The following is a 54,992-nucleotide window of genomic DNA, read 5'->3' as shown; positions in this document are numbered from 1 at the left end:
GGTTCAAGAAACCTTTATGATGTCATTGAACACATTCGTGTGAATGCGTATGTGATTGTATTTTGTGTTGTAGGCTTTCATATATATATATATATATATATATATTAAATATTTATGGGATGCAGAGTCTGCACTCAAACCTGAAAAGAATACTATTGGGATGCAGAGTTCGCACCCAGATCTAAAAATAATATTATTAGAACACTCAAATATGAAAATAATATTATTGGGATACATAGTTCGCACCCAGATCTGAAAATGATATTATTCAGATGCAGAGTTTGCACCCATATCTAAAAACAATATTATTGGGATGCAAAGTTCATGCTCATATATGAAAATAATATTATTTGAATGTAGAGTTCTCACTCATATATTAAAAGAATATTATTGTGATGCAGAGTTCACACCTAGATCTGAAAATACTATTATTGGGATGCAAAGTTCATGCCCAAATTTGAAAATAATATTATTGGGGTGCAAAGTTCGCTCCCAGCTTTGAAAATAATATTATTGGGATGCATAGTCTGCACCCAGAACTGAAAAGAACATTATTGTATGCAGAGTCAGCACCCAGTTATAAAAAGAATATTATTGAGATGCAGAGTTTGCACCCAATTATAAAAAGAATATTAATGATGGGATGCAGGGTTCACACCCATTTAAAAAATGAACATTTGGTTTACTTTAGATGGATTAGGGCATTATAATTGAAATATATATTTTAGTATTGTATGATTCCTTGCTAATCACACAAATGTGTATTGAAAACATTATAAGTATACTTGTTGCATTGTTTCCATTCCATATTTGTTAGACTGATTGTTTCCATGGTTATCTGTATTAGAATAATGTGATGATGATATATGTTTTAATGTTACATAGTTTCTTGCAATTTTGATGTATATTTTTGCTAGACTTTCATGAGTCTAACCCTTTAAAGGGAATACAAGTGATAAAAGATATGCTGAACTCTGGATGACAAGACGCGAAGACGGTGTCAAGGACCAGATCTTCTAGGATCCCGGGTTGAACTTAGGATTTTTTATTAACATGTTTTGATATTGTGAGAACTTGTTATATTTCAAATTCTTTTGATACAATATGTTTTGAAGAATGAATTATATATGAAACATGAAGAGTTGGATTTCATAAATGCTCTAATACATTAATTAAATTGCGATTTGTTGGCAGATTTGGGTTTAAATCCAAACAGGAATTGGATCCAGTCCTACCTCGTCAGTATACCTATAACCTGGCCAAAATTATTTAACCCTAAAAGCAAAAATATCATCTTCCACTATTATAATTAAAAGAAGAAAATTTTGGTGAATTTTCTGGTTAGAAATTTTTGGGCGTTACATATAAAGGTAAAATGATAATTTTAAAACATGAGTTAGTGCTAATCCAAGAACAACCCAACGTTAATTCACAATTGAGGAAATTCGATTAACCCAAGTAAAAACTTTAGTGTGAATTTGTAAACTTTCAAACTTTTGGTGTGCCCATGAATTAGATTGAAAAGTTTGGGGGGCTTTTAAAAAATGTTATTATTTTAAAGATCTTTTAGTTATTTCATAAGATTAAATTTATTTAATGTTAAATACAACTAGTTTAATGTTAGATTAATCTATATATGTATGACCTCAAAAATAAGAGAAGTAGAGTGTAAACCTAGATTTTCATGTTTATTTTTTGTTTTTTTCTTAAATCTAGCTGCAAGAAAGTGATGTACAAGCTTTGTTTTAAAGGGAACGACTCTTGAAAAAAGGCATGCCTCTGAGATCTTTAATTAAAAACCAAGTTAGTGTATAGGAACCAAATGATTCAAGTTCAAACTCAATGTAATTCAGGCCTAGTATCCAATAAATTCAGATCCATATTTGGGTCTCTTTCAAAAGTATTTTTTTCAAATACAATATTTTCATGTTCTAAATGCTTATCTCAAAAATGTGATTTTTTTAAAGTTTTAATGAAATAAACGCGACTGAATTTTGCTAGCTATGACTACCACAACTTATGATGAGAAAAAATGAAAAACATTTGGCGACTTTCCTAATTATTTCTCTTTATTTTTGTCTACTATAATTTCACATGGTGCAGAACACATTCAATCCGTTCTGCCGACCACCCCATATTGGAGATCTAAGTGGCTCTCAACAAGGTGTGTTTTTCTTTTTTCTTCTTCATTTCATTAGCTTAAACGACTTCAACTATTTTTCTGGTTAATTATTTTTTTTATGTTTAACCTAAGCAGTATAGACTTTTGCTTCTTACTCATTTGTTTGTCGTTTTGGTATAAAAGGCAATTCAATCATTATTGATGGCTTTATAGTCACACGTTATTAGATGCAAAAAACAATTGTTAATGAGAATCCAACTAGATGCACTCCTAAAAGTTTTAACTAGAATATTTTCATGTTTAATAGTAAGTATAAGGCACTCTCTGTCTAACATTTTCTTTAATATTTATGACCTAGGCTATACCTGTTGTACTTACGGTTGCTGTCTTGGTAGTGTATTAAAAAAACAAAATAAAAACCTAAATGTTAATTTAAAAATAAAAACCCTAAAACCTAATTAAATATTCATGTTATTTAAATAAATAAATAAAAACCTATTCGCTAACAAAAATCATTCTTATATACATGCTAATTGAGAAAAAATGAAATCCCTAAAATTATAACTAAAATCAAGCATGTGAAATCTTATCTAATGTTGATTGAATAAAAACAAAGAAATACCTCATTAAACATTCATCATATTGAAAAACACAATAGAAAATCCAAATGCTAATTAGACAAAAAAACAAGAAACTCTACACCCTAAAAAAAGAAAAAGAAAAAACACAAGAAGAAGAAGACCAAATTATACGTGGGAGAGGCCACCGGTTGGCAGACAACCGGATCCAAGTGGCACGCCTATTGCCCTAACGCCTGAGAAATCAAGAGAGAGAGAGAGAGAGAGAGGGAGGTGGGGTCAGGGTTGGGCAAGGGCACATTATTTTTATGATGTTATTATAAGTGGATTGAAAAGGACTGACAATAAAAACAAAAAAATGAGGACTCCAATGGAATCCAACTAGATGCACTTCCAATAAATATTAACATTAGTTTTCTTATTCAATTCTACGAGTGTATATGAGAGAGAGAGACCCTCAAAGGGGTTTGGCATAGTGGGATGAGGCATAGAATTGCATAAGAAAACTAATGTTAACTTAGATATTTCGAACAAATTTTTTATTATGCAATCGATTTGACTTTGAAAAGTTATTTATTACAAAAAAATTAAAATTTTCTTAAATTTTTTAAGTTAAAATTTTTGGAGTGTAGCATAGAATTGCATAAGAAAACTAATGTTAATATTTATTCCAAGTGCATTTAGTTGGATTCCAATGGAATCCCCCCCCTTTTTTTTTTATTGAGTCCTTTTCAACGGTGGGTAGGGGTGGGTGGAGCCCCTACACAAACCATGTGGCATCCACAATGACAACTCTCGATGGTATTTTGAAAATATCATGAAAAAAATGCAATATTTTTGTCACTGTTTTAAACAAGCCAAAATAGCATTATTTTCAAAATATTATGGTGGTATCGTTTTAAAGAAAATTGTGATATTTACACTTTTATGGGCTACTTCTCAAGAAAAATGGGTTATCATATTTTTTTATTGTTGTTTCTTTTTACTTACATTGTTCTCTCTCTCTCTATATATATATATATATATATTTAATTTATTTGTTTTATGATGTTTTACCTATAAAATGTGAGAAAAAAACCAAACTTTCAATTTCTCAAGAGAATTTCGCTGCCTTTGTTACCCCAATTTTCAATTTCAGCATCCCTTTGCTTGGTTTCTCTGCAATCAATGTTGTGAAGATGATTGCAGTGTTGCAACTTCTATAAGGTTTTACTCTACTTCCAAAGAATCAACACCCATGTTTTCTAAGAGAAGATCACGTCAGAGGCACCTCTGAGGTGGCGCCTTGAATGTCGTTCATCTTAACCCATCAAAACAATGAACAAATCTCATTGTGGGCCGTTCTCTTTAAACCATTCGGATGCCGTCCATCCGAAACGCAAATGACATTGGAAAAAGAGTGGGGCCCATCCAAGTGATGGGCATCCTATTCGTACAGGTTTTGGATACCGTTCATCTTAAAATCGTCGGCATGTATTATGTATAGGTGCTATGAGACACACTCTGACCCGATCCCATCTCCATGTTTTTGTTAATGCCAGGCTGGCTGCTGACATTGGACGTTGTGGGGGGGAGAACCATAACTATAATGTTCCAACATCTTTTTACAACTCAGTTTCATCATCATTAGTGGTTAATCAGCATAGGAGACGAGGATGGATCAGGAGCAATCATATCACAAGTTTTAAGTGTGCCCAGTACTTAATCTTTGGTATACAGCCTGTCAGTTGTAAGGCCCAACAGTAAACAGAGGGTGAGGGTGACTGTATATTAAAGTATGCAATGACTGGGTGGAAAACTGGGCCCAGCCCCACCTTGCCCCCCATTTGGATCAGGGATATCGCCCCGTTCCGACCAGGGATGGATGACATGACATGAAACGGAGATGGAGATTAAAATCAAAAGCCAATCCCGCCCCCACCTCCGATCCTTCTTTGAGGATGGCAGTGGACTGAGAAAAAATGAGGCGCCACTCTGCCTCCCCCTGTTTGGATCGGGGATGGAGGACATGAAACAGTAATGGAGGCGGGGATGGAGGGCAGGATTTTGAGAGGGGACTAGGGTGAAGACCCCTCTCAAAATCCACCATCCCTAATGTGATTCACCTCGCACAAAACCTTAGCATATAGAGATCCTCCGCTTTGAGATTTGAGGATCTTTAGTTCAATTATGTGAATTTGAGCTCTTTTGGCCAAAAATGATTCTCCAATTTGAGATTCTTTGTTTGAGAGGAGCCAATCAAGGCGTGGGCCCATATCTTGATCAGGCATGATGTCCCTGATTTTTTCTGGAGTTCCAAAGCATTCAAACGCCCTCTTAAAGAATTAATATTTTTTCAAAAAATTATTAAAAAATATATTGTTGTGACGTTTCTTCTAAAAAAAAGGTATATTTTCATGTCACATGAAGACTCCACTAAGAACGTGGTGACATGCAACTCTAATGTTGTTTTAAGCTAAGAGTTGTAGACAAGGGGACAGATGGGACTAAATTAAAACCATCACTATGCTTTGATCACCTTGTGTTAAACTCTTTATTACGTACCAGCAATTCTTTCAACCAAAAACAAAAACAAAAAACTCTTTTTGACCAGCAACACTATTTGGTACCAGTAGAAAGCCATTGAAAAACGCTGTTCGGGCTCCCTAACTTGGATGTCAATGCATTACACATACACAACTTGTATGAGGACAAGTTGTGGAAATATCCTTAGTTTAGTTGGGGGTCTTGTGTAGGGCTGGGAAATGAGATGATGATCAGCCCATGGCTTCGCTTATGTTCGGCTGGTAAAGAGCTCGTTCAAAGTCATGTAAAAAGTTCGTCAAGTTCGAGTATGAACAACCAATGTTCAGCTCCGCTCGGGTTATATGCTCTTGAGAATTAATAATAAACATATTTACATGTATTTTGTTTCATTCAGTGAAGATGCACTACAATAAAATAGGGGATTAGCGACGGAAAATTTTTGTCGCTAATTTGCGACGGATTAACGAGAGAAACAAATTCGTCGCTAATATCCGTAATATTTACGAAAATATCGACGGAATAGCTTCCATCGCACAATCCGTCGCAAATTAGTGACGGCTTAGCGACATAATGTTTGGTCGTAATAACCACGTATTTTAGCGTCGGATTTGGCAAAGGAAAGTGTGTCGTCGCTATCTCACGACGGATTTAGCGACGGAATAGTTTTGTCGCTATGTAGTTATATTAATTTACGATGGCTTTGCGACAGATTTAGGCCGTCGCGAAATCCGTCGCTAAATGTCGCGTAAATCTCTAATCAGAGCTCTCTTTCTCTTTTATGTTCCGTTGTTCCCGCCGGCCGCCCTATCCCTCCTGCCGCCCCATATCTCGCCTGTCGGCGTCTCCCCGGCCTCCGTCGCCCGTCGCTCCCCGGTCTGTCGCCCTGCCCGTTGCCTCCAGTCTGCCGCCCCCCGACCGGCGTCTCCCAGGTTTTTCCGATAAAAGATAAAAGGGGAGGATGCCCCTTTTAGTTTTTTCGGTAGGGGGTCGGCCCTCTGCCTCGTTAGTATTTTCCGGCAGGGGGGCCGACCCCCTGCCACATGTTGTGTTTTTCTGCAGGGGGGGCGACCCCTTGCCGCGTGTTGTGTTTTCCTGCAGGGGGCCGACCCCCCTACCGCGTTTTTTGTTTTCCGACAGGGGGGTCGGCCCCCCTGCCTCGTTAGTATTTTTCGGCAGGGGGGCCGACCCCCTGTCGCGTGTTGTGCTTTTCAACAGGGGGGCGACCCCCTCCTGCGTGTTGTGTTTTCCGGTAGGGGGCGACCCCCCCTCGCCGCATTTTTTGTTTTCCGACAGGGGGGGGGTGCCCCCTGCCACATTTTTTGTTTTCCGGCAGGGGGCGCCCCCCTGCCGAAAAAAATAACCGAGGCAGGGGGGCGACCCCCTGCCGCGTTTTTTGTTTTCCGGTAGGGGGCGACCCCCTTGCCTCGTTGTTTTATTCTGGCAGAGGATCGCCCCTCTGCCCCCTTTTTTTGCTGTTTATTTTTTTTTTGGCAGGGGGTCGCCCCTTCCCCCTTTTTTCTGGCATGTGGGGCGACCCCCTGCCTGGTTTTTTTTTTTCGGCAGGGGGTAACCCCCTGCCCCTTTTTTTCTGACTGGGGTGCGACCCCCTGCCTCGTTTGTTTTCGGACAGGGGGTCGCCCCCTGCCACATATTTTTATTCGGGCAAGGGGTCGCCCCCGTGCCTCTTTTTTTTTCGGCAGTGGGGTGACCCCTGCCTCGTTTGTTTTCTCCGCCAAGAGGTCGCCCCCGTGATCCTCTGGTAGGGGGGAGGGGGGTGACCCTGCCTCTTTTTTTTTGCGACAGGTGGTCGCCCCTCCGACCTCTATTTTTTTTTGACAGGGGGCAACAGGTCGTGGTTTAGGAACCCGACGCTCGTCGAGTTCCTAAAACACATCATTACCCTGTGACTGCCGCTTCTGAAAACGATCACTGCCTCTAGAGTGTCTTCATTTTAACACAGTGTGATTTCATTTTAACACAGTATCTCTTGCAGATTTCTCAACGTATTCTGCTTGTGCTCCGCCACCCATGGTAAGTAATTGACAAAAACAATGCAAATCGGGTAAATACTCGTGGTGAGTAAGTGATGCAAGCACTTCACATGTTATTTAATTTATTGGATGCAACACTTTATTGTTCACACACTCAGTTGTTGATATCTAAGACTGCTTTGTTGGAGTTTGGAGATCATGCTGAGCATGATTTTAATGTATGAGAATAGAAATGTTCTTATTTTTGGAATACGGATTTCATGCTAGGCATGATAGTAGTTAGCGAGATATTGAAGTGTGTTTGCTGCAGGTACATGTTTGACATTTTTTTTATATGAATGATTTCCATGTATTGCAATATTTGATGTGATTATATTCATGCTTGCATGTAGTTAATTTCAATTTAATTATGACTTTCATGTGAAATTGTATAATGATAGTATGCTTCAAATTAATACATTATGTTATGAATAGTTTTGCACATGAAAATATTAAGTTATCAATGCATGCATCATAATTTTTGTGATTGTATGACATCATATATTGCATGATAAATTTGATATTTTCTTCATCATAGCATTTTGATGGTTCTCTTTTAACTGGTTAGGATACATTTTGTAACATCATACAACAAAATGACTGCAAACCGTGAATGGATGTACCGTAGGGTAGTTGACAATGAGTTATTGCATGAATATATGGATGGTGTTGAAAGTTTTATTGAATTTGCAACTGCAAGTGTCAGTACAGTGGATCCCACAGGTCGGATTAGGTGTCCCTACAAGATTTGTAAGAATAATCGATTGGTAGAACCTCATGGCATTAGACATCACCTATACAGGAAGGGTTTTGTGAGTGATTATCAGAATTGGATATTAATTAGAAAAGAATTTAGAAATAATTTTGATATACGGGTGAATGTGGTGCACGATAATTCATATATGGATTTGATATTTGATACCGCAGGAACAGAACTCGGTTCTGCTATGGGTCCTAGTGATGTAAGAAGTGTAGTAGATAAAGAATCACCAAACGATGCAGCTAGTAGATTTTATGATTTACTTAGAGATGCTGATGAACCACTTTGGAACGGTTGCAAGAGTCACACTATCTTGTCTGCAGTTCTTCAACTAATGAATTTGAAGTCCGAGTATAATTTGAGTCAATCATGTTTTGACCGTTTGTGCATGATTGTGAAGAGTATGTTGCCCAAAGATGAGAAATTGCCACAAAATTTTTTATCATGCGAAAGTTATGGTCAACGCTCTAGATATGGGGTACAAAAAGATAGATGCTTGTCCAAATCACTGCATGTTGTATTTCAAGGAGCAGGAAAACAACATATCATGCTCGTCATGTAGGCATCCTCGGTTCAAGCCAAAGACAAGAGGCAATGGTAGCACGAGATCAAAAGAAGTTGCATACAAGTCGCTCCGCTACTTTCCTATCACTCTTAGATTGCAACGATTGTATATGTCTTTAAGGACAGCTAAACACATGATATTGCATGCAAATAAAGTTCGACATAATGATGACAAGATCACTTATCCTGTTGACGCCGAAGCTTGGAAGCACTTTGATCGTACTCATCAGAACTTCGCAATGGAGGTGAGAAATGTTAGACTCCGTCTATGTACAGATGGATTTAATCCATTTGTGGGTAGATCAACTTCATACTCATGCTGGCCAGTATTTGTAACTCCATACAACCTTCCACCAAGCTTGTGTATGAAGCGTCCAAATCTTTTCTTGTCTCTATTGATCCCTGGTCCGACCTCACCTGGCCAAAATCTTGATGTATATTTAAGGTCATTGATTGATGAACTAAAAGTATTGTGGGATGACGGTGTTACCACGTATGATGCCCACAAAAAATAAAATTTCAATATGAAGGTCATTGTTCTATGGACAATCAGTGACTTCCCTGCATATGGTATGTTATCTGGTTGGAGCACACATGGGAGGTTGGCATATTCGTACTGCATGGAGGATACAAAATCTTTTACATTGACACACGGAAGGAAGCATTGTTGGTTTGAGTGTCATCGTCAATTTCTACCCAGTGACCATCCGTTACGATGACAAAGGAATGTGTTTCGAGCAGACACAACTGAAATGGAAGGTCCAACCACAAGATTGTCTGGCATAGAGATTTTAAGAAGATTGCGATACTTTCCATATGTATTAACAGATGCCCGTAGTTCGACGACCTTCCTTGGATTTGGGAAGGATCACAATTGGACAAAAAAATTTATTTTTTGGGAAGTACCATATTGGCCGACCCTATTTATACGACATAATTTGGATGTGATGCATATGGAGAAAAATGTGTTTGATAATGTGTTCAATACAGTAATGAATGTTAAAGAGAAAACAAAGGATAATCCGAAGGCCCGTATGGATTTAAAAGTAATATATAAAAGACCAGAATTAGAACTCAAAGAGTATAATGGCAAAGTACTGAAACCAAAGAGAAGGTACGTGCTTGGACCTGATCAAATAAAGCAGGTATGTCAATGGCTGAGGCAGTTGAGATTTCCAGATGGATATGTCTCTAACATTGCTCGTGCTATGAAGATTGACGATGGACAGTTATATGAGTTGAACAATCATGATTGTCATATCTTTATGCAACGATTGATACCCCTAGCATTCCATGATATGTTAGACAAACCTATATGGGGGTATTGTCTGAGTTGAGCAAATTTTTTAGAACATTGTGCGCATTGGAAGTCGTAGTATCTGATGTAAAGAATCTCGAGGACTCTGTCATCACTACTGTTTATCTACTAGAAAAGATTTTTCTGCCAGCATTTTTCGATGTTATGGAACATTTGATCATACATTTGTCATATGAACAAGGGTTGGTGGTCTTGTGAAATATCAGTGCATGTACCCATTTGAAAGGTATATGTATATTTTTTATAGATGCATGTTTGACCTAAAAAAAAAGTTCGTAATGAAGCAAGAGTAGAAGGCTCTATTTGTGAGGCGTACACTTTAGAAGATATTTCAAATTTCTCATCTATGTACTTTGAACCTCACATTCCAACACATTACACATGCCCGCCTCGTAACGATGATGGAGAACAAGTAACTGTAGCTGACAAACTGTCGATATTTCAACCACTTGGGCATGCATTTGGTAGTTGCCGATCAAGACTCTTGACAGATCGAGAGCAAGATGCAACACACGTCTATATTCTTTTTAATTGCTCAGCGATCGACCCATACATTGAGTAAGTATATATAGACACAACACAATTCTAAATCCTTTTGTGTGCTATACATGCATACATGGTTCAGTAATATAAGTATTTGTGGTTTGCAGACGATTTGATATGGAGCTGCGAAGAGAAGTTTCACATATCACTAATGCAGAAGTACAAAAAGAACATGAAACTAAGTTTGTGGAGTGGTTGAAAGAGTTGGTAAGGACGCTCACATAAATTGTGTACTTGTAAACAACACTAAGTTACTTAATTGGTCATGATCACAATCATTGTTTATGTTTGTGTGTAGATCTGCCATGGTGATGTTAAAGATCAAGGAATATGTGATTTACAAAATGGTCCAACCAAAGTTGTGCAATGTTACAACGGGTATATCGTAAATGGTTATCGATTTCATACAAAAGACTACGATATAAACAAATCAACAATGAATAGTGATGTGTGTGTCAAGGGTAACAGCTACGGTGAAAATGAACATGATTACTACGATGTTATAGAGGAAATAATGGAGTTGACTTACTTAGGCATAAATAATAGGGTAACTTTATTCAAGTGTCATTGATTTGATCCAACTGCAACAAGAGTCGACAAAGCCTCAGGCATTGTGGAAGTGAATCACAAATCAAGGTTTGGAACATATGAACCATTCATATTAGCCTCGCAAGCTCAACAAGTTTATTATACTTCATATTCGAGTACAAAAAAGTCAAATAGAAATGAATGGTGGGCAGTTTACAAGGTGAAGTCCAAACTATACCCTGAATATGATCAGTTACAAGAAGACAAGTTAACTGAAAAGAGCGATTACTATCAATCAGATGATATCTATGACTTCTCTTATGGTTACAGTGTTGCGCATGATATGCATGTCATATCGCCATTGGTCGATGAAACATTCATAGAAGAATGTGATCCAAATGATATACCAAGTGGATGGGCAAACAATGAAGAAGAAGATCATGAAGAAGATGAAAAAGAAGAAGAATATGAAAGTCAAACAAGTGATGAGAAAAAATTATTGAGCTAGTGAACAAAATCTTGTAATACAAACCTGTATTTGAATGTATTATTGCAATACTAGATTTGAATGATTTGAATGTTGTGAATGTATTATTGCAATACATGATGTGAATGTTTTGAATGTATTATTGCAATACTTGATGTGAATAATTTGAATGAATTGAATTTATTGCAATACTTGATTTGAATTATTTGAATGTATTAAAATACTTGATGTGATTGATTTGAAATAATTTGAATGTATATTTTAACATTTTTTATTTGTTAGAATATGGTTCGTGGAGGTTACAGTGGTCGATCACCCAGTGGTAGCCAATCTCAGCCTTCATCTTCACGGGCTCCTTTGATAGGCATATCATTTAACTAATTAGATACTTGATTAGTTGAAATGTGCATTCTGAGAATTTCTAACGTATTTTTTTACAGATGATATTGCCTGTACATGATTCACCTACACCAGTTGATCATACAAGTCAGGCGCCAACACAGGATGCAGTGTCTTCTCAGTCTGGCACAAGAAGACTCATTCAAATAGTATATATCGATAATCGACCGTAAGTATTTCATTTTCACTTATTGCATATCTTATAAATATTGTATATTGATATTTAATGTGTATCAATTCATGTGCAACACGAGGTTTGAGCCACAAGAAGTAGTACGCGATATTAGGAATTCACTACTTCAACATCTACCAGGACCGGTTGCTCAATGAAAAGAGTATCCAAAAGAGGTGATAGACAGATTGTGGTCCTCATTCACGGTATATAGTTGTTTGTCATAGGTTTCAAATTTAATTTTTTGTTATAGTCATGTCTACTAACTTTCTGAAAATATATATAGGTTTCGAATCGATTCACGACTACGGTGGAAGAACATGATGCAAGGAAGGTGTGGCAGAAGGTGGTTGTCAATCGATTTGCAGACATGCTGCACAATATGAAGACTGCAACCAAAAAAGCATATGGCGGAATAGATGATCCATTACAGTGGAAGGACCATGACCCTATTACTATAAGGAGAGATTATTGAGAGGAAATGTGCGACAAGTGGGCGGGGATACATTTTGAAACCACTCAGCGAAGGTTGCACAAAATCGAGCGAAAATGCCTGAAGCCCATCTACACACAGGTGGATCTAGGACTTTTGGGAGCCACCAGAAGAAAATGGCAACTCATCAATATATATATATATATATATATATATATATATATATATATATATATATATTGTCAGTTTTATAAGTATTGTTGCAAACCTGTTAACTAAATCTTTTATCATTTCACTTTGCAGGAAGCAGAAAAAGAAGACATTGTGCCATACAAGGATGTGTTTGTTGAAACACATAAACGTAAGACCATGGGAGAGTTCGTATCAGAGAAGGTGAGAGCTACAACGGTATGTATTTATTTTATTAATAAACATTGTAATAGACAAGTTACTATGAATTACGTTATCACAAATATTGTAATTCTTAATTATTAATTCATATTCTAATTATTACATTGTAGGAGTCATACGAGCAACAAATGGTACAACGATATGGCGATGACTCCACTCAGCATCCGCCTTTTGATCCTACAGCATGGGTGACTGCAACCAGTGAACCCAAAAAGGGTCGTGTGTTCGGGTTTGGGAGTCACATGAACACCACACCAGTCGTTGCCTCCTGCAGCTCGGGCCCACAGAGTTCTCCCGCCAGCATCAACTCTCAACGTCCAAATGACCCTGCTATGTCTTGGGATGGTGTCTGTCAGCGTCTTGAGAACAAAATGCAGTACTTTTTAGATGAAGCAATTCTCAACATTGTCTGTAATGAGTTGTGCAACTTTTTTCAGGACACAGGAACTTCGTCTGCATTCAACATGAGCTCAGGTGCCCGACAGGTATACAATTTTTTTACTGCCTTAGAACACATATGAGCATGATAGAATCACATATGAAGTTTTTTTACTGCTTTATAACACATATGAGCATGATAGAATCATGTATAAAGTTATTTTACTGCCTTAGAACACATATTAGCATGATAGAATCACATATACAATGTTTTTACTGCCTTAGAGCACATATGAGCATGATAGAATCACATATAAAGTTTTTTTACTACCTTAGAACACATATAAGCATGATAGAATCACATATACAGTTTTTTACTGCCTTAGAGTACATATAAGCATGATAGAATCACATATAAAGTTTTTTTACTACTTTATAACACATATGAGCATGATAGAATCATGTATAAAGTTCTTTTACTGCCTTAGAACATATATTAGCATGATAGAATCACATATACAGTTTTTTTACTGCCTTAGAGCACATATGAGCATGATAGAATCACATATAAAGTTTTTTTACTATCTTATAACACATATAAGCATGATAGAATCACATATACAGTTTTTTTACTGCCTTAGAGCATATATGAGCATAGTAGAATCAAATATACAGTTTTTTTACTGCCTTAGAGTACATATGAGCATGATAAAATCACATATACAGTTTTTTGCCTGTCTTAGAACACATATGAGCATGGTAGAATCACATATACAGTTTTTTTACTGCCTTTTACTGCCTTAGAGTACATATGAGCATGATAAAATCACATATAAAGTTTTTTGTTTGCCTTAGAACACATATGAGCATGGTAGAATCACATATACAGCTTTTTTACTGCCTTAAAGCACATATGAGCATAGTAGAATCACATATAAAGTTTTTTTATTGCCTTAGAGTACACATGAGCATGATAAAATCACATATACAGTTTTTTGCTTGCCTTAGAACACATATGAGCATGGTAGAATCACATATACAGCTTTTTGACTGCCTTAGTGCACATATGAGCATGGTAGAATCACATATATAATTTTTTTACTATCTTAGAACACATATGAGCATGATAGAATCACATATGAAGTTTTTTTACTGCTTTATAACACATATGAGCATGATAGAATCATGTATAAAGTTTTTTTACTACCTTAGAACACATATGCGCATGATAGAATCACATATAGAATAGGCTATATTTCAGTATATTTTGTTTATCAATACTGACATTTCTTTTCTCGTGTAGGTTGATGGCGATAATCAGCGTAGTGGAGCTGAAGGGACAGATAGAGACACTGAACAAGAGGACGCACAAAATCTTGGCGATGATTAGATTTATGTGTTGAATTTGTTCTACCTTCTTTTTGTTTTAAAAATGTAAATGTTGAATTATAAATAATTAGAACTTGTGAATTTTAAAGTGGATCGATTAATTGTTTTAGTTTCCTTTTATATGTATTTTGATGTGTACTTTGTTTTTTATTCACAGGAAATATAAATTGTACAAGAGATATAAATTGTATCACGAGAAATTTTTTCTCGATATTTAATTTTCAAATATTTTTTTAATTTTTTTCTTTTTTTGCGACGGATACATCCATCGCTAATTAGTATGGGCATTGAATTCAGCGACGTATTAGCGACGGTGATAAATCCGTCACCAAATCGAAGTCGTCGTTTAGTGAAGACGGACTTGCGACGAATGTTGGCATTCGTTATTCCGTCACAACTTAGCGACGAAACTAACGACAGATACATTTTGTCGCTACTTAGCGACGGAATGAGCGACAGATATATTCCATCGCGAATTAACGTCAAAAAATTTGTGATGGAAGCTATCCGTCTCTAAACAGGTTATCGTCGAATTAGCGACGGATTTAGGTCGTCGCTAATCCGCTTGTTTGTTGTAGTGATGGTTGAAGTGTTTGGCGTGTAACTAAGCAATAACTTCAGAGTTAAAATCCTATTACTTATAAGTTTGAAATAATTATTTGTTTTATAAATGAGCCAATTTAGGCTGATTTTAGTAGGTTTAAAGATCAAATTCTATTATTTTCAACTTTGAAAAAATATGTACTTTTTGCAAATGAGCTAGCTCATACTAGGCTCGTTTAGCTCAGGCTCTTCATGAGCTGAAGCCTGGCTCGACTTGGCATAAGAAATGAGCTGAGCTTAGACACTCTTTATTTGGTTTCTCTGGCTTGTTTACCAACTTTAGTCTTGTGTGTCTTACACCAGATCTTACCTCAGACGACGATATCCAGGGATCTCCAAGGCAATCAAACACACATTAAGGGTGTGTTCCATAACCTCAAACCTCAGATATGAGGACTTTAAGTGGCATGGAAGGCACTGATGTGGTGCGAGACCCATGCCAAGATTTGAAGTAGATCAAGTGCAAGATCTCGGATCTGAGACTACCTCAGATCTGAAATCTGATTTTTGTGAGATAAAAAAGAGAAGATGAAGGACCTAAGAACGGACTTGCGAGGATCGGACCTTAGATACACATATCTCAGATCCAAGCATATCACTTGGATGTGAGTTTCGAGGATATCAAACAGGCTCTAGGGCTCGCCCATTTGCATGTCATAGAAAAAGAGAGATTTTTGCAGAAATGCATAGGCGCCAATGTCATTTCTGTATGCCCCACAATGCAATACAAACATGAAAGTTGCTTTTTGCGTGGAAAGCAACTCCCATTTTACACGTTGAACCCCCTTTCCACGGGAGGGTGTTGTGTGTTCTCCCCTGAGGGGTTTGCTACAATGCGTGATCGGGGGTCCGAATGAGCGCCACATATATAAGCACATGGGCTCATATCCCCATGTGTATCAACATCACTTAGCATCAGAGTTCGATGCAGTTGCAAAGACTTAAGTACCCTTTCCCGCCATTCTTGCCATAAAATGACGGTTTAAGAAAAGAACAAAAATGTCCTCTACCCAGAAAAGGGAGGATGATCTTAACTCTTCAAAAAGTCCAAACGTTTTGTTTTCGCCCTAAGCAGTAAAGTCCTATGCTGCCAGCGGATCACCCTTTCATGACGCACTATCTGTTGTAACAAAAGCTCCCTTTGACAATGCACCTTTTACCATCATCTGTTGTCGTCGAAGCATCCTTTGTCGTCGTCTGTTGTTGCCGGAGCACCCTTTGCCGTCGTCTCAAGTCCAGGTTCCTACCTTGTTTTTTAGCTTGTGTTACAACATATTGCCTTCTTCTCGTTCCCACCTTGTATTACAAAACATTCTCGGATTTGTTCCTACCTCGTGGAGATAACTATAAATTGATCGACTGATTCGATCATTGGTGGGTGTCATAGGGGCATTTGTGGGTCATCTCTTTTTACAGTCTTCCCTTCTTCTTCGTTTTCGTTAGGCAGTATGAAAAAAAGCAATGACATAAAAACATTCCAATAAATGCCATTAAGGCATCGTGAGTACCTTTCTATGCCATCATGCTATTGTTTAAGAACATATGTCATCGTGAGTGCCATTAAGGCATTGTTTTGTTATTGCAGGTGCATGTTGTATTTTTGACGGTTGAAAAATTAAAGATATTTGTAGGATGCTGGGATCTGTTGACAAGAATGCTTGGTTACAGATGCGAGGAAGGGCCTCTACCCCATCCGGTATTGTTCATTCACTCAGTATATGCAATGTATCGCAAATCACGGTTGTAGTAACATACTACCGATTTGTGAGATATTATTTTATTTGTTAATATCAATTTGTAATTTATTATGCTGAATTGTCGTATCAATTTATAATATATTATGCGATATGTATATCGATTTGTGAGATATTGTTTTATTTGTTAATATCAATTTATAATCTATTATGCTGAATTGTCGTATCGATTTGTAATATATTATGCGATATGTATATCGATTTGTAAGATATTATATATTTTTTATAACGATTTGTAAGCTATTATGCTGAATTGTCATATCGATTTGTAATATATTATGCAATATGTATATCACTTTGTAAGATATTATGTGTTTTCTAGTATCGATTTATAAGATATTTGTAGTATAATTTTAAAACATGTGCGCGTAGAAATATATTATTGTGCACTTGCGGTGGCGATTTACGTATTCAAATTGATGCTCATTTAGCGATTTCTATTGAAATTGCTTCACAGTGTCATAGATATAATTAAATCGTTGTCACATGAATCGCTATCATCAACACACATATACGATAAATCATTTTTTTTATTGGCATGGTAAATAACAACTCGATGCATAGTATAAGCAAATAACAAATCGTTGTTGCTTTTATACTGTGATTCATTCAATCATTTCTTTGACTTGCTTAACTAATCAGTATTCGTTGTTATATGCATCTTGAGTAAATCATAGTAAACATATGCGTTGGCTAACACAAATTGATATCTTGCTTATGACAGTGGTGAACTTATCATCTGGTTGTAGTGAAAATGATATATCTCAATCATTAGAAAGTTATGAAGAAGTGAACATATGTACTAATGATGCACCTGAAGAAGTGAACATGTGCACTAATGATGCACATGATAAGAAGGGTGCAGGCATTGGATTCACTCTTGACTTAAATGTTTCAGTAGAAGAAATGCAAATCGATAATGAGGTAGACGATCATGACAATACATTTGATAAAGGTGCAGGCACTGAGAATGTACACGATAGTACACTTGACTTTGTTCTTGTAGAAGAAATGCAGTTTAATAATGAGGAAGCTGCATATAAATTTTATAATGATTATGCCTTAAAACTTGGCTTTAGTGTTAGAAGGTATTCTTGGTCAAAAAATACACAAGGTGTCATGGTAAAAAAGACATATGTTTGTTTTAAGGAAGGTTGGAAGAAGTCAAGTGAAAATCCAACAAGGAGCAAGTTATATTCAAGATGTAGTTGTTCAGCGAGAATGGTGTTAAGAAGACTTTCGAATGAGAAATATGTAGTTCGTACTTTATCAGTGATCATAACCATGAATTATCAACTTCATTTATGACTCCTATGTTAAGGTCACATCGTAAAGTAACTGAAGTGCATGCTGCAATTGCTAAAATAACTGATAGCACCAGCATTGCACCAAGGAAGATATATAATTTGTGCACGTACATAGATGGTGGTCGCGAGAATGTGTCATTCACACTTATGGATCTAAAAAACCACTTGAGAAGAAAGAGAACAAATAACATGAAGTTGGTTGATTACTTACAGAAGAAATCAAGCAGTGACCCTGGTTTCTTTAGTGCAATACATCTGGATGAAGATGAATATGTTGTGAATATGTGTTGGAAAAATTCAAAGTCAAGAGTAGATTATGAATGCTTCAATGATGTGCATATTTTTTATACAATAATAAAGATTAATATTGAACAATGGTCATTTACGCAGTTTGTCAGAGTGAACCATCACTCGAAGAGTTGCATATTAGGCGACACTTTTTTGTATGATCAGACCAAAAAAAGCTTTGAGTGATCGTTCAGAATATTTACACAGACAATGAATGAGAAGCACCTTGAAGTTGTACTTATAGACGGTGATCACGTAATTATGGCTGCAGTGTCTCATGTATGACCAGATGCACATCATCGCCTATGTTTGTGGCGCATCTTTCAAAATGCAACAAAGAACATAGGATACATATTTAATCAGAAGATAGGGTTTGATAAAAAGTTTTTAAGGTGTGCACTTGAGAGCATAGACGAGGTCACCTTTATGTCTGATTGAAATAAAATGACTCAGATGTACTACCTTGAAGATTGTGTGTGGTTACAAAATTTATATGCAGACAAAGAGAAGTGGGTATTGGCATATGAAAGACAATACTTTTGTGCAGGTATGAGAAGCACACAAAGAGTTGAATCTATGCATGACATACTGAAAAAAACCTTATATTCATGTTTAACAATGTTTCACTTCATGGAATAATATGAATTATTTGTAGACGGTCTTAGACAGTATGAGCTTGAACAAGATGTGAAATACTTTAATACACGCCCTGTAACTTTGGACATGAAAATATTTATGCAACCTGCAGATCTGTATACACTAACTGTATTCGAATGGATTAAGGAGGAGGTTATAAAGGTCATGAATTACAACATAGAAGGACATATGCAAACTGAGAATATGCACAAATACCATAATATTGTATGGGAGGACGAAGAGCATCTGAAAAGACAAGAAGCATATGTTCCGTATAATGTTGACAACAAAACAATTGAATATATGTACAAAATGTATGAATTCAAAGGTATTTTATGTCGTCATGCATTAAAGGCACTTAATCAAGAGAAGATACAAGAAATGCCTAAGTTATATTTAATGCGAAGATAAACGAGACAAAAAATATTGAGCTGCTGGATACAGATAATGTAGTCTATCTGGTGTTGATAAGAAGTGTCGCATAGCCTCCCGTTACCAACAACTATATAGATCACTTATATATGTTGCAGATTTGACACCAAAAAGTAAAGAAGCCTATGTATGCATGAGAAAAGTGTCAAGAGAGTTACTTGAAAATATGCATTTAATTTACCATCAGTCCGTTGCAGCTCATAAAGACCAGTCCAAAAAAATGAGAGCGAACAGAGAAGGTGAAAATCATGCTTTCCTTGGCCCGCATGAGAAGTTATGTCGAAGCGTAAACATCATCTTTAACAAGTTAGGAGTCAACATTGTAGATTATGATGAAAAAATTTACCTAGCGAAGGGTAACAAAAGAAAACCTGCCTCTAATTGCAGTCGTAAGAGGACAAAGGGTACACTTCTGCTTAATGTATAAATCATGATATGTCATATCGTTTACATAGACAAAGCTCGTCAATGCAAATCGTGATAGGACAAATCATTTTTGCTTAATGTATGTGGTTGTACAAATCATGATAAAACACTTCTTCTATAAAAAACAAATCGCGATCTCTTATAGAATTGGTTGCAAGCCAATCAGTATCAAGCAAAACGTGATAGCACATAGCCTTTATACGTACAAATTATTTCAGCCTTTTATCAATTTTTTTGTAAATCACAATAAGAAGATAGCTCCTAAAAGAAAATCCTAATTTTTGCAGTACATAGTACTAAATGCTTCTTCAATTTTTTTTTTATGAAGGTCGAACATTACAACAAATTGTTCAGTGGCACTTGTGTGTTACACTTATTTAAAAAAGAATTATATATTTATAGAATGTCATGTTATAAAAAAAATTCTAAAATTACAACAAAGAATTATAGAATTACAACAAATAATTATCGAGATATAAAAATCATATAATGTTTATTTAGTGGCACTTGACGACTCAAATAGACTATGACATACAAATTGTCTCTTTCTTTTTCTTAGTAGTCTCTCTTTCCTCGGTGGCCTCTTGGTTCCCTCGATCTTATTAAAACCATTGGTAATCATCTCTACCAGTATACCATATTATGACCGCATTTATCTTCTCAAATTCTGCACTTGCTTTCGTAACTCCTTATTCTCCCTCTCCAATATCTCTAACCTTGTGGCAGAGACAACCTTTTTTTTTGTAAGCTATGTTTGCTCCTCATCGTCTACTGCAACTGTGGGAATCATTGTTGTAGCCGAAGGGACACGATGGATATTTTTTCTATGCTGGGAGACGACATGCTCGGGGATGGGAGGGACGCATGGGTTCTCAATATTTCTACCTTGCTTCTTCTTAATCTTCAGATTTCGATGCATGGGTTCTCAATATTTTGTTAAATAGTTGGGGTCATATTGTCATTCTTTATAATCATATGCTATGACACAAATACATTCTTTGTTTCAGCTATCCAATTGTTTCTTAAAGCGTTCGTGCCAATTCATGTTCCTGGCCCCACTACTATTCATCTTCCTTCTCACTTCCATAGGCTGCTTTGAGGTAGACTGTCCCAAGTGAGGTTGTCGAAGAACTCGACTACCATGCTGCAACTTGGCTTCAGATTTGCTAAACAACCAAATATCGCAGCTAGACAGTCTCACAGCCTCAGCAACAACCTCTTGGTCCTCGTCCTCCCCATCTCCATGTGGTCTTCACATAACCTGTACATTGGAGATTATGATTTAGGTATAAACATAATTATTCATGCTAATGAATGCTAAATATTAAAATAATTTATAATAATGAGTGCTAAATATATTACAACGATTGTTACTACTGTGTGCATTGTATTAAAATGATTTACACTAATGAATGCTACATATTACAATGATTTACAATAATAAATGTTAAATGCTAAAATGATAACGCTTTATACTAACAAATACAAAATCTTGCAACAATCATTACTTAAGAATGCTAAAGATTACAACAATTTACACTAATAAAAGTTAAATGCTAAAGCGATAATGATTTGTACTAAGGAATACAAAATCCTACAACGATCATTACTTAAGAATGTTAAACATTGGAATGATTTATACTAATAAATGCTAAATGTTAATGCGATAATGATTTGTACTAACGAAGACAAAATCCTGCAGCGATGATTACTTTAAAATGCTAAACATTTCAAAGATTTACACTAATGAAAGTTAAATGCTAAAGTGATAACAATTTGTACTAAGGAATACAAAATCCTGCAATGATCATTACTTTAGAATGTTTAACATTAGAACGATTTATACTAATGAATGCTAAATGCTAATGAGATAACGATTTGTACTAACGAAGATAAAATCTTGCAGCGATGATTACTTAAGAATGCTAAATATTTCAACGATTTATACTAATGAATGATAAATACTGAAATGATTAAAAATGATTTTAAACCATTTACCTCATTTAATTATAGATTATCTAAAATGAACTTAGCATTATCCTCTTTGACATTTATTGTAACTCACTGATCGATCTTGGGAAAACCATAAATCGCAGGGCCACACTGAGGATACAAGGCGACAATATGCTCCCATGCCCAGGCCTATAAAAATAATATATTAGTAAGACTATAACCTTCAACGATCTTAGTCTACAACTACCAAATATGTAATAAAAAATTACCTGGACAAATGGCCAAAACCCTTCGATGATTTTTGTACCCTTACTTGCACGATAAAATTGATTGTACAAGTGTGTGAGCATAGCAACACCCCATGCATACATGTTGACTTTATCTAAGTCTTCCAAGAACTACAGTCATAGGCAATTTAACCTCGAACCAGACAAATCCAAAAATAAAGTAAGTCCAAAAAAATAAAGAAAGAAGTTGCGCAACTCTTGGTCAGCTCTTTCAGATGCATATATAGCGGACTAACCTTCTCATTTATTACAGAAAGAAGAAACTTTCATCGATGTGGAATTGCTTTCACCAGAAATACAGTGACCCCAGTCCTCCATCGACATTCCTAGAAGGGTCGTGTACTTGTCCTTTGCGTTATAGCTTGAATCATATGCTAGGACAACAATTTCATAGCACTTAAGACCTGTAATTCATACCACATCTTCTAGGATCATGGTGATCTCAAAAGAATCAAAATGAAATGTATTTGTCTTATGATTCCACATATTGACCAGGTGGGTCATGGTGTTCCAGCATGTTTCAAAATAATGCTGGTCCAGAAGGCCGCCAAAGTGCATATTTCATAATCAGTCCTTCTGATATTACTCAGTTGTCCATACCATGACAAAATTACAGGCCACTGACACCGCCCTCTGAGCTTTTCGCCTAGTGCTCTACTTCTCTTCTGACCTCCCTATAAAACAAAATAGCATATTATTCATATCAAATCAAAATTAGTCTCATTTGTACTTCTACACGTCGTTGTATATAGTAATCACTATATATAATAATCGTTGCACACTCGCTATCATTATAATCGTATACACAATAATCAATATCAAAGTAATCACTATACGTATTAATCGCTATACATAGGTCGCAGTAAGTGCTATACATAGTAATCGTTATACATAGTAATCGATATCATAATAATCGCTATACATAATAATACCTATCACAGTAAATTGTTACGTAATCGCTATATGTACTAATCGTTATTATGGTAATCGGTATACATAGGTCATAGTAATCACTATACATAGTAATCACTATACATAGTAATCACTATCACATTAATCGCTATACATAGTAATCGATATCACAGTAATCGCTATACATAATAATACCTATCACAGTAAATCATGAGACATGAGCGATTTACGTACTTTGGTCACACTTTTCTCCTCTTCATCCCCTCCCTCCATCATCTGCCTTTCTTGTTGCTCTATTATTCGTTCTTCCTCCTCTCTCCTCTACCTTTCTTGTTTCTCATTCATTCTCTCATTCTCTACCTTTCTTGTTACTCTTTCGCTCCGCCGCCTCCCTCCTCTATTTTTCTACTTCTTTCTTCCTTCGCTCATTCGCATCCCTCCTCTGCTTTTCTACTTCTTCCTTTCTTTCTCTTTTCTTCTCTTCCTTCTCTTGTTTTTTCCTTTCCCTTTTTCTTCTCATGCTTTTTCCTTTCTCTTTCCTTATCTTCCTCATCCTCCTCTTTCCTTTGCTTTTTCTTCTCTTCCTCATCCTCTTTTTCCTTTCTTTGCCTTTCATTCTCTTCCTCGTCCTCTTTCTCCTTCCTTTGTTTTTCCTTCTCTTACTCGTCCTTCTTCTCCTCGCTTTGCCTTTCTTTCTTTTCCTCATCCTGATGCTTCTTTCTTTGCCTTTCTTCTTCCATCTCCATCATTTGCCTTTTCTTTTCTTTCTCCTTCTCTTTCTTCTTCTTCAATTGCCTTTCTTTCTCTTCCTTCTTGTCCTTATTCTTCCTTTGCCTTTCTCTCTCCTCCTCTTCCTTCTTCATTTGCTTTTTATTCTCCTCCTCCTTCTTCCTTTGCCTTTCCCTCTCCTCCTCCTCCTTCGTTTGCCTTTTCTTCCTTTGCTTTTCATTCTTCTCTTCCTTCCTCCTTTGCTTTTCTTTCTCTTTGTCATCCTTCTTCTTTATCTTTAGTTTTTCCTTATCCTTCTTCCGTTTCTCTTCAGCCTCAATATCCGATGGATAATACTCTGCATTATATAATTCCAATGCTTTGTCCCTGTCTTTATCATTATCAATCTTCATTATATTTTGGTACCTTTAATGACGCTCTTATATATGGGACTGACAGATAATTTCTCCAATAGTCATTCCATCGAACGGCGGGAGCTTTCTTGTCTTACAAACTTTAGTCATTGCTAACCTGCACAACACATAAAATTAACTGCATCATTATATGTTACAACCACCTCCCCAAGTATATATTATTACAAATTATCACATTCGTTAAACAGTCACTAACATTACAAATCGTCGCAATATTTGGCTTCATAAGTAAACATCATTGTAAGATTTAGCAAACTTAAGTATAAATCAATGTAACTTCATAAATACGCATTGCTACTGCTTTAAATATATAAATCGTTGTTGCTTCAAACTTAAAAATCGTTATAGAAATCACAACCTTCATAAGTACATATCGTTGTAATATTTGAGCTTCATAAGTAAACATTGTTGTACGATTTAGCAAACTTAAGTACAAATTGTGGTAACTTCATAAATCATAAATCATAAATACACATCACTACTGCTTCAAACGCATAAATCATTGCTACATCGAACGTATAAATTGCTACTACATTAAATGTATAAATCATTTCTGCATTTCAACGTACAAATCATTGTAGAAATTTAGCCTTCATAAGTACATATCGTTGTAATATTTGGCCTTCATAAGAACAAATCGTGCTAACTGTTTTTCAATGCCCAAAAGGTGGATAGGTACAAATCAATTTTTTTAATATAAAAATAGGTGTTATTTAACATGAATAGTATTACCAGTTGTAAGATTTAGCATTCAGATTTACAAATCGATTTGTTTACATAACGAAACCTTAGATGAAACTCACTGAAACACCATGAGTTTTGGTAATCCGACAGTGGAGGAGAAACACCCTGAAGGTAGATGCAACCGATGGTGGCAATGATACTCCCACTGCGCAGACGACAACAAAGGAGGTGCTCCGACGACAACAGATGACGACAAAGGGTGTGTTGTCAGAGGGAGCTCCTGTTATAGCAGATGGTGAAAACGTTAACTGCTTAGGGCAAAAATAGAATGTTTGGACTTTGAAGAGTTAACATCATCCTATCTTTTCTAGATAAAGGACATTTTTGTCCTTTTCTCGAACTGACATTTCACTTTTCTAGATGGAGGGTATTTTTATCCTTTTCTCGAACCATCGTTTCATGGCAGGAATGGCGAGAAAGGGTACTTAAGTCTTTGCAACCACACCAGACTCGCAAACTAAGTGATGCTGACACACACGAGGATACAAGCCCCACATGCTTATATATGTGACACTTATTTAGACCCTGGACATGCACCTGCGTCCGGGGGGGACATATAACCTACTTTGCCTTTCCATGAATTCAGTTTCGGTGGGAAAGGGGGTGGTCTGATTCCTATTCCACCAAAGGTGCCGTGGTGGCATCGGACATGCAAATGGACCCTTAGGTAAGTCATGATTGGAGACACGCTATGGATGGGTCCATGTTCTATACTTTGTAACAAATATCTAGAGAAATTGCCAGAAAGTTTAACATGAAATTTTCAAACCGTGACAAATATCGTGATATTTACGGTTTTAGCATATATTTATCGCAAGATTTTTATTTTTAAATGTATTTTAATTATATTTTCTTATAAAAAGTATTTTTTAATATTTTTATATTTATTTTTTTATTGCAAAAATTTTGCCCAAAATCTCCTGAGTTTTTTTTACTCCCCAGATTTTGCCGTTTTTAACTTTTGTCAGTGTGGTTCTATAGCGTATTGTTTTGATAACTTTGACGTAATTGGTGGGTGATTTCTTCTTCAATCCAACTTCAATATGCAAAACTAGCCGAGCCATACAAGCCGAGCCGAGGAGCCGTAGCTTGCCAACGATGCTTCCGGTGCATTCACTATATTAAGACAGCGAGGGTTGCACCTGTGGAACGGCGAGACCGCCACGTGGCAGTTGCAACGCGGTTGGTAAGAAATCCGAGTATGGGAAGGGAACCTATCAGATGGGCCAAGTCCCAAGGTGGTTGGTGACCCGAAATATGACGTCACTTCTTTGGTGGCCAAAGCACAAGGTACCATAAAATTTTCTTTATTCTTTTGACTGATTAGTGGCATCCCACCACCAGGAATTTTCGTCATTTTTGGCTGACTGGCGAGCTTCTGTCTTCATATTTGCTCTTTAAAAATTGCCAATCCAATTGAATCATGGGCCGAATCAGAATAGACCCGACTCTCTAATGTATTTTGAGATCCGAAACCCGACCCATTCAGTTGGAATTCCTACGTAGGATCCAATGGTCTCTCTCATCATGCGGCACACAAAACCCACGTGGAAGTCAGTTACACGTGCTTGCCAGAACTATGGACCAAAGTATTGGATGTAAGAAATTAAAAAATCCAAAGATTGAAAGGGAAAGACAAAAGTTGAGGGTGTTCACACGGTTGGAACTTGGAAGGGTAAGAAGCGTATGACTTCTCTCACCAAAAGTTAGTTGGAATAAAAAGATGGTTACCTGCAAATGTTACTGTGGAAAGCAAGATCGGATACAAGGACACGATATGGATACGGGACATGAGTATGTATTTTTTTTTTTGAAAACTGAAACATGAGGACAAGGACTTTATCAGTATTTAACTAATAAATAAATTATATATAATATATAGCACTTATATGGTGGTACTGTGCTACCATTGCTTTTGATGGTACACACTTTATTTACATAATCTAAATTCTAAATGCAAAATCTAATCATTGAATCATATTTAGCATATGCTGTTTATTGCTTTCATGTGTTAGAGTTGACTAAAATATAGTGTTTTATATCAATTTTAAACCACTTTTATTTTCATGAATCATGAACAGTCAATCTTCATCGTCTTAAAAATGAAATCTTATGTTTTAAACAAGATAAAACCATCTCATATAATAAATAAATAAATAAATCATGCTAAATACATTTGTACAGTTAGATTTATCATTTGACAGTTAGATCTATGCAAACAAGAGTGTGTCCCACAATATGGTATCATGGTACAAAACCACCATATATTATCATATACAAGGCTTCTATGGTAATTCTTTACTCGCATAGCTTATGGTGGTACACATTTGATTTACATAGATCTAAATTCTAAATAAAGAATCTAACCATTGGATCATATTTAGCATATGTTATTACTTTCATGTATTAAATTGACTCAAATATGATGCTTTATACCAATAAACCGCCTTTATTTTCATGTGTAAAACATATTTTTATTATAACTAGATTGTTAAAACGTTATATTTGTATATGCGTGTAATTTAATAATTAATTTGATTGATTTCAGCAAAATTAATTATGTTTGTAGGATCCATAGCCAAAAGATTCAACATCCCACATGCACCAGTTCTACTGGTTTCAAGCATACCATGGTTCCTAACACTAACGGAGGAAGCGAAGGAGTGGCTACAACACATGAATTTTCAACATTTCTTGGAGATCATATTATAGAACATCGGTCACCTCCTCTTAGAGGTTGTTGTGCAATTATGGAATTCGGTAACCAATACATTCCTTGAGATGACCATCACATTGGAGAATGTGACACAAATCACCGAATTTAAGTATCGTGGAGAGCCAGTGAGTGGACATCAGTGGTGAGATTTCATGCACATGTGTGATCTTTTTTTGGAAGTGATGGATGATGCATTTGAATGAGAAAGACTAAAGTTATTATGTCTGAGGAGCTGCTATAACCACAAAAGCAGGAGGAGGACGATGAAGGAGAAGCTATCGCATGTTAGAGGGAAGGGCAGTAGTAGGGTAAAGAAGGAGGTGACGCTATTCTTGCTCTTCCGTTGACACTAGTGCAAAGTCAATTCATATATCATACATTAAACTATTGCAAGACCTTGATCAGGTTGATCAATACACATGAGGGAGTAACCTAACTTGCATACCTACATGCAAGTTTGAGTAGCATGATGAGTGGAAGAAAAAATATGGTCGGGATGATGGTAGTGTTAGTGGTATTTACTTTTTTATTTATCCCTAAACTTTTGATTTATGCTTAAACATTATTTAACATTATTGATATACTATATTATGTATTAATTCTTGTAAGTTTGGATATGAGAGCACGTATCGATTCCAAGGCCCTAGATGCATGATTGTCTTTATGATTTTTTACGTGTTGCAATATGGAGTTGGTCATATAGTGAAGAGATGATTGATCGAAGAGTGGTGGGTCCTCACATGAGGCGTGCCCAATGCATTGCATCATTGTACATGTTGATAAGAGTAGATGTAAGTATTATTGATGATATTTCTTATATTTTTATAAATAATGCGATATAGGACTAACCATAAATGAAACTTCGTTCTGTAGGTAAAGTGGCACCCCTATGAAGAAGCAAAAGATGAGGAGAATGTCATTGTGGTTGTAAGGGGAAGGGCATCACGAGGATGAACATTTAGTTGCACAACATGAATGAAATTGATCGCCAAATGGTCAATCAAGTTAGTAAATTCATTTATTTGGGTTTGTTCAACAACATCATCGCCTTCACAGAGTTAGCAAATCTATCTCACGATAAATAAAGAATTAGTTGAAGGATTACCCTATGATATTTCTCTCTAAACTTAAAGACTGGCATGACGATGATGGAGACATTGGCTTGTCATCCATGGTGCGTGCCATCAATGACGAGAATGTAGAGCGAAACAAAGTTGGTGCTTTCACTAAACAAAATTTCCATGCTAAAAGATATCATATGAACTCAAGTTGGCTTTCTCAATAATGCAAATAAAGTCATTGAGTAGCTACGAGCATGCCGGAAGTATCTATAATAGTGGTATGTCTTCGATTGTTTTATAAATTTGAGTGTAACTGAGATTCATTGTAAATCAATGTAATTATAAATCATTAAATCATTAAAGTGTCTTCAATTTAATTGTGTATATAATTCTAAATTTGAATTATAAATCATAGCAATGTTTCATTATAAAGCCATAAATCATTGAATTGTGCATCTGCTGTAAATTTGAATTATAAGTGTTGTCAATTTTAATTGTAAACATATGAATTATAAGTGTCGTAAATTTGAATATAACAAGTAAATTGTATAAATACTGATGCTTTTTATGAAATTGTAATTGTAGATTTTATATCTATAGATTATAATTGTAATCAGGTGAATTGTGCAAGTGTTGTGAATTTGAATCTAGCATGTAATTTTTATATATGTAGATTTTAGTTATAGATTATAATTATAAGCTGGTGAATTGTGTAAATATTATTAATTTAATTTGAGTAAGTAAAACTAAATATTTGTGAGAATGCAAAAGTTCGCAAAAACAATAAGAAAAATGACAAACAATTGCTAGGATGAGGAAGTCTGTATAAAATAATAAGAAAAAATGATAAATGTTTGTGAGGATGAGAAAGTTTGCATACATTACAGTTTTATGGTCATTGTTCCTCAAGAATATGTGAATTCTCTTGAATATTGGTCAAGATTTGTCTATATTTTATGCAGACTTTCTCATTATTGCAAATATTGATCATTTTTGGACTATCTTTTTGTGTGCAAACTTTTTTATCCTTGCAAATTTATAGTTTTACTCGCTCAATTCAAATTGAAAATATTTACACAAAATCACTTGTTTATAATTACACAATTCACTTGTTTACAACATTTATACAATTCACTTGTTTACAGTTTCACCTATTTACAATTACACAATTCACTTGTTTATAATTACATAATTCAAATTGACAATATTTACACAATTCATATATGGAATGAAGTTAAACATACAAAATTTGCCGAACCTCGTTAATTGTTTAAAGAACATCTTTCACTTACAAAGCATAATTTACAAATCATAGAATATTTAAAGAACATTTACAATTTAAACTCATAATTTATATCCTTAAAGTTTGGCAATTCATATAAATTTACATTGATGATTCAAAATAAATTCCCTGAAATTATCCACAACTCAACTATCGAGACCTCGCTAGCCGATACCTCATTGACCGATGTCTCCTCAACCTTCACCTTTTCATTGGCCTTTGTACAATCTGTGCTCTTTTGTGGTTTGTTTTTGTTCTTTGCCTCCCTTCTGGCCTTCTTTTTGGCACCCTCTAAAGCCTTCATAACATAAACATGTATCTATGTGAAGTTTAATTTTTAATTTTTGCCCAAATACTATAGGTATAATAGGACAAATATACCACAATCATACATGTAGCAATCATTCAAGTTAAGAATATGTACATATACAAAATTGAGTTAACAGACATATGCAAAGTAATTACCTATTTTCTTATTGAAGAATACCCTCCATGATCTCAACTACCCAATCGTTGTAATGGTCATAGCCAAACCACGTAAAAAAAACTTTAAAAAAAATAGTTAACAAATATATTAAAAAAAGCGAGTTGACAAACATATGGAAAAAAACAAGTACATTATTAAATAAGTAATGTTAACATACCATTTATTCGATCTTTTCATTTGCACACTTTATGGACCCCATGAAGTTGTACATCTTTAAAACCTTCTCTTTCATGTTTATTTCTCAAAGAACCTAGTGGTAGTTACCCCAGTTGACATAAATTAAGCGTTGCAACATAAATTGACTTTAAGGTCGTTATACATGCAAAAATTTAAATTTTATAATTATGCAAAGTTGTTCAACGAATACCTTGTCAGCTTCAAAGAATTGATATGGAAACTCACTGCTCTCCAAACACCCAGTTGCCCCATCTCGCTTCCCTTTAGTTGTGACCATTTACTGAGAACATAAAATGGTTACCAATTAAGTTTTATTAGTCAATAAAAAAACAACAAAAACTTTGCTTTTCAAACTCACAAAGAAATACGTGGTAAGGTAAAGGGTCTTTGGCAAATTTTTTTCCTCTTTCTATGTCCTCATTGCGGGCCGTTTGAAGTATTTTTATGAATTTTGCTAAATTCTACATAGTCAAAATATGTGGTATATTCATATTAGATTTAAATGAGTCTACATACAAATGTAACAAAAGAGCAACTATACAAATGAGCAAACCTAACACTTATGTCACTTGCCAACAAAGTTTCGTCATCAAATTCATACTCTTTTGGCTCTTTTGTGTTCTGTTATACAACTTTTTATTCATCATTAACTTGTTCTCATCACCAATTAAAATTGTACATAAACACATACATGTACAGTATGACAAATATAAACACATGGGTGGGGATGGAGGTTTAGTTTCCTTTATGTCATATTTTTCTTTACGTTTATACATAGAAGACATACCTAATATATATAAGACAATACATTGAAGCAATTCATTAAAAAATACTAGATAAATACAAAGAAGCAATTCACCAAACAACTCTTAACAAATCCAACATTTTGCAAAGCATACTAGAGGTGGTCTCTAAGTCTAGCAGTCTGCGGGCCTACGACAGTGACTGTTATTGTAGCTTTTTAAAAAATTTGCTTTATAATTATTTTTTATCACGTGATCTTTCAAAAACTCATGATAATGCTAGAGATTATTAAACTTTGTTTGAAAGCAATTTCATGGTCGTTTAAGCATAAGTCATTATACAAATAAATGTTCATATAGATTATACAACATACCAAGGGTTCAATTTCTCAAATTTCATTTGTCTCATGTCATCACTATCTTCCTCTTGTCCCATCGACATGAAATAGTCATCATCATTATTGATATCATCTGATTATTTATTGTTCAGTTGCATAAACTAAATAAAAAATCATTATATTTATTATTTCCTTTGCTTTCATGCAGTCATACATTTTCAACATTCAAGATTAACTATAAAAACTTCACCAACAAATACTCAGAGTTTTATGGTCCTCTCAAACTATTGCATAAAATAAAAAGTCGAACAACTTATACCTAGCTTTGTCATCTACCTGAGAAGGCTAGATGTCATTCAAATTACTGAAATAAAGATCATTGGCATTGATTTGGTCACGTGGTTCTACATCCTCTGTAGTGATCCTTTGATCATGTACAACATCAATTGTTTGTTCTTCATTGCTTGTATGTCAAATATATATATCCCTAATCGATTCAAGCAATTGCATGCCTTCCGCATCCTTGAGCTGAATGTTTGGGATGTCAATATTGTTCATTGTTTGGAACATTTGGATGATCATCAAAGGACTGAGCTTGATAGGTGCACATTCTTCACTTCTTTTTTAGCTTTATGAGCAACTAAGTAAATGTTACCATGAAATAAGATCGATTTCACGTCATCATCGTTCAATACATCCATCCATGTATGTTGGCTATCTAGGTTTGGAGAAAAATTATATCGAAGGATCATTGACTCTCACATATCCAGTTTTACGAGACACCAAAGCCATAAATTTCTTATAACTAATATTTTTAGAGACAATTATAGATCTCTAAGTAGGGTGATCAGTGTTACGGTAGTGTAATCTAACTATTTCAAAGTTCATCATTATCTCTCTACACCAACCATACAACATATCATTCATTTAATAAAAATAGCATATGAGAAAAGACCATTCATGTACACTTCATACATTCAATTAACAAAATTACCTACAACAACTACTCAAAAAACTAACTACCCACAATAACCCCTATTCAATGGTTGTGCAGAGTAAACCCTAACCCCATTACCACCAACACAAAAATATTGAATATTAATTAAAGGACAAAGCTAACAAACATAAATCAGCTACAACACACACACACACACACACACACACACACACACATATATATATATATATATATATATATATATATATATATATATATGAAAAAACCCTAAACATAGTAAATGTGAAATAGCAAATCCGGTGGCAAATATTAAATAAAATACATAAAAGTATAAAAAAGCATCCACAATAATAACCAAACGTGAATATACATGGGACTATTAAATGCTCATATCTAAAAAAAAGTTTGGAATGAATATATATATTGTTCGTATAAAACTCAACTTTTGACCTAACCTAGGAGGTCGATGAGAATGATGATATTGCAACCTCGTTGCAATGTAACAACAAATTTCACGAGACTCATTGCAAGGGAAGAGGGAAAATGCTTAAGGTTCTAGAGGTTCACATGGCAAAATTTTGCATAGATTGATATGTATTTGCAGATCTCTTGACAAAAAAATTATATATTTGAAAGAAAAATTGCATATTTGGGAGAAACTTGACCTATTATGAAGAACTTCGCATATTAGGAGGATATATATATATATATATATATATATATATATATATATATATATATATATATGCGAACTTAGTTAGGTATTTATGAAGTTTTGAGGTTTGGGCTTAAAAGGATGTTTACAACTATTATTATACGAACTTTGTGAAGCCCATAAAAAAAACATGTTGACTATAACGCCCTAGAATTTTTAACTTGAAATAAGTAAAAAATTATAATAAAAAATATTACTTTTTTGAAATAAGCAAAAATAATTTTGGTTTTTGAATTGAACAATTTTGGGCAGGTTACAAAACTAAAACTCTAAACTAAACTGAATTCAATTTCTATTTAGACTTGGATCCAAGACCGCACACTACAAACCCCATAAAAAATATGACTTCATATGAATTGAAATAAAAGCAGTATCATACCAACTTAATAATAAGGTAACATAAATCATCAAAATAATAACATGTTCATATATATGAGCAAAAATCATCTCAATCTAACTGAGATACAAAAAGACAAAATATCTAAGGATCAGCAGAAGGATAGAAACATGGTCCACCAGGCTCACCCCTGCATCACTCATGAAATGAGGTCAGACTTATGAAAGCCGATAAGTTTATACCACTAATATTAAGATTGCATATGCTAGAAGATTCATCACAAACATGATATCACAGTTCAACAACTAACATATCATGATATAATTGATGTAGAGTAATGAGCAAGCATGTATCCCAACACTAATGTAAATAGCAAACATGTATATCAAAATCAATACAGATAGCAATTTTGTATCTTAGCATTAATGTAAATAGCAAACACGTATCTCAACATCAATGCCACTAGCAAACATATATCTCAACATTAGAGAATAAATAACATTTTTTATGTCATTGTATATCTTGTTTTTCTTAATTAACATCCTCAAGTACTTAGGTATAGTTCTCGTATTTGATGAGGTCATGACTGATGTTTATTACGCTACATGAATCATTAACCAGAAGTGCCTAACAGACTAGATATCTAAAGCAGGTGACTCGTGGCAGAGAGATTTTTTGCAAAGGCTAGAAGTTCAGTAAGGATTGTAATCAAGGACTATATGTAGTAGTTGGGGTATGTCACCTAGGACACATAAACAACCTCGACCTCCCTAACTTCGAGTGATTGGAGACCAAAAGGGATACCATCAATTCCATAAATGTTCAATGAGACATATAGGTGAATCTACATGTATTGGTGTCACTCGAGACTGTATCATATACTGTCTTCAAGGTAGACCATCAGTGCGAATGAGTTAGAGGGTTTTTTCTTAATTAAATAATTTATCATTTCATGTACCTTGATCCATGAGGCAAACATGGCCCAATAGCCCAAGTACCCTCTTAGGGCAATAGTCATGTCATGATATTGTTATATGTACCCAAACTCATTCTATATTACTTTGTTGCCTTTAGCCCATATAAGTAATTCGTCGATGAAAGTGAGTATCATAAGTCAAGGTGTAGATGTATGCATGCAATATATAAGGTATGGCGCTTCTTTTGCACACCTCGTGGGTTCTTATCAGACTCAAGCTCCTACATGAGCTACCAAAAATATAACACAATTTACATGCATAATATACTTAAATGCAATAACAGTAAAAATCCACACAACTATGTCCAATGACACATTGAAGGTTCTTTGAACCTTACGCTCAACATAGGTAATAATAGTGCAAGCATGTATCTCACACATAGAACATACATATCATGCTTCACATTCATGTCATGCATCATTTTATTGCATAATTAATTCTTGCACTCATGGCATACATCATCTCATTTCATACTTAGCTAATGCATTCATGCACATGCCTTTATAGTACATCATTCCTTAATATATATCATTTATGAACATAAGTACAGTATGAAACCTTACACATGAAAAATAGTCAGATTTATCATACATCTAAACTTAACACCATCATATTTCATTACACGTGATTTTTGCTTAACATAGCATAAAGAACATTATGGTGCATATATTTCAAAATCATAATGCAAAAACATCATCAACTATGATACAAAACTAATATGACTATAGTGCGAAAATATTTTTACTATAGTTTCAGGATCATTGACAATTTAAAAAAATAGAATGACTACAGTTTCATAATCAACAACAATTCAATAAAACAAAATGACTAGAGTTTTAGAATCATTAACCGTTTAATAAAATATAATGACTATAGTTTCAGAATCATTAACAGTTTAATAAAACCTAATGATTATACTTTCAAAATCATTAACAATTTAATAAAATAAAATGATTATAGTTTCAGAATAATTAGTAGTTTAAATAAATAGAATAACTATAGTTTTAAAATCATTAACAGTTTAATAAAATAGAATGACTATAGTTTAAGAATTATTAACAGTTTAATAAAATAGAATGAATATAGTTTCAAAATCATTAACAATTTAATAAAACTGGATGACTATGGTTTCAAAATTAGCATCAGTTTAATAAAATAAAATAACTATATTTTCAGAATCATTAACAATTTAACAAAACAGAATGACTATAGTTTTAAAATCATTAATCAGTTTAATAAAACAAAATGATTATAGTTTCAGAATCATTAATCAGCTTAATAAAAAAATGACTATGGTTTTAAAATTATTAACAGTTTAATAAAATAAAATAACTATAGTTTCAGAATCATTAACAATTTAATAAAATAAAATGACTAGTTTCAAAATCATTAATTAGTTTAATAAAAAAAAATTATTATAGTTTCAAAACCATTAATCAGCTTAATAAAAAAGAATGACTATAGTTTCAGAATCATTAACAACTTAATAAAATTGAACGACTATAGTTTCAGAATCATTAAAAGCTTAACAAAACAAAAGAATATAGTTTTGGAATTATTAACAATTTAATAAAACATAATTATTATAGTTTCAAAATTATTAACAGCTTAATAAAATAAAATGACTATAACTTTAAAATCATTAACATTTTAATAAAATAGAATAACTATATTTTCATAATCATACAAGTTTAATAAGACAAAATGATTATAGTTTCAGAATCATTAAGAGTTTAATAAAATAAAATGACTATAGCTTTAGAATCATTAATAACTTAATAAAACAAAGTGATTATAGTTTCAGAATCATTAATTAATTTAATAAAACAAAATCATTATAGTTTTAGAATCATTAAAGCTTAATAAAACAAAATAACTATAGCTTTAAAGTTACAAAAAATAAAAAATACATACATCTAAAACATGAATAAATATCAAGAGTGCATACATATACATCATGTATGAACATTAAAATATGCATTATATATGAATATAAAAAATACAACTATATACATTCATGAATAAATGCTTGCATATCAAAAATGAATATATATACATTCATGTATGAACATTAAAATATGCATTATATATGAATATAAAAAATACAACTATATACATTCATGAATCAATGCTTGCATATAAAAAATGCAAACATATATACATCATAAATGAATATAGAAAATGCAAACATATACTTTAAAATAGATTCTAACTATTGAATTTGTATTAAAATAGATTTTAACTATGAAACATGTATTAAAATAGATTTTAACCATGAAACACGTATTAAAATATAATTCTAACCATTAAACATGTATTAAAATAAATTCTAACCATGAAACATGCATTAAAATAGATTTTAACCATAAAACATGAATTAAAATAGATTCTAACCATTGAACATCCATTAGAAACATGAGCTAACCGCTAAAAATATTTTTAAATAAAATTTAATGATTGAAAATCCATTAAAAATATAAACTAACCAATACAAATATTTCTAAATAAAATCTAATCATTGAAAATCTATTAGAAATATAAACTAACCATTAAAATATTTTTTAAAAATATTTAACCATTAAAAATGCATATAGATCTAAACAAAAACTATTAAAAGCATTTAAAGATGTTTGCATGGACTATGCCATGTATATCAACACTCATATATACATGTATTACAAATATACAAGTACATATGACTAACAAATGTCATAACACTTACAAACTACATGACAATGAGTTTTTACTTACTTTAGGAGATAAATCCACATAAACACAATGAACTTCTTGAAGAAAACACCACAAGACACTATGATTATCTTCTTAAAAGATGTATAGGATGAAGTCTGAAGGGGTACCCAAGCATACACCAATGAAGGCAGAAAAGATGAACCAAATACTTATGCTTCCTCTAAAATTTGATGGAGTTGGAGAAGAGAAGAGAGGGGAGAGAGAGAGAAGAGTGATTTTTTTTAAATCCTTGAAGAGAGTATGAGTTCTTTCACCTTTTTGGGGACTATTTATAGAGCAAATTAGGGTAAGAGTGAGATGAGTAGTTGAGAGTGATGGCAGAAGATGGATGGCTGAGATGAAGTCAAGCCCTTCTCTCAAAAAATTGTTGTTTTTCAAATATGCCCTCCTTTCTCAAAAACCAAAAATTACTTTTTTCAAATTTCACCAAAATAAAAATATTTCAAAAAGCCTTAGAAATGGTTTCTATTTTGTGTTTAGCCTTGGAGAATGAGAAAGAGATCCTTCTAGAACTACCTTGGGATCCTAATGAGAGAAGGATCCTTGGGTTCTTGCCCTCTCATACGTTTTCCAAGGGGCATCTCCATGAAAATTTATCCCAACTCCCTTGTGAGCTAGTTGGTCCAATCCTAACTAAATAATTTAATATTTTATTTATTTATTTATTTTATTCATGTTTTTATTGATTACATACATTTTTTGAAACACCCACACAACTTCACATTAAATTTGATCCAAATTCAATTAGTCCAATTAACTTTATTTATTTAGTACTTAGTATTAAATTTTCACTAACCATGGATTAATTAACTTGTATAGTTAATTTATAATTTAACAGGGTAGTTAGCCATCAACTTAATTTATTCAATAATAAAATAATAACTATATTAAATTTTTAATTAATTAAATTTCTTAAATTGATTATCAATTAGCCATTAATTGTCAATAATACCTAAGTTAAACCCAGAACTTAGAAAATTTAACACCAATCATTCGCACAAGTTAATTAAACAGGGGAAATACACTTTTCTTGTACTGAAGACATCAATTCATTTTTTAAAATTTTTGAAATTTTGTGGGTCTTATACGGACCTCCTTTTAAGTGATAGTTTGCAATACCTGATGAGCAGAGTGATATATCATGTGAATTTCGTGAGTTTCGCATATGCAAAATGGTAAAAAGGTCCTAATGAAGTTGGCTATTTGTGGTTTTGGTCATCGAACAAATTTTGATAAATTATAAGGCTTTTAGAAAAGCACATCATTTTTGTCGTACATTACAGTCATTTTTCACCTTTTTTACTCTTTAAACCCCCTAAATAGGCTAAAAGTTTTGACCCTTTTTTACTCCAAATTACTAGTTTGGATGGCAACACCAATTCCTTGCATTGCCAAAACCACTTGAAAACCAAATCCCAAACAACTCAAGGAGTTGGCAGCCCCGTAACTTTTCAAAACCATATTTTGATAATGTATGGAAACAAATTCTCTTATCCCAATGCAAGTCTCCCAAAACACAGCCTTAAAGATGTGTAAATAGGGGTTGGACACATGTTTTCCAAATTCAACTCAAATTGAGCTATGCTAAATAGAGTTGGGATTTGGATTTGACAATGGATATAATACTACTAGTGGTGTAACTGGTGAGGTCAGGTCTGGTTTGAATTGGGTCTAAAAGTTAGACCCAAACCCGACCCATTCTGATTGAGATTTGGGTCCAGGTTCGGGTATAGCTCAGAAATATGGACCCGTATGGCTCAAAGGTTTTGAGTATGTATAGGATTGGATATAATTGGGTAGTTTCTTTAGTAGACCTGATTTTTAATTGGGTCTGAGAATTAAAACCAAAACCAACCCGTTTTGATTTGAGTTTCGGGTTAGGGTATGATTGAAAAGTATATAGATCTATATGGGTTAACGGGTTCAGGTGATCAGGTGATCGTTTTGGGTTTCAACTCTAGTCTCTGTATGATTAGTATTCTAGACCTAGTTACCACCTACACAAAATTTAAATATGATGATTGATAGCAAACAATAGATTAATACACTAAATAAAATGATCATAAAGTAAAACTTTTGCTCTTAAGTATAAAAAGAGCTGTACCATGGGTTGTGGGTTCTATAACAAACCTCTTCATACACCAAGAATTATTTATTTATTTTCAGAGAGAACACCATTGAAATTACGTTAATCCATTCCTTTTTTTTTCTTTTCCCATGTAAGTTATCATTAAAAGGAAACCAATTAAAAATAGAAAACTCATGCTAAACAAAATTGTTTGAACCGGTTCTCATGGTGGTTGGGTCTCATCGGGTTCAGGTAGGAAATGGGTTTGGGTATGTAATTGGTTTGAGTTTGGGTATGAAACAGGTTTTGATATATATCAGGTTCGGTTCAAATCGGTTTGATTTTACATCATATGGAACCATTTATGTAGGGTTTGAAAAAATGGGTTGCGTGTAAATGGGTTCGAGTCTGTGCAGTCATTAGACCTAGTCTAGATTTTAGACTCGACTTGAACCCATGAGTCTATTAAAAAAAGGGTCAGATCTGGTCTAATCAGTTCAGTTCTTGTCAGGTATGCTGGACCCAGTTACACCCCTAAATACTGTACAACCAAATACAATTAGGTTGGATATAATCCATTTAAAATTCCATAGGAAGGAAAATGATAGTGGAGCCTACTTTGGTTTGAATACAAAAATCTAGTCCAATTTAAAGAAGGATAGTTGAACTCAACCTCAACCTCCATAATGAAACAAAAATGAAGCTAATTTTTAGGATTGTAAATAATATATTATTCATTTTTGTTTGTGATATATTCACTTTAGCATGTGATTCATTTTCATATTAGAATCCCAGTTTCAATAATAGACTTCATTTTTTACAAGTACTGCTAATCATGGTGTATTATTCGGTATCACCATGAGATCCTGAGAAGACACAAGTCAGAGCACGGTCCAAAACTAAGTTCGGTTTGAATAAGAGATGGTAAATTCGGGTATCCTGCGCACAGACTGAAATTGAGATGCTAAACTTGAACTCCAAGTAATCTGCCTGGGGTTGGAGGAGCAAGTGCTTAGTCTTCCGTTGTAATCTCCATCTTGTTGGATGTCCAAAACCAATTTAGGTTTGAATAAGCAGTAGTAATTATGCACTCTTTGGACCCAGCACATACTTAAAAGGACTGAAATTAAGATGCTAAATGTGAACTCCAAGTAATCTGCCTGAGGTTGGAGGAGCCGTCTTCAGTTTTTAATCTCCATCTTGTTGGCTCTTTACTTATGGGATGAATGAGTATTAATCACAATCTCATCCTAAGTGTTGAATCTTCCACATAATTCATTTTTAAAACGAGAATGAGAATGCACTCCATAAGGTTTTGGGGCATGCACAGCCAAACCCGAACCAATCCAGATAAGGGGGAAAAGATCAGGTTGGATTGGATATTCGTATATCTCATCCAAGTCTAAGGCACTATTTCCAGATATGGATCCTTAAAAAATAAGATCTGATTGGATTTGGATCTACTTAACCAAACTATTTTTGGATTTGGATCTACTTAACCAAACTATTTTTGGATTTGGAATATGGTTTGTGTCGGATACAGACATGTTGTTTGTGGTCCCTTTTTACTGGATCCATTATTTCCATATATATTTTGGATCCTGAGTCAGCCTCACCTTTCCAAATATCGTTCAAATCTGGACTCACATTCGGGATCCCTTGAATTCATCTCAGTTTCAGATTCGGATTTGGTCTAATTCTTCATATATCTGATTCATTTGCAGTACTAGTCAATGGCACATAGGGATGTAACCAGTTTGAATTTCGGGTTCGGATGTAGGGAATACCAAATCCAACTGATTGGATATTGACTAATCGGTCTCAGATTTGGATGAAAAAAAGGTAAAGCCGAGTCTGAAACAATACATGTAATCAGATTCAAATATTTGTCCATTTCGGTCATGAAATCCTTATACTGAATGCAAATCTGATTCAATTTGGTTAACTAAAGGGATTCAGAATTGGATCAGATATCAGATATATCCAATCCGTTAACAACCCTATTCAGGACTGAGCAAGTCTGGCTAGCCATAATCACGAGAACCTGGGTCTAACCCTTTGACAATGCTCAGGTCTCAGTAGACTTACTACGAGCTCGGACCATGTTTGGGTCGGATTCAAACCCGATTTACACCTATATGAGCAAGACCCTTTTTTCAGAGGGAAAAGGTGTATGGGCCTAGGGATGGCAGTGGACCGGGAGAAAACTGAGTCGCATTCTGTCTCGCCTCGTTTGGATCAGGGATGGATGACATGAAACGAGGATGGAGGCAGAGATGAAGGTTAAAATCAAAACCCGTGCCAGGATTGAGGCGAGGATAGACTTACGCTTTTCCCTGCCACACCCCAATCTCCGCCTTGCCTTGCACCTGATCCTTCTTTAGGAAAGGCAGTTGACCGTGGGAAAACGGGGCCCCGCCCTGCCTCGTCCCATTTGGAATCAAAATCCGTGCAGGGATGGAGGGCAGGATTTTGAGGCAGAATGGGAGGTGGAGACCTTGTCCCGGACCCGATCCACTGCCATCCCTATATGGGCCATGCTTTTTTTTCCTTTTTTTTTTTTTTTTAAATTTACGAAAATACACCATAACTTTTGTCTTGTTTATAAACACGACCTAACTAACTTGTGAAACAGTACAAATGCACGGGTAACTTTTAAATTTTACTTTGTTAATTGGGCGTGTATTCGTAATATATTAAACATTAGCTGTTTTTGTATAAAAACTAAAAGCTAGCCTGTTTTTGTAACAAATTTTTTTTTTTTTAATATGTTCCTTTTCCATGTACAAGTACAAATGGCCGTCCGAGTCCCTCGCGGATCATCTTCTTCTTCTCTGAGAAGCCTCTGAAGATCTTGAGCCATGGCGGGATCGAGCTCGGACGCAGCGGGCCCTTCATCTGAGCCGTGAGTTGATCGCGACCCTTCTTCCTGATCTTCGTCACCCTTGATTTCCGGAGCGGTGCTTATTCGATTCTTTGCGAGCCGTTCGTTGCAGGAATGGCTCGCGGACGATAGAACTAGGGTTTTCGATCTCTGTGATAATGTGTTATTGATGGGCATCGGGGACGCTTTTTGTTTGAATTTTTGTAGGATATCCTAATGCGTATCTGTTGAATTCTATTTTTCCGTAATTTACTGATCCTTTCTCTTTTCCTGATAATTCTCGATGTTTATTCTGTTTCTTTTCGTGAAGCTGCCCTCGTAGGTACATCAATGCAGTTAAATAATTCACATTAGATGCTTGAGAAATCGCTTGACGTTCGTTATCAAGAAATCTTTGGTATTGGAGGACATTCTGTTTGTTGCCCTCCCTAATCGAATTTTGAATTTTGGTCTTAAGTCTTCTAAATTAACTAGGGAGATTTTCTTGGTTTACCAATGTTTTTCTTGGGACTTGGTCTATTCTTTTTAGCCAATTGTCAAATTCGATCAATGGGGAAACTCATATGTAGTTTAAGTCGTTTGGGACGCATGAAAGACTATACTTAGGGAACCTTTTATGTTAAAGAGGGAGAAATTTTACTTTACTCGTGATAATTAACTTAATTTTCATACTTGTATATATGATTTGACGCATGTATTTGAGATAATTAACTTGATTTTCATAATCTAGTTTGCATTAATTTGTTGTGGTTGATGGTATGCGCATGTCCCTCTCAGCAAGTGAGCCTTTGAGACTTTCCCGATTCATTGTGCAGTTTGTCTGCTTGTCACGTTTTCTCAAGTTAAGAGAAACTGTTCAGCTATAAAATTCAAACTGGTATTGTTTTCACTTTACGTGCATTGCTTTGGATCATCATGTACCAAGTCAAGGGGGTTGTGATGTATGGTAAATTGGTAACCTCATGGACATTTCACTTAGAGTGCATGTGCTGTGTTGACACGACACAACATTGATAAAGGACACCGTGGAATGTGTCTTGGACTTGGTCGACATGGTGTTCTCAAGTCTCAACTGTATCCATCTCTTGTATGAACCTGATCCTTTATTTTGCAGTTCTTTTTTCCTTTTAAAAATTTTCATTGACATGAGTTTTGTATTTTTTAATGATCTTGGAATTTGACTTATCTCTCTCTCTCTCTCTATATCTATCTATCTCTATCTATCTATCTATATATCTATCTCTATCTATCTATCTATATATCTATCTATCTATCTATCTCTCTCTCTCTCTCTCTCTCTCTCTCTCTATATATATATATATATATATATATATATATATATATATATATATATATATATATATATATATATATATGCTACAAAATGAAATATGCTACAAAATGAAATATGCTAAATGGGTCGAAATGGGTTTTCCAGTACTTTTTTTGCAATTCTGACCTGGTAGATGTGTTCAACATAGTTGATTTTCTAGGAATCGGAACCTGGATAATAATTTTTTAATGAAAAAGCGATATTTCAAGCCTGAATATTTTACGAAGATTTTGGGCCATTGATTTTTCAAATCCTATAGAAACCTATCTGCCTGTCGGAATCAGAGGAGCAAGGGCTACACAGGCTATAAATTGTTGTTCATCGTGATAGGCAATATGGAGCTTCCTTGTGGAAAACCAATGTGTGTATCGTTCCACCTTTTTTTCAAGAAATTCTGACTAGCAACATGGGAAAAAGTCCTCATAGGAGATTCTGTAGAAGCAACTGATGCACCGGGATTGCCTCATCAACCTTCCCCTGTTACTCTTATGTTGGACTTGGAGATCCTGATTGCTTAATCAATTGCAATAGTAATTTATGCTTAATTGTATCACAGGCTTAACAATTGTGCTCTGTTACAATTTTCATTATTTCTCATCTTTGATTTGGATATTTTTTTATGCTATACACTAGTTTAGTTGCCCAATCCTTAGTCTTGAATAGTTTGATACATGTTAAAGCAGTAAATAGTTGTTTAACTGTTAGTTTAATGTTATTTCTTGATGCTATAAACATTTTTACCTCTAGACAATTCCTTTTTCCATTAATATGGTCATATTTTATTACATTTTTTATGTTAATGAAATGTGCTGAAGCCACTGGATCGACCTGCTCAAGTCCTGAGTCAAGCCTAGATGAGTTGAGCTCCTGGTCCCTGGTTGGAACCCCTTTTTTCCTAGTGTCACATATTTTTCTTGTGTGCTATTTGTGTCCATGTGATGTATCCAGTAACCAATTATTTTTTCTTCCTGTTAAGTGTCAAGTGTAAGCATCATTACATTTCCTGGTCTCAATCTGCTTTGACTGAATTTTTTTTAGTACTGTTACAATACTCCTTTATTTTTTGGTGTGTGTTGGGGCAGAGTGATGGCCTTGTTTTTTTCATCATGAAGACTCAAGTACAAAAAAGCAGTAGTAGATGACCTCTATCTGGGGGTTACTCAAGACCCAAATTCATTTTTTCAGAGATGAACTTTCTCTCCATACCTGCTTGTGCTTGCATGCCCTGAGGATCTTAACAGGAGCATTAAGGATAGAGCATAGTGACATTACTTGTCGTCGGGCCAACCCCTTAACTGCAGTAAATGGTTAAAGGTATCATGCTGGTGCTTCAGAGGTTGCTGGAATCCCATGGTCTCCATGTCACAACTAAAGGATATACATGGCTTCTTGAGAATATGTCACACCTAACTTGCCTTGGATGTGTGGTCTAACATGTATATGTCACAGATCAGGTGTACTGGGTCCACAAGAGGGTGCATCCTTCCATTTTGTGGCTATTGTCTTTGTTTTTTCTGGTGATCTCTTTTTTTTTGGTTGGTGAACCATCATTACTTCATTTTTTTCAAAATCAAATGTTTGTTCTTCTCATTAATAATATTTTGGGTTCCCACTGTCATTACGAGTTCTTCCAGAAGTGTCATACCTGTTTGGTTATTGCCATATATTTGTATGACATGCCTATCATTTTACTTCAAGTTCGTTACAAAGATCTTACATGCTTGTAACAGAAAAGGGGCAAAGAAGGATTTCAGCACTGCAATTCTAGAGCGTAAAAAGGCTCCCAATCGACTTATTGTTGATGAAGCCACCAATGATGACAATTCTGTTGTTGCCATGAACTCTGTGACAATGGATAAGCTTCAGTTTTTCCGGGGAGATACCATTTTGATCAAGGTATTTGCTTGAACTTTTGTAATGCTGGATATTTGGTTAGATCTCTCTTTACATGCATTCGTCTTCACAGGGTAAAAAGAGGAGGGACACTGTGTGCATTGTTCTGGTTGATGACACATCTGAGGAACCTAAGATTAGAATGAACAAAGTTGTTCGTGCCAATCTGAGAGTACGCCTTGGTGATGTTGTTTCTGTGCATCAATGTCCTGATGTGAAATATGGAAAGCGTGTTCACATACTTCCAATAGATGACACAATTGAGGGTGTCACAGGAAATCTGTTTGATGCTTATCTTAAACGTGAGCATTACTGTTGAATGCCTTTTTTCGGTATTAGTTTTCTAGTGTGAACAAGTTCTTTTTCTAAGTTTTTTTTTCTTTAATTTCAGCATACTTTCTAGAGTCCTATCGGCCAGTGAGAAAGGGTGACCTTTTCCTTGTGAGAGGAGGGATGCGGAGTGTTGAATTTAAAGTCATCAAATCAGATCCAGGTGAATATTGTATTGTTGCTCCGGATACAGAGATCTTTTGTGAGGGGGATCCTGTTAAACGTGAGGATGAAGAGAGATTGAATGAAGTTGGTTATGATGATGTGGGTGGTGTTAGGAAGCAGATGGCTCAGATTCGGGAGCTGGTTGAACTTCCATTGAGGCACCCACAACTATTTAAATCCATAGGGGTCAAGCCTCCAAAAGGTATCTTGCTCTATGGGCCACCTGGTTCAGGGAAAACTTTAATTGCCAGGGCAGTTGCGAATGAAACCGGTGCATTTTTTTTCTTAATCAATGGACCTGAAATTATGTCCAAATTAGCTGGAGAAAGTGAAAGCAACTTGAGAAAGGCATTTGAGGAGGCTGAAAAAAATTCTCCTTCCATCATCTTTATTGATGAGATAGACTCGATAGCCCCCAAAAGAGAGAAAACACATGGCGAAGTGGAGAGGCGTATCGTTTCACAGCTTTTGACTCTAATGGATGGCCTTAAGACTCGATCCCATGTTATTGTTATTGGAGCCACTAATAGACCAAACAGCATTGATCCAGCTCTCAGAAGATTTGGAAGATTTGATAGGGAGATCGACATTGGAGTTCCTGATGAGGTTGGACGGCTGGAAGTTCTTCGGATACATACGAAGAACATGAAGCTTGCTGATGATGTAAGGGCTTCTTTTTTTGTTTTTCCTCTTATGTTTTATCCTTCACCACATAGCTCTAAAGTGAAATGTATTTTCCTTATTGGAATTCCAATTAGGTTGACCTGGAAAGAGTTGCAAAAGACACACATGGTTATGTTGGAGCAGACCTTGCTGCTCTTTGCACAGAGGCTGCCCTTCAGTGTATTCGGGAGAAAATGGATGTCATCGACTTAGAGGATGAGACAATTGATGCTGAGGTGCTCAATTCGATGGCTGTGACAAATGAGCATTTCCAAACAGCTTTGGGCTCTTCCAATCCATCTGCTTTACGTGAAACTGTGGGTATCCTCTTTGCATTGCGTCTCTCTTCTTTATGTTTTGCCATGAATTTTTGTTTTTTTTTTGTGGCGATATTGCTCAATGGTCATGGGTCATCATGGTTGCATTGTGATTGGTAGGTTGTGGAGGTTCCAAATGTCTCGTGGGAGGATATTGGTGGGTTGGACAATGTCAAAAGAGAACTTCAGGAGGTAGTATTTTTTTTTCTTTTAACCTCTTAAGAATTTTTTTGTTTAAACTATCCATAGAGTCCCAAATGAGTGCATTGATGCCCAAAAAAACAAATGTTAGAACTATCCCTCCAAATACTTTGCTTTTTGAATATGCAGATGTGTCTTGGTTCAGAAATCACTGTTGCAATTGGCATATCGGCTGTCACAAAGATATAGGCATGACCCAACACGCAATGTGTCTTCGAGGCTCAAGCTCAAAAGTGTTTTTTGGAAAAATAGGACACGAGGACATAATTTTTTTATTTTAATTAATAAAAAAATATTTTTTGATATTTTAATGTTTAAAGATACATTTTTTGCTGAAATATTAATAAAAATGTATTAGAAATATCAAAATAATATCTATACATCAGTGTGTCATAGGTTCTCCAGCTATATCACATGAATACAGATGCGGAAACAGGACACAATGTGGATACTTTTGGTACAACACAGCAGTTCCCAAAAATTAGGACATGGAGACATGGCTGTACACACACAGATGTGTGTGTGTATCCCTCTCTCTCTCCCTATATATATATATATATATATATATATATATATATATATATATATATATATATATATATATATATATAGAATAAGTATTGGCTACACTCTAGAGTACTGCATCCTCTAACTAAAACTCATAGTTGTGAGTTTTATTTCATCAATTTGACTCCACAGATGCATTCAACATGGTCCATTTCCTAGGGAATGCACTTTTGATTGAGTGGTTTTGATGTAAAATCATGAGCCAATATCTTCTCATACATATATCTAAATATACAACATTCTTATCCTAAAGCAGTGAAACATGAATATCATCTCATGTGTATACTCTTGAACAATAATCCTAAATCACTGTAATTAAAAACATTGAACAACAAAACTAAGTTGAAAATGAAATGTAATGTAATTGATTACAAATTTTAAAAGGAAAAGAAAATAAGTGAATATAAAATAAGTAATCGAGATCATAAAAGGAAATAGATAAAGTTAATAACACTAGGTTGAATGTGTCTCACATTGGTTTAATTGTGTCTATGAAGTGTTTGGGTGTGTCCTAACTAATGCCATGTCATGTTGACTGGATATGCATGCTAAGTGAAGTGTCCGTGTGACATAGGTGTCCAGTCGGCGGTCATGTCCCTAGGAACACACAGCCAAAATGGTGTGTCCTTATGACATAGCATATTGGTTGTTGAATATCCAACAAGTACTTAAATTCTCATTGGTTGGCAAAGTTTTGTTTGTTTCTCATACATCAGCATCCATTGCAAGGCAGCCTGGCAGAACATCCTGTGGAGTCTCCTTCTCCTATTAGTTGACAGACATTCTGTTGAGTGATAATTTACATTATGAATGTTTTGTTTGCAGACAGTACAGTATCCCGTTGAGCATCCTGAGAAATTTGAGAAATTTGGCATGTCTCCATCAAAGGGAGTTTTATTTTATGGGCCTCCTGGCTGTGGTAAAACTCTTCTTGCGAAGGCCATTGCAAATGAGTGCCAGGCCAATTTTATTAGTGTGAAGGGGCCAGAATTGCTGACAATGTGGTTTGGTGAGAGCGAAGCTAATGTTCGGGAGATATTTGATAAAGCCAGGCAGTCAGCTCCATGTGTCCTTTTCTTTGATGAACTTGATTCCATTGCAACTCAGGCAAGAATTCTAAGTTTATTTTTCTACATTCTTTGTTTTTTTTTTCTGTTTGGTATTTGAGAATGGAAAACACGAATGTTGAAGATTCTTTTTAGGGAAATGAACCAGTAGAAGCATAATTACATCCTTTACTGAATTGTTTAAGTTGGTAGCACTACTGTCGCATTCTTTTTGCAGCTTGCCAAGAAGCTAACTGTTATTTGTTTCAGTATTTGGTGACTTGGACTAACCAAATTGCTTTCACCAGTCTTGTCATCTTTAATTTGGAAGTTCTGTAGAAGATTCACTTGTTTTGGTATATGGATGGATAGGTCTTATTCCCGCCTTCTTGGCTAACCGGTTTTAGTTTGACCATTCATTTTGTGTAGCGTGGAAGTTCTGTTGGAGATGCTGGTGGTGCTGCAGACCGTGTTTTGAATCAATTGTTGACTGAAATGGATGGCATGTCAGCAAAGAAAACTGTATTCATAATTGGTGCCACAAATAGGCCAGATATTATTGACCCTGCATTGCTCAGGCCAGGGCGTCTGGATCAGCTAATTTACATTCCCTTGCCAGATGAGGCTTCTCGCTTGCAGATCTTCAAAGCTTGCTTGCGGAAATCACCTGTTTCAAAGGATGTTGACCTCTCTACTTTGGCACGCTATACTCATGGTTTTAGTGGTGCTGATATTACTGAAATCTGCCAGCGAGCTTGCAAGTATGCTATTAGAGAGAGCATTGAGAAGGTAAAAGCTTTTCTCTTATCCTTAATTATTTGGTATCCTTGAAAATTCTAATTTAATGTATATGAGAAGAACCATTATGTGTTCTTGCAAGTTATAAAAGGAAAAAGAACCTTGAGCTCATACAAGCAGTTGGAGGTTATTCTGTGTGTCTGAGTATACTTGTATATGTTTAACATGTTGATCACATGGTGTGTGGGTGTGGTTTTGGTGGGTTAATTGCCTCTTAATCTCTGCCAATCTTTGAGATATTTGGCATTCACAGCATCCTGTTTATTCTTAAAACTGACCAGTCATGTTGAAAATGAAGCATCCAGCTAATGATAGCATCCAATAAACAATCTTTTATGCAACAATATATGCCGTGTATATTCTCATTCTATTGTTTTCCTAAGAAGCTTTTGCAACGTTTGCCTCATCCTTTCTCTTGAAAATCATCTTCTTAGAAAATAAAGGTTTCTTAGTAAAACTCAGAAAAACATGAGATTTCTGATGAATGCATAAAAGATTGACTGTTTCCAATGTTTTTTCTGGTAATGTGGTTTCCAAACTATTTCTTGGGGAAAAGACAAGTTTGCTGTTATGCCTTGTCATTTCCATTGTTTACATTGACAGGAAAAAACTCTTTGGAAAAATGAATCACCATTTTGGCACTTCTTTTCAAACTCCACTGCATTATTTTGCCCATGTGAACTTCATCATTTATGGAACAGGACATTGAGCAACAACGCAAGAAGAGTGAGAACCCTGAAGCCATGGAGGATGACACGGATGAGGTTCCTGAAATAAAAGCAGCACATTTTGAAGAATCCATGAAGTATGCTAGGAGGAGCGTGAGCGATGCAGACATTAGGAAGTACCAACTCTTCGCTCAAACGTTGCAGCAGTCTCGAGGGTTTGGATCAGAGTTCCGTTTCCCAGATAGACCCGAGTCTGCTTCTGCAACTGCAACTTCTGGTCCATTTGCCACCACTGGCGGTGGAGATGAAGATGATCTGTATAACTAAAGCTGTAAACGCTTGCTTTCAGCAAATTAGAGGTATCCTCCTAAAGGGATCCTATGACCAAGAAAGTAGATAATTTTAAACTCCTGGAATTTTTATTTATGCTTGGGGTATATGAGTATACATCGTTTTCTATTTATAACTGTGATCGTAATGTTTAAGTTTCTGCTGCATATGTGCATGTTTTGCTGTGTGTGCTCTTTTCTGAGTGAACCTCACAGGAGAATGATATTTGTTTCCCATGTGAATTTGCCAGAATTTAAGTTTGTTGCCTTTGAGAACCCTTTCTAGCGACAATCTGGTACCACAGCTTTATAAAAATTTGGCAAGGGTTACTTGTTGGTGGATGGTATTATGAATGGTATCCTCCATCGTGTCAACTTATTGGCACTTTTATTTTATGAATTTTTTTATTTTTTGATAAAGAACTTATTGGAACTTGATAGAGTTAGCAAGACCATAATGAAACACATGAAACGTCGTCTTCTTTTTAGAATGATGTCTAAAAACTTGGATGTGTTTGGATGATAGAGAGCGAGAATTGGGCTTTAGAAATCCAGTTTGTGTCAAAACAAGTTTTTGGCAGACTTTGTTTGTGAAAACTTCATTTTTTTATTGTTTGGATTACAACCCATTTTTAGGAGGTCTAATGGAACGCATGAAACGTGTCTTCTTTTCATAATGATGTCTAAAAGCTTGGATGTGTTTGGATGATAGAGGGCGAGAATTGGGCTTTAGAAATTCAGTTTGTTTGAAAAGAAGTTTTTGGCAGACTTTGTTTGTTAAAACTTCATTTTTTCTTGTTTGGATAACAACCCATTTTTGGGAGGTCTATGGGTAACTTTAGGTGTTGTTTGATGGTGAGTCCTGGGCGTCACCCCGGACGAAAAGGCCAGAAAGATCACAGTTTGCAGCAAACATAAGATGTGGCGGATGCGGGAACGCCATTCTCCGCGTTCATAAAAGCGTGTTAAAATTGTTCCACCCCCTTCTCCCGTTACGAAAAGAACAGGGACAGGAGAAACAAATTAAAAAAAAACTGTTTCTCAATGGGTGTGCCCAACCGCCCTCTCTCTCCCTCTTGTGCAGTGGGAGGAGGGGTGGAGGCCATGACGGCGGTGGTGGTACACTTGGCCAACTCTTGCTCCGTCCTCTAGCGCTCCCGTCCTCGCCTTCCCAGACGCTACCGCCTTCTCTTGACCTTGCCCTAGGGTTTGCTATTTGGGGGGACGAATTGAGTCTGTGTCGTCGCCTCCTCCTGCTGCAGGCTCCAGGGGATGACTGCAACCCTCTTGTAATTGGGTTTTCTGTTGCTTGGGAGGATGTTCCTGGAGTTTGTGTCTGTTTTTAGTAGTTGGGTTTTGGTTTTCTTTGATGGGTGTTTCTGTTTTGTGGGTTTTTTTATTTAATGTGATTTGTTTTCTTTGATGGTGGAAAGGGGTTGTTGATTAGGGAGCTTATCGTGATGATAATGGGAAGCCCGTGGTTCTCGAATGTGTTTGCGAAGCGGAGATGAGGATCGCAGGGAAGCAGAATATCTATGCGGATTCTCTTTTTTTTCTTTTGTTTTTTTTTGTCTTTTTTGGTTTTGATTCGTTTGGGCCCGTATATTTGATTGTGAGTTTTTCGGTATAAATCTTTTCTGTGAAAGTTTGATTTTGTTGTGTTTTTTTTTCATGTTTTTTTTGGGTGGTGTTTATGTGGATGTTTGTTTTACTATGCAAATGAATGGGTTCAAGATTTGGAGTGTGTCCTTTTTCTTCTGGATGCAGTGACGCGGTTTTTGTTTTATGTGATTGTGGTTAGGAAAGAATTTTGTTGGAAAACAGTCATCTGATCACTGAATTTTATGGATTTTTCAGTGCCTCTGTATATCGTGTATGTTTTCCCTCTCTTCATTTGTCAATTCTGGTTTTCTATTTTTTTTTTCCTTTCTTTTCATCACTCTGAATCTGTGCTTAATTTGATCATTTTATTAACACGAATTTGGATTTATTTTATGAAAGAATATGAGAAGAAGAAATAGTACATAACATATATTGATTGTAAGCTATCTGTTTATACAAGCAAGCAACGCGAGGGTGCTGCTGGAAAAAAAAAAGTAAAAGCTTAACACTATTAATACTTTAGTAGGCTTGACGATCACTTGCTAATAAATTGGTCGTTGGAAGAGGATATTGAAGTCATGGAGGCATAGTTTCTGAGTTCTTTTTTTGGTTCATGATCCAATCCTATATCTATATCCCCGAAGTTAAAATCCATAATAAACATGTTGAAACACTCATATGGTTGGGTGGATCATACCATCCAAAATGAAGTAATTGGACCCATTATCCATGACTGTTCAAGTTGTCTGCACATCGTTATCACACAATTAACATTTAGTAGACAACATCCTAGTACAGTGTCCAAACAAATGTTGGACTTTGTACAGTTGTTCATTTAGTCCAAACCTGAACAAACCATCAAACATGCCCTTATGGCCAATCTATCCATCGAAAAAATGGTTGGGTTGGTACTATCTCTGTCAGGTATAATTTTTAGCTATTTTGCAGTGGCTCTTAACTAATGGCAGCTGTTTCTTGTCCACCCACTGGCTTGAAAACAGTCAGGATGGTACAGTTCTTATAAGATGGCATTATATCAGTTGTTTATTGGCGACATATGGATTGCATCCGATTTAGCCCCTATAAAAAATGGGATCCTTCTGCTTGCACTTGCGTGTATCCACGTGAGCCAGAGCTTGCTTTTGAGCCAAGTACATTGAGAGACACCAAAACAGGTAGCTGGAGATCCTCCAAACAAACGTTTACAATTCATTAATTATGGCAGTTTGGTGTGGGTGGGGTTGCTGGATTCGGCTACCTAACTCTTTGATGGTGCTGACGGTCATCCCCATGGCAAGGTCTTTTTATTATATGTTTTTCAATAAAAATCTTTGGGCCATTTATCGATTTGTGCATGTCATCCTGTGTCGGTTTCATCCTAAGCATCTCTGTATTATTCCAATTTTATCAACGGGTATAAAACCTCTTGCCTAGGGCTATCAACGGGTCGGATCAGGGCTGACCCCTACCCGACCATATAAAACTAATAACCAGATCCATGTTCGGGTTCAAATAATTGTCGGGTCAAGAATAAAAAAACATATCTCAATAAATAAATTTTTTTCAAAATTTGAAACTCGGATCGACTTATTCACGTCATGCATGAGCGGGAGAGAGACACCACTGGGTCTATAAGGTCCATTCAGATATATTTTGGTTATTTAAGTTTTTTTATAATTATTTAAGTGAATAGTGGATTTGGGTTATGTTTTGGATCTTTGTTTGATTTTGGATTTATCTCAGATTCGTATTAAGATTAGGGTTTCTAGGGTCTCTTTAATTTTATTATATATTCATTATAGAGATTGAGAGGAGAGATGTAACATATGAGAATTTTTTCATAATTATTTGATAATAAGTCAATCTAGGCTTAGAGAAATTAAATTCAAACCAAAAATCATTTTATATCACAAATTTGATTTGAGTTTAATTTTATTCAGAGTTGAATTCTATTTGAGTTTTAATCTCAATTTAATTTGAATTCTATTTTGGATTTAATTTTAATTTAAAGTTGAATTTCAATTTGGATTTTTGTTTCATTGTGAATTTGAATTTGAGATTTAATTTAGAGTTAATTTGAACTAAATTAAGAAACTTGATCTAAGAGGGTGGGCCACCCCTTATGTGGGCCCCTCCTAGAGGGTGGGATGCCCCTTAGGTGGGCCCCTCCTAGATCTTAGAGTTCATCATGAGGTAGACTTCATCTAGGCAAGCTTATCCAAGGGGGTGGAATGTCCCGACCTATTTTTCAAGAAGGTTTCTAATTAGCTAAAGTTAAACTAATTAATTAGTTTTTTAATTCATTTAAATTGAAATAAAATTTAAGTGAAATTTGAATTAGATAAGAGTTAGAGCGAGTTTCCTTATGGGATTAGGAAATCTCACAATGGAGTTATAAAACCCCGTCTTACCTTTCTCCTCCCACACGCCCCTAGATTTCTCTATTCTCTCTTTCTTGTTCTCT

The 54,992-nt window shown here is 35.2% G+C and overlaps 1 protein-coding gene and 1 non-coding gene across 2 annotated transcripts; one reads left to right on the top strand and one right to left on the bottom strand.

Annotated features, from left to right (window-relative positions):
• The first annotated feature begins 42,521 nt into the window (after nucleotides 1-42,521).
• LOC149820940 (cell division cycle protein 48 homolog) lies at nucleotides 42,522-51,057 on the top strand. The gene is made up of 9 exons (XM_089983833.1): nucleotides 42,522-42,637; nucleotides 45,680-45,845; nucleotides 45,916-46,144; nucleotides 46,234-47,000; nucleotides 47,096-47,317; nucleotides 47,438-47,509; nucleotides 48,911-49,192; nucleotides 49,561-49,920; nucleotides 50,631-51,057. Exons 1-9 carry the CDS (start codon nucleotides 42,594-42,596, stop codon nucleotides 50,922-50,924), a joined length of 2,436 nt encoding a protein of 811 aa, XP_089839959.1. The 5' UTR covers nucleotides 42,522-42,593; the 3' UTR covers nucleotides 50,925-51,057.
• A 2,796-nt stretch (nucleotides 51,058-53,853) lies between these two features.
• Nucleotides 53,854-53,952, bottom strand: LOC149820939 (U6 spliceosomal RNA). The gene has a single exon (XR_016426889.1). It is a non-coding gene; the product is annotated as a U6 spliceosomal RNA (small nuclear RNA).
• Nucleotides 53,953-54,992: the final 1,040 nt, after the last annotated feature.

Source organism: Nuphar pumila, chromosome 12 (genome assembly GCF_984573655.1).
Source record: "Nuphar pumila chromosome 12, dmNupPumi1.hap1.1, whole genome shotgun sequence".
Classification (NCBI taxonomy): domain Eukaryota; kingdom Viridiplantae; phylum Streptophyta; class Magnoliopsida; order Nymphaeales; family Nymphaeaceae; genus Nuphar; species Nuphar pumila.
This window is presented reverse-complemented; position numbering and strand designations above follow the sequence as displayed.

What these genes read in the sequence shown, in the direction of transcription:
- LOC149820940 (XM_089983833.1), top strand. Translation starts at nt 42,594, where the DNA reads ATGGCGGGATCGAGCTCGGACGCAGCGGGCCCTTCATCTGAGCC. An exon ending in GCGGGCCCTTCATCTGAGCC is followed by an intron (nt 42,638 to 45,679) that starts GTGAGTTGATCG and finishes TGCTTGTAACAG; the next exon opens with AAAAGGGGCAAAGAAGGATT. An exon ending in TTAGAGAGAGCATTGAGAAG is followed by an intron (nt 49,921 to 50,630) that starts GTAAAAGCTTTT and finishes TTTATGGAACAG; the next exon opens with GACATTGAGCAACAACGCAA.